We start from the raw sequence: 72,089 nt of genomic DNA, 5'->3' as shown, positions 1-72,089 counted from the left end.
CCTAAGCACAGAATTTATCTTGGTAACATAGTTTCACATGTGCCTTAACTCCTGGTGTCATGAAGAAAAAGAGCCAGAACATGGCTGGACCCACATGAATGTGTTTCCAGTGATCTGACCCAGTCATCAGAACCTCTAAATCCTAATTTTGAGGATCAGCAAATGAAAATAGAAAGGGAAGCTACATCAAGATTCCATCCTGACTTCCCTATGCAGATGATCTCACCAATGTGCCCTGGAACCTCACTTCTCCTGAGCCCTACCCTACTAGGGAAAGATAGAAACAGGCTGGGGTTATGGTTCAAACTGCCAACATTCATGTCCAACAGAAGCAGTTACCAAAACCAGATCTCCCACATTCTGCACCCCCAAAAAAGTTTTTGGTCTCCATACTCTCAGCTGGGGGGAAATGATAGGGGGAAGATGGCCAGATGGCTATAAACTCCAACTCCAACCTGGAGAACAAGAAAAAGGGAGGGACATTTGGAAGTAGTAATAAGTATAGGTGTGATTTTGAAAGGAAGAGAAGGCATGACATAGGGAAAAACGGTGCAAATATATACAAATATAGATAAATAGTTACAGAAATAATAGTCGGGAGTTGGGCGGTAGCTCAGCAGGTTAAGCACATGTGGTGCAAAGTGCAAAGACTGGTTAGGATCCCAGTTCAAGCCCCCGGCTCCCCACCTGCAGGGGAGTCACTTCACAGGCAGTGAAGCAGGTATGCAGGTGTCTTTGTCTCTCTTCCTCTCTATCTTCCTCTTCTCTCTCAATTTCTCTCTGTCTCTATCCAATAACAAATAATAAATAATTTTTAAAAAAGAAAAAAAGAAAAAGGACACTTAGATCCTTTTTTTAAAATTTTTTATTTAAGAAAGGATTAATGAACAAAAACATAAGGTAGGAGGGGTACAACTCCACACAATTCCCACCACCCAATCTCCATAACCCACCCCCTCCCATGATAGCTTTCCCATTCTCTAGTCCTCTGGGAGCATGGACCCAGGGTCGTTGAGGGTTGCAGAAGGTAGAAGGTCTGGCTTCTGTAATTGCTTCCCCGCTGAACATGGGCGTTGACTGGTCGGTCCATACTCCCAGTCTGCCTCTCTCTTTCCCTAGTGAGGTGTGTCTCTGGGGAAGCTGAGCTCCAGGACACATTGGTGGGGTCTTCAATCCAGGGAAGCCTGGCCAGCATCCTGGTGTCATCTGGAACCTGGTGATTGAAAAGAGAGTTAACATACAAAGCCAAACAATTTGTTGAGCAATCATGGATCCTAAGCTTGGAATAGTGGAGAGGAAGTGTTAGGGAGGTACTCACTGCAAACTCTAGTGTACTACTGCTTTCAGGTATATATTTTGCAGTAGTTTATGGATATGTGTGCACATAAGCTCTCTCTCACAGAAACTGGTGTATATCTAGGTTATGGGACTTTGTTAGAAAGTGAACTACCTGAGATGAAATTAGAGTGTACTATAAAAGGAAAGGTCTCACCCGAGTAATGAAGCTGAAGGGTTGTCATTCCACACGTGAAGTCTCTGGACACAGTCTGAAGTGAAGCATGTTGAAGTGGCAATCGTTGCATTGGTTAGGTTGTGATTGGCGGATGCAATATTATTTGGTTTGGATTGGGAGATGCATACGGGAAAGTGGGCCCTATCCAAGGGTTCCAGGACTGGGGGAAGTAGGGGCTCTATAGTGGAGATGTGAGGTTCCTGCTGTCTTAGGGTTCAAAAAGACAATCAATAGTTAATGTTATCATCACATTATTTGTTAATTGGGTTAACTTTGAAAAGTCCTTTTGTTAGGGTTTGCTGTACAGTATCCAGTATCTTGTAGATAGCTGTGCTATTGGATGCTTCTAATCTACTTGGTCTAGGCTTTTGAGAGAGTCCGCATATCAAATACACAGCCTATATATTAAAAGGATTCAGTTTGTGTTTAGAGAAACTTTGAGACATACAATTGATTTTCCCCCTCTCATATTAATTAACTACTGATTTATATGTCTACATTTTGCTAGGAGTGTACATAAACACCATTCCCACCACCAAAGGACTGTGACCCATCCCTCCCGCCCACTCCCACCCCCCACTGGCCCAGGAAGCTACATGTCTACCCCTCACCACTGGGTTTTTACTTTGGTGCCCTACTTCACTTAGATCCTTTTTTTAAAAAAAGAAATAATAGTCAACCCATATATGCAACCTTGGGAGAACTACTGTAGCTTCCAGTGGAGAGAAGCACAACTGTATTCAGTGGGGATACAGAACTCTGGTAGTAGGAATGGTGTAGAATTATTCCCCTGTTATCTTATAATTTTGTAAATCAAAATTAAGTCACTAATAAATTTTAAAATTGAAAGAAAAAGGAGGTACTGCCCACTGGGCATGCACATTGTTTTATTCTTGCTGTGGACTTGACATTGTATTTAAACTAAATTATCTTTGTGGGACTTATTTTGCTCATCTAGCTTGAACAAACAGATAGCTGGATCAATTCCTGGGAAACACACTCACATAACTTAATTATGTATACTCTGCATGCTTTCACAATGCTTTCTGCTCTAGATTTGGGAACCGTGTCTAAACAACAGGCAAAAGCTATTGGGGTAGCCAAGCTCTCTTGATTTTTCAGATATGTATGCAGTTGTGTCCTACATGCTTGTTCTCATATGTTTAGTTGTTTGCTTTTATAGTATGACTGGTTCTTAGTAGAAAAAGAAGTCTTGGGAGTCGGGCTGTAGCGCAGCGGGTTAAGCGCAGGTGGCGCAAAGCACAAGGACCGGCATAAGGATCCCAGTTCGAACCCCGGCTCCCCACCTGCAGGGAAGTCGCTTCACAGGCGGTGAAGCAGGTCTGCAGGTGTCTATCTTTCTCTCCTCCTCTCTTCATTTCTTCCCCTCCTCTCTCCATTTCTCTCTGTCCTATCCAACAATGACAACAACAATAATAACTACTACAATAAAACAACAAGGGCAACAAAAGGGAATAAATAAATAAAATAAATATTTAAAAAAAAAAAAGAAAAGAAAAAGAAGTCTTGGAGAAAACTCTAGAATATCAAACCTTAGTTCTTGTCAGTACCACAGAACCAACATAAACTCTCACTACCCTATACCTTGATTGGGTGATCACCCATGATGGCCACCCCACTACCCTTCTGCACATGTTGACTGCCCAGAATACCTTCTTTTATGCTCCTGCTCACACAATAAAAATATTCTCAATTATATCTGACCCCAGTAGAGTGCAGACTTTACTATGCATGAGGACCCAGATTTAAGCCCCAGTTACAGATGGGAGAAGTTCAATCCCCTGCACCACCATAAGCCATAGCACTGGTTCTGGTAAAAAAAAAAAAAAAAAAAAAAGAAGGAGAAGGAGAATTAGGAGAAGAAGAAGAGTTCACCAAGAGTGGTAGAATCCTTCAAGTATGGAGCCCAAGAGATAGTTGATTGGAAAAAACAAAAGACTATTATGAGTTCAATTTTATTCCCCAAAGATATGCTGAAGTTCTTACCTTTGTTACCTGGGAATGTTGACCTTATTTGGAAAGAGTTGTAGATGTAATCACATTAAGATGAGTCCATGCTTGATTAAGGTGGGCTTGAATCCACAGAGACTCAGAGACACAAGGGCCATGTGAGGACAGAGACTGAAATGACAAAGCTCCAAGTCAAAAAGTCCAAACCATCAGAAGTTAGAAGAGATGAGGAGTGGTTCTTCCCTGGAGGCTTAAAAGAGTATTTTTGGACCTGCTGTCACCTGGATTTCAGACTCCTGGCCTATGGAACTCTGAGGGCATGCATTTCTATTATTTTAGTTACTGGGTTTGTGGTACTTTATCATGGCAGTCCTAACAAACCAAGACAATGACACTGTAGCACAATGGGACATTAGACTAATCGTTTATTTATTTGCTCATTCAATAGATAATTGCTGGGAGTCGGGCAGTAGTGCAGTGGGTTAAGCACACGTGGCACAAAGCGCAAGGACCAGCTAAGGATCCTGGTTCAAGCCCCCAGCTCCCCACCTACACGGGCATCACTTCACAGGTGGTGAAGCAGGTCTGCAGGTGTCTATCTTTCTCTCCCCATGTCTGTCTTCCCCTCCTCTCTCCATTTCTCTCTGTCCTATCCAACAACGATGACAACAATAATAACTACAACAATAAAACAAGTAGGGCTACATGGAAAACCTAAAGAATCCAGCAAGAAGCTTTTGGAAATCATCCGGCAATACAGTAAAGTGTCAGGCTACAAAATTAACATTCAAAAGTCAGTGGCATTCTTCTATGCAAACACTAAGTTAGAAGATATTGAAATCCAGAAATCAATTCCTTTTACTATAGCAACAAAAACAATAATATATCTAGGAGTAAATCTAACCAAAGAAGTGAAAGACTTGTATACTGAAAATTATGAGTCACTACTCAAAGAAATTGAAAAAGACACAAAGAAGTGGAAAGATATTTCATGTTCATGGGTTAGAAGAATTAACATCATCAAAATGAATATATTACCCAGAGCCATCTGCAAATTTAATGCTATACCCATCACGAATCCAAGCACATTTTTTAGGAGAATAGAAAAAATGCTACAAATATTTATCTGGAACCAGAAAAGACCTAGAATTGCCAAAACAATCTTGAGAAAAAAGAACAGAACTGGAGGCATCACACTCCCAGATTTCAAACTGTATTATAGGGCCATTGTCATCAAAACTGCTTGGTACTGGAACATGAATAGATACACTGACCAGTGGAATAGAATTGAGAGCCCAGAAATAAGGCCCCACACCTATGGACATCTAATCTTTGACAAAGGGGCCCAGACTATTCAATGGGGAAAGCAGAGTCTCTTCAACAAATGGTGTTGGAAACAATGGGTTGAAACATACAGAAGAATGAAACTGAATCACTGTATTTCACCAAATACAAAAGTAAATTCCAAGTGGATCAAGGACTTGGATGTTAGACCACAAACTATTAGATACTTAGAGAAAAATATTGGCAGAACTCTTTTCTGCATAAATTTTAAAGTCATTTTCAATGAAACGAATCCAATTACAAAGAAGACTAAGGCAAGTATAAACCTATGGGACTACATCAAATTAAAAAGCTTCTTCACAGCAAAAAATACCACTACCCAAACCAAGAGACCCCTCACAGAATGGGAGAAGATCTTTACATGCCATACATCAGACAAGAGTTTAATAACCAACATATATAAAGAGCTTTCCAGACTCAACAACAAGACAACAAATAACCCCATCCAAAAATGGGGGGGGGGACATGGACAGAATATTCACCACAGACGAGATCAAAAAGGCTGAGAAACACATGAAAAAATGCTCCAAGTCTCTGATTGTCAGAGAAATGCAAATCAAGACAACGAGATACCACTTCACTCCTGTGAGAATGTCATACATCAGAAAAGGTAACAGCAGCAAATGCTGGAGAGGGTGTGGGGTCAAAGGAACCCTCCTACACTTCTGGTGGGAATGTCATTTGGTCCAGCCTCTGTGGAAAACAGTCTGGAGAACTCTCTGAAGGCTAGAAATGGACCTACCCTATGACCCTGCAATTCCTCTCCTGGGGATATATCCTAAGGAACCCAACACACCCATCCCAAAAGATCTGTGTACACATATGTTCTTGGCAGCACAATTTGTAATAGCCAAAACCTGGAAGCAACCCAGGTGTCCAATAACAGATGAGTGGCTGAGCAAGTTGTGGTATATATACACAATGGAATACTACTCAGCTGTAAAAAAATGGTGACTTCACCGTTTTCAGCCGATCTTGGATGGACCTTGAAAAGATCATGTTAAGTGAAATAAGTCAGAAACAGAAGGATGACTATGGAATGATCTCACTCTCAGGCAGAAGTTGAAAAACAAGATCAGAAACGAAAACACAAGTAGAACCTGAAATGTAATTGGCATATCTCACCAAAGTAAAAGACTCTGGGGTGGGTGGGTGGGGAGAATACAGGTCCATGAAGGATGATAAATGACATAGTGGGGGTTGTATTGTTATATGGGAAACTGGGGAATGTTATGCATGTACAAACTATTGTATTTACTGTTTAATGTAAAACATTAATTCCCCAATAAAGAAATAAATTTTTAAAAAAGAGTAGGGCAACAAAAGGGAATAAATAAATAAATATTTTTTTAAAAATGGCTATTTGCTGGGTACCTACTAGCTGCCAGATAGTGTGTTAAACTCTGGATCTTCAATAGGAGAGTGACATAATCAGGTTAGAGTGTTACTCAGGTCTTCCTGGGGCAGCAGGGAAGATGGATTGGGGTTGGAGACTGGAAGCTGGGAGACTCAGGAAGAAGTTTCTACCAAGATGTCAAAAATAGGGTAGGACTAGAGAGCTGGAGGAGAGAAAGACAATCAGAAAGATAATTTAGGGGGTGAAACAAGAATTCTAACTATAACTTAGTTGTCACTTCAAAATTGAATTTCTGTTAAGTCTCACTGGGCCCTGAGATCAATGGCAAGAAATTAAAGTGTTCCAGCTCTGGCATCAGAAGACACTTTCTTCAACCAGTAATGGCTCTTGTACTCAGCCTTGATGAGTGTCCCTCCTAGTTTGGCATGTTATTGTTATAATGGCTATTCATATTCCTTCTTCCTTTTTTGGATTCTGCATTCATTGAAGCCAAAACCTATGTGTTTCCATCTTTATATCTCTAGTACACAAAGTGACTCAAGTTTCTACTGCCCAGTAGGACTTTGTGGAATTTATGAACCCTCTTAAATGTTAGTGATGTAATTTGTAGTTCTTCAGTGATGAGGCTTTCACTCCAGGAGTCTTAGAGCAACTCATCTCACCCACCATCACAACCACTTGGAAACTATTGCCAATGTTTCTTTTTTGACAAGGTGGTTTCCATCTTTGCTGGGACTTTGCCTGTCACTTTGAACCCTGCTATTCTAGACTGTCTTGTTATCTGCTCAGCATATCACCCTGACTAATTAGAAGCACCATTTAGAAGTTAACTTAATTGGATGATTGCAAAAGTAATTTAGATATGATAACATTATCTCAAAAGGTAAATATTAACTCATGTTAGGCAGCAACTTTTGTAATAGGAGATACAGAACTGCATAATAAGGATGTTGCTTTTTATAACACAAATGCTTTTCTTCTTTTTTTTTTTTCCTCCAGTGTTATCACTGGGCTCTATGAACCCAGCACTATGAATCCACTGCTTCTGGCAGCCATTTTCCCCATTTTATTTAGGACAGAGAGAAATTGAGAGGGAAACGGAGATAGAAAGGGAGAGAAAAATGCAAATAAAAACAACAATGAGATACCACTTCATTCCTGTGAGAATATCATACATCAGAAAAGGTAACAGCAGCAAATGCTGGAGAGGGTGTGGGGTCAAAGGAACTCTCCTACACTGCTGGTGGGAATGTCAATTGGTCCAACCTCTGTGGAGAACAGTCTGGAGAACTCTCAGAAGGCTAGAAATGGACCTACCCTATGATCCTGCAAAGCCTCTCCTGGGGATATATCCTAAGGAACCCAACACACCCATCCAAAAAGATCTGTGTACACATATGTTCTTAGCAGCATAATTTGTAATAGCTAAAACCTGAAAGCAACGCAGGTGTCCAACAACAGATGAGTGGCTGAGCAAGTTGTGGTATATATACACAATGGAATACTACTCAGCTATTAAAAATGGTGACTTCACCATTTTCAGCCGATCTTGAATGGAGCTTGAACAAATCATGTTAAGTGATATAAGTCAGAAACAGAAGGATGAATATGGGATGATCTCACTCTCAGGCAGAAGTTGAAAAACAAGATCAGAAAGGAAAACACAGGTAGAACCTGAACTGGACTTGGCGTATTGCACCAAAGTAAAAGACTCTGGGGTGGGTGGGGGGTGGGGAGAATACAGGTCCAAAAAGGATGATAAAGGACGTAGTGGGGGTTGTATTGTTATATGGAAAACTGGGAAAAGTTATGCATATAGAAACTATTGTATTTACTGTCGAATGTAAAGCATTAATTCCCCAATAAAGAAATAAAAAAAAGAAATGAAAGAAAGGAAGAAAGAGACACCTGCAGATCTGCCTCACTGCTTGAGAAGCTTGCCTGCTACAGGTAGGGAGCCAGTGACTTGAACCTGGATCCTTGCTCCAGGTCCTTATGCTTAGTACTATGTGCACTTAACCAGGTATGTCACCACTCAGGCCCCTAACACAAATGCTTTACTTTTTGAATCTAGCTGTTACCTCTTTAGCCAATGGCATGTTTTATGAATGCGTCACATCTGTTGGGAGAGTCGCCTCCTCACCAAGGTTAAGGAACCATATTCAGATCTGCCAGCCCTGCCACATGGCCTGTGATCTCTGGCCCATGGCACAACCTTATTAAGCCTCAATGATAAAGAGAAGATAATAATAGTGCCTGCCAGTTGTGTGCGAGGGTTAGGAGATATGCTATGTACAAGATACAGAGCAGGGAGCACAGCATCTGTGAGCTCCCTGCCTTCTTTTCCCAGTGGAAGGAGGTAAAGCCCTCCTGACTGTGAGATACTCAGCCTTCCAAAGAGCAATCTGTGAGTCTATGTTAAGCAACTCACCCTCTGGAAGCAAATCTTCTTGAATGGATTTTAGACTATTGTTGGAGGCAACATGAGCCATAGTTGCAAGCCTAGGTGCCTTGGGAAAAAGTTCCAGGAGACACCTAACTCAAGTCAGGAAAGGGTACGTTCCGTGAAACTCCAAATTACCTCTGTCTCCACCATCTCTGTAACAGAGCCTTCAATCTCCTGAATCTGTGACTAATTTGCTTCTTCCCTCCTCCCTCTTCTGCACATCTACCCCACCATTAATCCACATGTGTTTACTATCCTGGGTTTGCTTCTGTGTCTTTGTACAACATGTTCCCTTTGGGGACCACTCATTATAGTTCTCTACTTGGTCAATTCCCTCTGTGGCTTGGCATTGTTCCTTTCAGGAGCTCCCTTGTCCTCACCATGCCTCCCAGTCCTAGAAGATTCACACTGTCCTCCTCTCTCTCACCACAGCAAGCTGTGTTACTTCTGACATGGATTAACTGCCACTGGACAGTGAGAAATGAATGAATAGGGGCAAGGAAATAGCTTACCCAGTAGAACACACACTTAAAAAAATTTGTTTATAAAACAAAGTATGGGAGTATGGATTGAACTGTCAACACCATGTTCGGTAGGGAAGCAATTACAGAAGCCAGAGCTTCCACCTTCTGCATCCCACAATGACCTTGGGTCCATACTCCCAGAGGGTTAAAGAATAAGAAAGCTATCAAGGAAGGGGATGGGGTACGGAGTTCTGGTGTTGGGAATTGTGTGGAGTTGTACCCTTCTTACTTGTGGTTTTGAAAGTATTTCCTTTTTATAAATAAAAAATAAAACAAACAAAAAATTTAATAACTGACAAAAAAAAAAAAAGCTTCTGCACAGCAAAAGAAACCACTATCCAAACCAAGAGACACCTCACAGAATCTTTGCATGCCATACATCAGACAAGAGTTTAATAACCAAAATATATAAAGAGCTTGCCAAACTCAACCACAAGAAAACAAATGACCATATCCAAAAATGGGGAGAGGTTACGGACAGAATATTCACCACAGAAGAGATCCCAAATGCCAAAAAACACATGAAAAAATGTTCCAAGTCTTTGATTGTCAGAGAAAAGGTACCAGCAATAAATGGTTGAGAGGTTGTGGGGTCAAAGGAACTCTCCTGCACTGCTGGTGGGAATGTCAATTGGTCCAACCTCTGTGGAGAAAAGTCTGGAGAACTCTCAGAAGGCTAGAAATGGACCTACCTATGATCCTGCAAAGCCTCTCCTGGGGATATATCCTAAGGAACCCAACACACCCATCCAAAAAGATCTGTGTATACATATGTTCTTAGCAGCATAATTTGTAATAGCTAAAACCTGAAAGCAACGCAGGTGTCCAACAACAGATGAGTGGTTGAGCAAGTTGTGGTATATATACACAGTGGAATACTATTCAGCTATTAAAAATAGTGACTTCACCGTTTTCAGCCAATCTTGGATGGAGCTTGAACAAATCATGTTAAGTGAAATAAGTCAGAAACAGAAGTATCAATATGGCAGAAGTTGAAAAACTCACTCTCAGGCAGAAGTTGAAAAACAAGATCAGAAGAGAAAACACAAGTAGAACCTGAACTGGAATTGGTGCATTGCACCAGAGTAAAAGACTCTGGGGTAGGTGGGAGGTGGAGAGAATACAGGTCCAAAAAGGATGACAGAGGACCTAGTGGGGGTTGTATTGTTATATGGAAAACTGGGAAAAGTTATGCATATAGAAACTATTGTATTTACTGTCGAATGTAAAGCATTAATTCCCCAATAAATAAAATTAAAAAAAAAAGATTCACTTAACTGAACAAAGGAAAGCGATGTGTTTCCCCATATATATATATCTACTTTGCAAAAAGAATACTTAATGTCGGGAGTTGGACGGTAGCGCAGCGGGTTAAGCACAGGTGACACAAAGCGCTAGGACCAGTGTAAGGATCCCGGTTCGAGCCCCCAGTTCCCCACCTGCAGGGGAGTCACTTCACAGGCGGTAAAGCAGGTCTGCAGGTGTCTATCTTTCTCTCCCCCTCTCTGTCTTCCCCTCCTCTCTCCATTTCTCTCTGTCTTATCCAACAATAATGACAACAACAGTAACTACAACAAAACAACAAGGGCAATAAAAGGGAATAAATAAATATTTTTTAAAAAGAATAAGAACTTGGTCACTGCCAAAGGTAGTACCAAGGCCCTGTGACCTGGGGATTAGTACAGAAGCAGAGGTATTGGCATGTTGCACCAAAGTAAAAGACTCTGGGGTGTCAGGCATTAAGCCAGCCCCTCCTGCTCCATTACTGATACTATGCCATCCTCTATTCTTGACTATAGATGGTTATTTTGACTCACTTCAATGAATAAAACATTTGCAGATGTACATAGTATCACTTGCACAATTCAGTTATAAAAATTATAAAAATTTATTGTTGTAGTAATTATTGTTGTTGTTATTGATGTTGTTGTTGTTGGATAGGACAGAGAGAAATGGAGAGAGGAGGGGAAGATAGAGAGGGAGAGAGAAAGATAGACACCTGCAGATCTGCTTCATCTCCTGTGAAACGACTCCCCTGCAGGTGGGGAGCCGGGGTCTTGAACCAGGATCCTTATGCCGGTCCTTGTGCTTTGTGCCATGTGCACTTAACCCGCTGCACTATTGCCTGATCCTCAGTCCTTTGCTGTTGTTGTTGTTGGTTTTATCTTTGAATAAAATAGAAGCATTTTGGGGCCAGGTGGTGGCACACCTGGTTAAGCACCCTCAAGGTAGTGCTCAAGGACCGAGGTTCAACCCCCCCCCCCTTGTCTTCTAAATCCTTTTAGTTTTCCTACATTTATGAGATAAAAGCCAGGATAAGGACCTCACAAGAGGTTCCAAGAATTAAACCTAGGATCTCACACATGCTCTCTTGCTGAACTGCATCCTTGACCTCTAAGGCGGGATGCGGAGGAGAAAGAATCCAAGCACAGAGGTAACACAAGTCTTTATTTGCAACTCAGGCATCTAAGTTCGACATCCTCGAGGAAACACTCCTGAAAGACTTGTCTCTGATATCTGATTACTGTAAAAAATGGCAACTAATCCCTAGCACTGCAAAAACGGTATCATCTGTTTTCCATCTACACCATGCCTCGGCCTCGCGTGAGCTTAATGTGCAGCTTGGCAATATGAGAATCCGGCATGAAGCCCAGCCAGTCTATCTTGGCGTTACTCTCGATCGCACTCTGTCATTTCACGAACATCTCATAAAAACTGCAGCAAAGGTGGGCGGAGGAATAACATCATTGCAAGACTGGCCAGCTCCTCATGGGGCGCGAGCGCTTCCACACTACGATCATCATCTCTGGCATTATGCTATTCCACTGCAGAATACTGTGCCCCAGTATGGTTCTGTAGCCCCCATGTCCACTTGGTTGATTCCAAATTATATTCCTCCATGAGGATAATTTCTGGAACCATCCATTCCACCCCGGTTCCATGGCTACCAGTTCTTAGCAACATCGCCCCACCAGATATTCGTTGGGATGCGGCATCATCTAAGTTCATTTCCCACGTCTACGCTCGACCGGACCTGCCAATATACGTGGATATCTTCGCCCACCCTGTCCAATGCTTGACGTCTCGTCACCCAATCATCCCCTACGCCTACACTGAACTTCTCTGTTCCAGACTCTTGGAAACAGAGTTGGCAGTCAGCTGAGGTAAAGAACAAACACCTCATTACAGACCCCTGCAAGCGTCAACCCGGCTTTGACCTAGCACGTTATGATTAGGCCCTCCTCAATCGCTATCGAACAGGCCATGGCCGGTGCGCCGCTATGTTCCATCGCTGGGGAGCCAGAGACGACCCGAACTGCCCCTGCGGCTACAGACAGACTATGACCCACATAGTCAACGACTGCTACCTCTCCAGATTCAAAGGAGGTCTCGAAACTTTACATCAGGCTCAACCTAACACTGTTAACTGGCTACAGAAGAAGGGCAAATGCTAGAAGAAGAAGATTTGCATGGACACCTCAGAGCGCAGTGGTTCGGCCCCATGGAGCTAGCCAAAAATGGCCATCCCCGCTACATGCACCACCCTTCCGTCCCCCAGGTGAAAAACCAGGAGAGAGGGGGAGCAGAAGTAGGAAGGCTTTTCATAGGGCAACAGCCAGGAGTGATGTGTCGGGACAGGATTGGTTGGGAGAGGCACTTGAGAATATCACGGGAAGTGGCAAAGCCTGAGGGCAAAGACTGCATCTGCATAATTCCACAGCATAGTTTCTCTTAACAAATAATGAAGATAATACTTTGAGCTTGTTGAGCGATTCATGGTGACATTTTATTAAGACTCTACTTTTATTTTTATGCATTCCTTTATTTATTTTTGCCTCCAGAGTAATTGCCGGGGCTCAGTGCCTGCACTTCTTCTAGCATTTGCCCTTCTTCCATAGCCAGTCAACAGCGTCAGGTTGAGCCTGATGTAAAGTTTCGAGACCTCCTTTGAATGAGGTGGCAGTCATTGACTATGTGGGTCATAGTCTGTCTGTAGCCGCAGGGGCAGTTCAGGTCGTCTCTGGCTCCCCAGCGGTGGAACATAGCGGCGCACTGGCCATGGCCTGTTCGATAGCGATTGAGGAGGGCCCAGTCATAGCGTGCTAGGTCAAAGCCGGGTTGACGCTTGCAGGGGTCTGTGATGAGGTGTTTGTTCTTTACCTCAGCTGAATCCACTGCTCCTGGAGGCTGTTTTTTCCCTTTCATTGCTCATCGTTGTTGTTATTGATGTCATTGTTGGATAGGACAGAAAGAAATGGAGAGAGGAGGGGAAGACAGAGAGGGGGAGAGAAAGACAGACACCTGCAGACCTGCTTCACCACCTGTGAAGTGACTTCTGCAGGTGAGGAGCCAGGGCTCAAACCGGGATCTTACACTGGTCCTTATGCTTTGCACCATGTGCACTTAACCCTCTGCGCTACCACCCGACCCCCAAGTCTCTACTTTTAAAGGAGCATAACTGTCTGGCTCTTCTATTGCCTCCTCTAAGAACAGTCCAGCTTCATTTCCTATCTACAGACACACCTCTTTCCAAGACTCTACCAACTTGTCTTTGAGATAGCATTCAGCCTTTGATTTCACAAAACCAAACCTAGTAGATGCTAACAAAGATGCCCCCCTCAATCTTCCTCCCTCCCTTCTTTCCTTTCTTTCTTCCTTCCTTCCTTCCTCTGTCCCTCCCTTCCTTCCTTCGTTCCAGCATTCCATAAATACATACAAAGAAATATAGCTACCCATACATACTTAGAGCTCCCTATGAAACCAAACCAGATTTATGAGTGAAATATAAAGAAACCTAGACACTGCCAGGGGTGTGTGTGTGTGTGTGTGTGTGTGTGTTTTACTAGCAGGTTGCAAACTGGAGAGGTTGCCCCAAGTCCTTGGGGCTTGGTGCTTCAATGTTGATGATCCCACAGCTCCTGGTGGCTTTTTCTTTTTTCTTTTCTTTTTTTATAGCAACAGAGAGAAATAAGGAGGGAGAGAGCTAGAGAGGAAGAGAGAGACCTGCAGCACTGCTTCACTACTTGTGAAGTTTCACTCCTGAGGACAAGAGGACCAGGGATTTGAACCCAGGCCTTTATGCATGGTAATGTGTGCAGTCTGGGGCGTGCCACCAGCTGGCTGTGGAATTTCCAGTCTTGGAGAAACAGTACTCTGAGCCTGGTTCTTCTGATATGATCATGCTCAGTTCATGCTAAGCAGTTTGCTGTGATTACATTTTTCTCTCCTGGGTCTCTCCATTTGAAAAAAATAATAAAAGCTTGTGTTCTGAAAACACATGTTAGCATCATCTTATTGTCTTCATGGCAAAAATGAGTCTCTCAAGTTTGGAACCTTTTTCTGGGTAGTTTTCTCTTATTAACCCCCATGAACTAATGCAGGGCAAGAATAGATTCCATTTCAAGAGCACAACTAAACACAGGCATTCATATTCTGTGGAGGCACCTGATTTTTCATTAATTTTATTATGATTATTTATTTGAGACAGCCAGAAATTGAGAGGAAGGGGGAGGTAGAGACAGAGAGACACCTGTAGTTCTGCTTCACCACTCACAAAGCTTTTTCCCTACATATAGGGACCAGGAGGAGCTTGAACCTGGGTCCTTGCAAGCTCAACCAAGTACACCACCACCTGGCCCCTGGGACCTACTTTTTAAGTGATTAAGGATATGTTTTACATTGTGATTATTACTATTAGTTAACTGATAACTCCAGAGCCCCAACACTGAATCCTTAGAAACTCTTCCTTGGATAAGCTATTTGTTTCTGCAAGTTGCATTTCAAAGTTCAGGTAAAGAATTGGGGGGGGGGGTTGGGGAGAAATGATGATGATGAGATTTAGAAATTTATCATTTTGTGATTTTTATAAATGAATTAAAAACAGTGTTTACTACTACTGCTGCTGCTGCTGCTGCTACTAGGGTTTCACTTCAGTAAGGGCTGGGTTTTTCAGATAGACAGAAAGTGAGAGAATAGTGTCAAATCTTCCATTAGTGTTCTAGTGGAGTGGGTACCACATAGTACTCACAGCAAAGCAGGCCCTCTATCCAGATGAGCTATTATGGCAAACCATTCAATATTTTTGAAACTCTGCCTTGAGTAGTAGATAAAATACTTCCAGCTCAGGCCTGTGTTCTACTCTGCCAAGTGCACAACAGAGAGGCTACCACTCCCACTAAGGCTCACACAACTATTCCCCAAGGGCCACTAAGTCAACCTTAAGTCCTCCTGCATTTTCCTTGTTTGGCAATTATAATAGAGGCTGCCATAGGGACAATAGCTGTCTTTTAGTTGAAATCTCTCTCTCTCTCTCTCTCCATATATATATTGTCAGGGTTCCTCGGGGGGAATGAGCCAGCCCGGCTCCCACTTCTATGTCTGGCCTATTGGCCACCAGGAGACAGACAGATAGTGGGGAACCTAGGGCTATCAGAGGCAGGGGCAAGCTCGCTACAGGGGCCTTCTAGCGCACCGTGGTGGTGGACGATACACAAACCTCTTTAGGGTATCATTACAGGGAACAGAACATCTTTATTGACGCAGTTACAAGTTTATAAAGGGGTGGCTGTGCAGGGGAAGTAGCCAGCTGGTCAGTGAGGTCAATATTTCCTTATAAGGGAAAAGAGAGGAAGGCAATGAGAAGGTATGGATGGTGATGCAGGAATGGGGAAATAGAAATATAAGGAAGGTGAAGCCCACCAGAGGGAGGATGGATGGGGTGATGGGGCAAGGCTGATAGGAAGGTTGGAATTCACCCGCATACTCTGGCCATATCTCGCTCGACCACAGGCTGGCATGACAAGGGGAGTCTTATAGATGAGCTTCCGGTGGGGTCAACCATTCATGCTCAAACACACATCAGACCCATGCTTCTGCCAGTATCATCTGGCCATTTATATGGAGTATTTCTTCTTAAGATTATGAAGGGGGTGCCATTAATGTGGTTGGTGTCAGAAGAGACTAGGGTTCTGTCTTCCTTTCTTCTGTTTAGTTGATTGAGATGTGTGTATGTGATGCCTGTGTGGAGTTGATAGGAGAGAGGAAAAGTAGAAGGGGAATTGCTGCGTTATGTCCTTCATGGTAGAAAGGGATGTTGAGGATTGGTGTTGGAAGAAGACTGTGGAGTTAGTTTGGTGTCAAGTTGTGGAGTGTGTACATCTGGAGATGCAGGGAGAGCATAGGGAAAATTTAGGGGCTTTGTAGGTGAAGGGGATGGGGGATTTCTACCTGTCTTGTTCTATCCTGTGGGCACACAGGTCAAGTGAAAGTGGGGTATGTAGATATGGTTTGGTCCTTGTGGAGATAAGTCATAGAAAGGTAGGAAAGAGGGCAAGAGTGAGATGGCTAAGTGCAAACACATGAAAGGTGTTATGGGAGCCAGGAAGTGGGTGGTTACAGGTTTTCTTTATTATCAATAGGAGCTAAGGTTACTAGGAACCATTCCCTGGCACGGCTGAAAGCCTGGGTGAGTGGTTGAGTCACTGGATATAAAGCCAGAGGTCTGTGTTCCAATCCCATAAGTGGGGTGCCATTATGTTCCAGTACCTGAACACTCCAACTCGAGAGTCTTTCACTTTGGTGCAATACACCAAACCCGGTCCAAGTTTTGCCTTGTGTTTTCTTATTTTCCAATATTTCTCTTTCTGACATCTACATATGAAGAAGTTGGTGTGAAGTGATGAAATAAGGCCCTGATAATGCCAAAAATAAATGTTTTATAAAACATTCCATTTTGTTTTAAGCACCAATATTTGGCACCCACCATCAGGGATTCCTTAATTGTTGACTTGACCAAGGCAATCTAAATAAAAAAAAAAAAAACCTCTTGCCTATATAAATAATGCAAATCTCATATAACAAATCACCAAAGACTTCTTCCAGTTAACTTTGAAATTCTTGTGTTGGGTACATAGTCTCTATTTTTTAGGTGTGACTGGTGGATTTATAGAAGTATTTCAGTAAACCAAGAGAATGAGGATAAATATGTCCCAATACTACCCAATTCTTCCAACTCCCTACCAGTCCCCTCCTTTGTTCTTGAAGTCTCTGATCCTTGTCACTTCTCAGTAGCAGTCTGCATATATAAAATCAGTAGAATCCCTATTGAATTCCCAATGACATAATTCGAGGAAATTGAACAGCTTATTCAAGAATTTATGTGGAACTTTAAAAAAGCAAAAATAGCAAAAGCATTACTAAGGAAAAAGAGGAAAAATTATGGGGTACGTAGGGATGGTTTGAATAAGTGGGGCACATAGGGATGGTGTGCTCTTTGTTGAGATATGGCTTTGAAAGGAAAAAAAGAGGGCAAGAGTGAGATGGAGAAAGGAAAACATCCGAAAGGTGTGACTGGAAGCAGGAAGTGGGTCCTTGCAGGTTTTCATGGTTATGGATAGAAGCTAAGATTACTAGAAACCTTCCACCGGCACGGCAGACGGCTGTGGTTGAGTGGTTAAATCTCTGGATGTGAAGTTGGAGACCCGTGATCAAATCCCTTGAGTTGGATGTCTCTACTCTCAGGTTAGTAGGGGGAAGGGGGGGGGAGAATCAGGAATTAGACGTAATTAGCTGCCCTATGGGAGATTCATGAAAGGTATAAGGAAACCAGGATCTGCTCCACTCTTACTAGAGATTCACCTAAATGATTATGTGACACAGATCAGTCAATGAGACAGAGGAAAATCTGCCCAGGGGAGTCTGGAAAAGAGTTGCCCCCAAACATAAAGGAGAGAGTTGTAAACAGGATACCTTCTTTGCTCCCCCATTATCTCTCTGTGTTTCCATTTTATTATCAAGGACATGACTCCTAAGGTTATTATTAAGGACATGACTCCTAAGTTGATATTGATCATTCATAACCAAAGTTGAACAAGCCCAAGAATGAAAAGCTGGTCCTCTGGGTACCTTGGTGACCCAGATGAGCTTCTACCCTAGGACACACCCTGGCCTCCACTATTTGACTTCCACTACTTGACAAATGAGACGAAAGCCACATCTTTGAGATTTCAGTGGGTATTCTGTTATATATATATATATATATATATATATATATATATATATATATATATATAATTTTACTAACTTTATTTATTTATTGGCTAGAGATGACTAGAAATATATATATATATATATACATATATATATATATATATATATATAGAGAGAGAGAGAGAGAGAGAGAGAGAGGGAGAGTCAGGTGGTAGCGCAGTGGGTTAAGCGTATGTGGCGCAAAGCGCAAGGACTGGCCTGCAGATCCCAGTTCGAGCCCCTGGCTCCCCACCTGCAGGAGAGTCACTTCATAGGCGGGCGGTGAAGCAGGTCTGCAGGTGTCTATCTGTCTCTTCCTGTCTCTGTCTTCCCCACCTCTCTCCATTTCTCTCTGTCCTATCCAACAACGACGACATCAATAACAACAACAATAAAACAAGGGCAACAAAAAGGAACTGTGAGAAAACTAATTTCTGTTGTTTAAGCCCCCTACCCTATCTGTGGTACTTTGTTATGGCAGCCCTTGAAAACAGATATAGATATCTATTGTTAGCATCAATTTATTATCACCATTATTCAGAAAATTCAATAAAAATCTAGTAAGTATCTGCTATACCTTCAGAATTGTACGGAAATGTCACTGAGGATTGGGGAGACAGCATAATTGTTATGCAAGAAGACTTTCAAGCCTAAGGCTCCAACATCTAAGGTACCACCATAAACCAGAACTGGGCAGTGTTCTGGTAAAAAAAAAAAAAAAAACAAAGAAAGGAAGAAAGAAAAGAAAAAGAAAAAAAGTTGGTTACTGAGTGTGTCCTTTCAAGTCAAGTTGCCTGAATTTATGTCCTAATTTGACCTCTTGGTAGCTACATGACCTAAGGGAAACTGTTGCTTTTTCTCAAGTTTTCTTATCTCTAAAGCTAAGAACACCCATGTAGTGAGACTATATAAGGCCAGAGCAAGCATGTGCATTGTTTTGCAAAGCATTTGACTCAGACAGTACTCAATGGCAGGAGGCCCTTGTGCGCTTGAATATTCAAAACAGACAAGAAGAACTTGGTTATGTCTTCACTTACATAATGTCAATATAGTCCTCCCACCCCATTCTGAGGCATAAGTATCACCATCCTATTTTGGGGATACAATGAGTTTCAGAGGGAATAATGTGACAACAATCAAAGAGATCTCAATCCAGGTCTTGGATCTCTAAGTCCTGAGCTCTTTTCTGTGCCAATACTGTTGTTCTGATGGTGTTATTTATCCCAGAGACCTTAGTGTGTACCAGGCATTATCATAACGGTCACAAGGACACCACCTTCCCAAGAAGGAATAAATAACCCTGATGTCAATATACACACGTTTAGATAAGACAACAGAATAAACTGCCAAGTTATTATGGAACTTAAGGGAAAATGTGAGTAAAAGTAAATGGCCAGGGAGTCGGGTGGTAGTGCAGCGGATTAAGCACATGTGGCGCAAAGTGCAAGGATCCCAGTTTGAGCCCCCAGTTCCCCACCTGCAGGGGAGTTGCTTCACAGGCGGTGAAGCAGGTCTGCAGGTGTCTTTCTCTCCCTTCTCTCTCCATTTTTCATTTTTTTTGTACTATCCAAAAACGATGACATTAATAACAACAACAATAATAAGTACAACAACAATAAAAAACAACAAAGGCAACAAAAGGGAAAATAGATAAATATAATTTTTTTAAGTAAATGGCCTAGGACAGAGTGGAGAAGAAAGGATCATAACCTTATTTGATAACTGCTGGGAGCCAGATAATTTTGCTAGATCCTTGATCCCAGTTGTCTTGAGATTTTGATACTTTGGACCAGCAAGAGATCTGGGAGGGCACCTGCTTTTAATTAAATTAAATTATTTATTTAAGAGAGAGAGGAAGAGAGACATACAGAGAAAGAGAGACAGAGACCCCAAGAGACTGAGACCAGAGCACTGCTCAGCTCTGGCTTATAGTGGTGCTAGGGACAGAACAGAGGTGGAAACTGGAACCTCTGTTCTGACCCTGAGCAACCCCCCAACTCTTATATATGATATAAGGAAGGAAGCTCAACAAACTTTATTGAAACAAAACATTTCTCCCATCTCTGTAGAAGAAATTCCCAGGATATAAACAGGAATCCACATGACTACTATACTTGTACCCTCCCCCCCCCCCAATTTCAGATGTATTTGATGATACCAAGAGCCTCTCTTCTTATTCTAATCCTATGTCACCAGCATCTCCTGGAATGGATTATTTCATCAATACACCTATACAGAATGCACCAATAAGAGATCTCTCGCAGCAAGAAATCAGCTTCATTTATTTATTTACCTATTTATGTATGTATTTTCCACACTTAAGCCAAAAGTGAAACTGGAATGGGAGAGCTGGAGCCACAATAAAAGGATTAAAGATTGACTTGGACATAGGACCAGGGAGCTGGCCTTTGATCAACTATAAATAACACCAGAGCAGCGTCCTCTGTGCATGACAAGACACTAGGTCCTCAGAGAGGGAGGAATCTGAGCCAGCCAAGAGGAGTAAACCCTCAGGAAGAAGGAACAGAGTCAGGAAGAAAGAACATCTAAAAGAAGGTAGTTGTACGAAAGCAGGAAAGAAAGGAGCTGTGTCTTTGAACCTAGAAGAGCTCTATTCACTGTTAATATCACTGGCAAGTGGCATCCCAGTGATGGATGTGATCTTTGGCAGAAACAAGAAAGAACAGTTGGAACCTGTGAGGGCAAAAGTGACAGGTAAGTATTTGACTTTTCTGCATTTAGTTGTACACCTTTTTGTTTTCCACTTATGAAAGCACTGTGGTAAGTTATTTTTTGAAAATCGGGGAAACATATTTTGGAGGGAGGGGTGGGCAAACCACAAGCTAGGCACGTTTTCTAGGAAATCTAGCTGTGTTTTTATTTTTATTTATTTATTTATTTATTCCCTTTTTTTTTGCCCTTGTAGTTATTATTGTTGTTGTTATTGATGTTGTCGTTGTTGGATAGGACAGAGAGACATGGAGAGAGGAGGGGAAGACAGAGGGGGAGAGAAAGACAGACACCTGCAGACCTGCTTCACCACCTGTGAAGCGACTCCCCTGCAGGTGGGGAGCCGGAGGCTTGAACCGGGATCCTTATGCTGGTCCTTGCGCTTTGCGCCACGTGTGCTTAACCTGCTGTGCTACTGCCCGACTCCCACTAGCTGTGTTTTTAATGCATTATGACTCTGCTTCTAAGGAGAAAGTCTTTCTCATGATTTTCAAGAGAATAAGTTCTGGTAATGGGGCAATGTGGCTACTCGGCAATTTGCTTATTCCAAATGTGTGGTGAACTTATATGCAAATATCTGTTTCCTAAATTAACACAAAATGGTACAGGAAGTATGGATGAGTCTCTCTCCTGCACATGGCCAGCATGATGTAACCTCTCAGGTCCACAGGTGTGATTTCCACAGATGAGTGCCTGCAGCACCCACAAAAGAGATAAGGCTGTGGGGAACTGCCCATAGGAACATCCTTTCATGGGACTATGGCTCTCATTTTCTTCATCTGTTATACCTCTGCCTCTCTTCTTCCTTCCTGTCTTGTTACATTCTTGGTGCCAACCTGTATGTACTTTAAAGAACAAGGGACTGGTTCTGGCACTGAGAGGTTGCCAGAGTGGTTCTGATTCAGTGTTCTGAGAACAAGTGGGTCAGTTCAGAACCTGGGTTCTTTCATCTTCACAGAGATGTACTGGAGGTTTTTCACAGGCAGAGATTAACAGTGTGAGAGAACCCTTGAGGAGGAAAGTTTGATTGGAGCTTTTCAAGCAAAGGGTTGCCTTGGCAGGCTTCTGAAAGAAAAAAAAAAAGCTTTCATGTATATCCTTCCTATTTACAAAGGTAATTATGTATAGTCTATACCTATATATGTATATGCACACACCATACACATATCTAACACATACACCGTATATAACTTTGAGCCCCTGGCTCCCCACCTGCAGAGGAGTCACTTCACAAGCGATGAAGCAGGTCTGCAGGTGTCTATCTTTCTCTCCCTCTCTCTGTCTTCCCCTCCTCTCTCCATTTCTCTCTGTCTTATACAATGATGACATCAACAGCAACAACAATAATAACTACAACAATAAAACAACAAGGGCAACAAAAGGGAATAAATAAATAAAATATTTTTAAGTGCAAATGAGACATAGAGGGAAATAAAATCTACTGTTTTAATGAGGTGCCAGAACCTCTTGAAGGCACAATATTATTGCTTCTAGGACAGCTTTTTCATTCCATTTATTTCAGATAGAGATGGAAAGAGGAGATGCGGGAAGAATAAATATTACATCAATGCTCCACAAATGGAGATGCCCTTAAATCAAAACTAGACATTTTCTCTTTTTTGATGAACCAGGAATGTTGATAAAGTTCTCTTTATCAACATAATTCCTTGATCAAACAATGGAACAGATTTTATGAAAAATGGGCTGCTCTATTTGTTTAAGAACTTCCTTCTCCTACTCCTCCCACCCCTAAACTCAGCTCCTCCATACAGTCCACACCACAGTCAGATACAACTGTTGAAATCCCAGACAGGAGCATATTCTTGCCTGGGATCAGCCCCAGCAGGTTATTATAGTATCCTGAAAGATGAGGGGCGTCAATGAGAATAAGACGAGAGACACGTCAACTGCTTCAGGAGCAGGAGAGAGACATCTCTGCCATGCTCAGGCAGAACTTTATTTTATAGTCTCATGAGGCTTAGATCATTAAAACAAAAATCACCAAGGTATAGATTACTAAAACAAAAATTACCAAGTATGAACAGCACAGGTAGGGAGCAGCCCCTGCTTTGTGGAACATTCACATTCCAGGGGCACTTTTCTCCCTAGAGATCACATCACAGTTTCTATGTCTTTTGTTATTCCTGTTTCTGTGTGCTAGGCAGATGTCCTATTGATTAAGATTAATATTCTACCTGTATGTTTATGCTATCCTTTTGTCCCTATGCATCAGAAGGCATGGTTCATAGAAAGTTCAAGCTTGTTATGCTTCTAAGGGCTTTAAACAAATAGAGCAGCCCATTTTTCATAAAATCTGTTCCATTGTTTGATCAAGGAATTTTGTTTTGTCCCTTACTGAGAAGGCACCAAGGTGGTGCTGACCTGCCAGCCTCTCCATAAAGTTAAGATCTCTAATTGGAATCCATCTTCTGTGTATGTTCACTATGTGATCTAGGTTCTCGTGCACTATTCCTGTATAAGGAAGTGGGAGCATAGTGGTGGATGGTAGATTAAAAGGCCCATTATATCTAGGCAGGTACCATAACTTTCCACTTATTAACTATACTATGTTAGGTGGCCCCTCCACTGTGGGAACCACCAATCTTTATATTTTAGGGGGGAATACTAAAGGAAGTGATATAGATAAAGGGAAAAACAGTTGGAAAAATTCTGCATTACTGATATTGCTTGTTCCATTATGATCAGTCTTACAGAATGCAGTGCAGATTTTGTCATTACTTTTGTTATTGTTCAGGCTCTGAGCCTGGCCATAGGTAAATATTATTAAGATCATACAGAGCTTAATTCCAAGCCCTATACATGGCAGAAGGCAAGATGGTTTCAGTTTGGCCTGGAGAATCCAGCTGTGCTAAACTTCCTGTGAAGCTGGTACTATGTCAAGCCTGCGCCAATACTCTATTGATAGGATATTCCAGAACAGGAAAATCCTTGGAGGCAGAAAGTAGATTAGTGGTTGCCAGGCACTGGAGATGGGTAATGTGGAGAGACTGCCAGTGGATTCAGGGCTTCATTTGGGGCACAACATGCATTTATTTCAAAATTTGTAGGAGAAAAAACAAAGGAAGAAAAGGTGGAACTTATTCATTTGACAGACACAGAGATGCAGGGAGTGGGGTGGGGAGAAATAGACCACAAAAGCACCAAAGGAAGCACCAAATGTGGTAGGGGCCAGGCTTAAGCCTAGGTCACACACAAGGCAAAGCAGCTCACTATCCAAGTGAGCTATTTCGCTTGTCTGAAATTAGGTTTTTTAAAAAATATTTGTTGCGGAGGGTAGATAGAGTAATGATTATGCAAAGAGGCTCTCTTGACTGAGGCTCCAAAGTCCCAGGTTCAATCCCCCAAACCACCATAAATAAGCCAGAGCTGAGCAGTGCTCTTGTTTAAAAATAAATAAGTAAAATTTATTTATTTATTTTCTACCTTTTTAATAGAGACAGGAATAAATTAAGAGGGAAAGGGAGATAGAGAAGGGGAGAAAATAAGAGACAAGCTGCAGTACTGGTTTACTGCTCAGCAAACTTCCTCCCTGCAGGTGGGGGACTGAGGGCTTGAACATAGATCCTTGCACAAGTTAAAGTGTGCATTCTACTGCATGTGCTGAAATTAATGATATATTTATTTATTTTCCCTTTTGTTGCCCTTGTTTTTTTATTGTTGTAGCTATTGCTGTTGTTATTGATGTTGTCATTGTTGGATAGGACAGAGAGAAATGGAGAGAGGACGGGAAGACAGAGGGGGAGAGAAAGATAGACACCTGCAGACTTGCTTCACTTCTTGTGAAGCAACTCCCCTGCAGGTGGGGAGCCGGGGGCTCAAACTGGGATCCTTATGCTGGTCCTTGCACTTGGCACCACGTGTGATTACCTGCTGTGCTACCGCCCAACTCCCTGAAATTAATTTTTAATACTGTACTCAACACAATGACCAAGACTATTATCACTTCAACATGTAATTGATGTTTTTTAAACAGCTAGTTTAAAAAATGTTTTATATGCTAAGTCAGCCATGTGTCTAGTGCATAATCACCACTAGAGGGTGGGTAGTGGCTGCTATATTGGGACGGCATGGTTCCATTATGTTCTTTTTTTTGCCTCCAGGGTTATTGCTGGGACTTGGTGCCTGCACCACAAATCCACTGCTCCTGGAGGCTATTTTTCCCATTTTGTTGCCATTGTTGTTGTGCTTGTTATAGTTGTTACTGTTGCCATAGCTGTTGTAGGATAGGACAGAGAGAAATGGAGAGAGGAGGGGAAGACACAGAGGAGGAAAGACAGACACCTGCAGACCTGCTGCACCGCTTGCGAAGCGACCTCCTGCAGGTGGGGAGCCGGGGACTCGAACCCCGACCCCTGCGCTCTGCGCCATGTGTGCTTAACCTGCTGCGCTACCGCGGGACTCCATATGTCCTTTTCTTAATGCCTTTGTGAAGCAACTCTCCCTCAAGACTTAGCAGCCGCCTCCTCCAGGACCCTACTGTCCTTTTCCTACCACAGGGGAAGTTCTGTACCAACTGAGTCTGTCAGTTGTCTTCACTGTGATATGTCTTGAGTGTTTCTGCTCCCAGTGGACAGTTAGTATCTTGTGGACAGGGACAGTGTCTATTCATCTTGGTGTTCTCAGTGCTAGTACACTAATGCCAAATGTATTATGAAATTTCCAGAAACAACTATTAAGTAAATGAATGGATGCCTGAAAGGTATTGGACTATGTGACCTCAGTTTCTTCTACAGACATTTCCTCTAGCTTTTGATTTGGACATGGTAACTGAAAGTAAATGTTTTCTCTTACCAGGCAGGATTCCACCATGGTTTCAGGGAACTTTGCTTCGCAATGGACCTGGGATGCACACAGTGGGTGAGGCTAGCTACAACCACTGGTTTGATGGCCTGGCCCTGCTCCACAGCTTCACGATTAAAGATGGTGAGAGTTCTGAGTTTGTGGCTTCAAGCAATACACATCTATTATCTTATAGCTTTGGAAGTCAGAAGTGTAAAATGGGTTTCACTGGGCTAAAATTAAGGTGTGGACATGTTACCATGCTCAAGTTCCCATTCTCCACCTGCAGGGGGAATGCTTCACAAGAGATGAAGCAGGTCTTCAGGTTCTTTTTCTCTCCCTCCCCTCTCAATTTCTCTCTATCTCATGGTTAACCCTGGTGGGGGGAAAAAAATGGAGGTGTTGATAGGAGTGCATATTCCTTCTGGAAACGCTAGGGGGAGAAGCTCACCTCCTTGCCATTTCTGGCTTCTAGAGACCATCTTTACTCTCTTGACTTTTTCCATTATCTCCCTCCTCTTTATCTCTTCCCTTTCTTCCACATCTCTTTCACTTATCATTTTCTTTTGAGACTTTCTCCTCCTCTTCCTCTCCTGATTTCTTTCTCATTCCTCCTCTTCTTCCATCTTCACATCTCTAACTCTTGCCTCCTGTTTATAAATATCCTTGTGATGACAGTGAGCCACCTACATAATCCAGGATCAACCTCCCTTCTCAAAATCCTTCATTTAATCACACTTGTAAAATATTTTGGGGGTGAGTGGGGGCTGGCTGGTGGTGTGCTTGGCCATGTGCAGGGACTCAGGTTCTAGCCTCTGCTTCCCACCTGCGCGCGCGCGCTGGGGAGGGGGGGGTGCTTCATGAGTATTGAAGCAAGTCTGCAGGTATCTTTCTTCCTTTCTAGTTCCTCCTCCCCTTTCAATTCCTCTCTGTCTTATCAAATAAAAATAGAAAGAAAGAAAGAAAAAAAAAAAGGAAAAATGGCTGCCAGGAGCAGTGGGTTCATAGTGTAGGCACTCAGTTGCAGCAGTAACCATGATAGCAATTTAAAATTTTAAATCATTTTTATATTTTTATTAATCATTTAATAATGGTTTACAAGATTATAAGATTACAGGGGTATAGTTTCATACCACATCTATGTGATAACCCTCACCCCAGTAACAACTACAGTCTTAGACATAGTTTTATCTCCTTTTTTATTTTATTAGTGGTTTAATATTGATTTACAAAGTTATAAGATAATAGGGGTACAATTCCACACTGTTTCCACCACCAGTGTTCTGTATTCCCTCCATTGTGAGTTACAGAAGTTCTTCTAAGGTTGTAGATATAGGTTAACTATTATTTCTACATCTATTTGTCTATATTTTTATAATCTGTTCATTTTCCCCCTATGGTCCCATCTTCTCTTCCTTTCCACATTTTTTTGTCCTTTACCTTTTCTTCCCCTTAAGATAATATATTCATAGGTTACAGGGATTAGTACTTGATCATCTTGGGGAACTATTACTCAGTCCACAATGAGCACAAGTAAAGGTAGCTAAGGTTCTTTTTCACACTATGTGTACTTTTTTTTTTTTTGCCTCCAGTGTTATCACTGGGGCTCAGTGCCTACACAATGAATTCACTCCTCCTGGAGGCCAGTTTTTCCCATTTTTGTTGCCCTTGTTGTTGTTATCATTATTGCTGTTTTTGTTGTTGTATAGGACAGAAAGAAATTGAGAGAGGAGGGGAAGACAGAGAGGGAGAGAGAAAGATAAACACCTGTAGACCTGACTTACCACTTATGAAATGACCCCTCCATAAGTGGGGAGCTGGGATCCTTATGCAGGTCCTTGTGCTTAGTGCCATGTTTGCTGAACCTGCTGTGCTACCGCCTGGCTCCTGGTTCTTTTTCAAAGAATACAACATATAGAGTCAGAATTTTCAATAAGGTGACTGAGATTATATAGGAGATTATTTGCTTTGGTGTCAGACATACCAACTTAAACTAGAAAGAACATTGAACTAAACACACACACACACACACACACACACACACACACACACACACACACACACACACAGTTTTTGTTCACCAGTCCAGTCATGGGAACATCATGTTCCTCAAGCACAAGTTTAGTAACCATCCCAGAGTAGAGGTTGAAGTGGTCGACTACAGGACAGAAAGTAGAAGTGCCACAAACCGGTGAGACTTTCTGGCTCAGGTGATTTACTTAAGAGGTAGATTTTAAATTAATACATAGTCTCTCTCACTCTTTTTTCTCTTCTTTCTTTTATTTGATAGAGACAGAGAGAAATTGAAAGGAGAGGGGAAGATAAAGAGACCATTACTTAGACCATTGCTTCACCACTAGTGAAGTTTCCCTCCTGCAAGTTTGAACTGCAGGTTTCAAACTAGGGGTTTGAACTCAGGTCCTTGCACTCGGATGTGCAATGTGTGCATTCCACTACCCAGTACCATATTGTAAACTCTTGTTGACCATTGAGCTGGTATATATATCACAACAGCAGAAGTGAGTTCTCAAAAAGATCTAGGATAGTCAACAGACGTTTTAGCTTGCTCAAAGATACACAAGTAAGCAAATCTGTGTCCAAAAGATTCACCTTGATGGCATTCTTTTTTATTTAAAAATATCTATTTTGGGGGCTGGGCGGTAGCACACCAGGTTAAGCACACATAGTGCGAAGCGTAGGGACCCGCGCAAGGATCCTAGTTCAAGCCACTGCAACAGGGTCACTTCACAACCGGTGAAGCAGGTCTGCAGGTGTCTGTCTTTCTCTCCCTCTCTCTGTCTTCCCCTCCTCTCTCAAGTTCTCTCTGTCCTATCCAACAACAACAATGGAAAAATAATGGCCACCATGAACAATGGATTCATAGTGCAGGCACCAAGACCCAGCAATAAACCTGGAGGCAAAAAATAATTATATATATTCCATATAAGGTAGAGTTTCATGAGAGAGAAAGACAGAGAATCAGGAAAAAGAGAAATCAAAGTATACTTGGTAAATACATTGCCAGATAAGCCCTCCATTCTACCACTAAGGCATCTCCCCATCTGAGACTTTTTCCTTAAATCCTGTGTTCCAGCCTGGGAAAACTATGATAACTTCCCCCTCATCAGCCTCTATTTTCTCATTAATAAAGAAGCTTGGCCATCCTCCTGAGGAGTTGTTGATAATTAGAAATACTATTTGTTTACAAAGGGCCTAGTACCTGGAAGATGCTCACTGAATTAAAAACCACCATCATCATCATAATTACTGGATTTTAATTCCATATAATGTAGATACTTAGATAGACAGTCATATATTAACTTGATATCATAAGTTTTGGGAAAGTGTAACTTTAATTGAAACAATGTTTACTGTTAGCAGATCCTTAAAAAAAAAAAAAACATAGTCATTTCATTTAACTTGACTGCCGGGATAGCCTGAGGGTGCTTCTTCCCGAGCTAACTAACTTCGCAGGAGATACACTCTGGAACTCTCGGAGCCGGAAAGCAATTTCCAAGTGTCTTTAATCAGAAGAGCAGCTGTTTTTATACTCTCCAAGTAGGGTGGAAACAGGATGTGACATAGAGAGGGTGGAGCGAAAAGTGACTGGTGGAAGATAAGGGTGTGACAAGGAGAGGGGGTGGAGCAGGTGAGAATTCTACCACTGAACCACCAATGCCCTGGAGGGAAGGTGGTGCTTTATGTACATGTAAAAGTGATTTATGTAAATAGATCGCAGCTTTGAATGGGATCAAATTAATCTCATACAGACATACTGGTGTTTAAGCCAGGGGGAGCTGGCATACTATCCAACACTTGACCAGGATTTTTTCATCAATATAATGAAAAAAAAAAAGATATTGAGGGAGTCAGGTGGTAGCGCAGCAGGTTAAGCACAGGTGGCACAAAGCTCAAGAACCATGGATCATGTTTCGAGCCCCTAGCTTCCCACCTTCAGGGGAGTCGCTTCACAAGTGGTGAAGCAGGTCTGCATGTGTTTATCTTTCTCTCCCCCTCTCTGTCTTCCCCTCCTCTCTCCATTTCTCTCTGTTCTATTCAACAACAACATCATCAACAACAACAACAATAACTACAACAATAAAAAAAACAAGGGCAACAAAAGGGAATAAATAAATAACTTAAAAAAAAAAGACATTGAGCAAAGTGACATTATTTGAGGACTTTCTATAAGTAGATGATAGTCTCAAGAATATCTCCCATTCCCTCAAACTAGCAAACTGGATCCAGTTCTAGAAGATCCTTGGCAGGACCACATATGTTTACTGGTATCTTTTTAGAGAGAATCTGACTAATTGGGCTCTTCTTTGAGCAGGGTGGTGGGAGTGCACAGTGGTTCCTACTTTAATCTCAACCTCAAAATTGAGTGTCAGCCTTGAGTAATTCCAGAGACATGTTTTCCTGTGGCCCCCAAAAGGGCCTTATGTTCTGGAATAGGTTGTTTATAGAAAATGGGCTGCTGGGAAGTGGGTCTGAAGGATTATGGCTACCCAGACCTTTTGTACTTCGTTTGCAAGGAATTTTAAACTCCAGAATGTTGTTTAAATATTGTTTTACTGGGAGTTGGGCGGTTGCACAGTGGGTTAAACACAAGTGGCACAAAGTGCAAGGACCAGTGTAAGGATCCCGGTTCAAGCCCCTGCCTCCCCACCTGCAGAGGAGTCACTTCACAAGCGGAGAAGCAGGTCTGCAGGTGTCTATCTTTCTCTCCCCCTCTCTGTCTTCCCCTCCTCTCTCCATTTCTCTCTGTCCTACCTAGCAACAATGATAATAATAACTATAACAATAAACCAACAAGGACAACAAAAGGGAATAAATAAATAAATATTAAAAAAATAAATTAAATATTTAAAAATATATATTGTTTTACTTTGCTATTAATCAGCAAATGATATTGTGTTTATTTATTCTTAGAACACATTTCTAGTTGGAGCATTCTGTATACTTCCAGTGCTTTGGAGATTATGTCAGATAAAACACTCAGGTCTTAGCATACATGTACTCAGTAGGTGTTAAAAAAACATTTTTTGGCAAAGCACGCTAGTCTTTTTTAAAAAGGTTTTTTGTTTGTTTATTATCTTTGTTTATTTGATAGAGACAGCCAGAAATTGAGAGGGAAGGGGGTTATAGGGAAGGAGAGAGACAGACACCTGGAGCACTGCCTCACCACTTGCATGCAAAGCTTTCCCAATACAGGTGGGAACTGGGGCTCGAACCTGGGTCCTTGTGCATTGTAACATGTGTGCTCAACCAGCCTACATGCTAGTCTTTAACTTGATCACTGTGACTGAGTATACTAGGCATTCTTTGATCAATTTTTCTTTTACTGCAATAAAGTATTAGTATGGGTCAGAGAAGGGGGGGGGTAGCGTAATGGTTATGCAAAGAGATTATCATGCCTGAGGCTCCAAAATCCCAGGCTCAATCTCCTGCACCACCATAAACCAGAGCTGAGCCGTGCCATGGTAAAAAAAAAAAAAAAAAAAGTATGGTAAGTCTGTGGTTCCCAGTTTGATTCCCAGACTGATACTCTGGCTTCTCTGTCATATGTCACTCTATCTCACACACACATGAGTTAATATTGAAAAATTATTTTTTTAAAAAAAGAAGGAAATTTCCGTTATCCCTGGGCTCTACATTTTTGCAAACTAGAATTATATCAATAGAGACTATGAACTAACTCACCAGATAGTGCCAACTTTACTGTGTGTGAAGACTTGGGCTCATTTCCTAGATGCCACCAGTCTCTCCTCTCTTTTTGTCTATGGTATATATTCAGTCAGCCAGGAGCAGTGGAATCACACATGAATGAGGACCAACACTAAAAATAATAATTGTATAAACATTGGAGGCATATCTTATACTAAATAAAGAATGTGATCTCTGGAGCAAGGGAGAATCAATATAATGCCATCTGTTAATTAACAGCAAAAACATAACAACCAACAACTTGAGCTTCTAGAGAGAACTAAGTAGCCCTCCCAAAACTTCAGTTTTAACCCTGTAAGACACATTTCCAACTGTGTCTTCTTTCTTTTTAGAATTTATTTATTTTCACTTTTGTTGCCCTTGTTTTTTATCGTTGTTGTAGTTATAATTATTGTTATTAATGTCGTGTTGTTAGATAGGACAGAGAGAAATGGAGAGAGGAGGGGAAGACAGAGAGGGGGAGAGAAAGACAGACACCTGCAGACCAGCTTCACTACCTGTGAAGTGACATCCCTGCAGGTGGGGAGCCCGGGATCCGTACTCTGGTCCTAGCGCTTCACACCACGTGCGCTTAACCCACTGCGTTACCGCCCGACTCCCATTTTCTTTCTTTTTTTAATGTGACACACCAGGAAATGAACTGGAGGTTTTTTCTTATGTAATACCACTGATGGAGCTCCCTGGTCCAATGTGTTAATTCTTTATTAGTTGGGGCAGTATGAGAGGGTGGGGAGAGAGAGAAAGAGGAGAGACACCACAAATGTGCTCCACCATCCTTGGAGCTCTCTTTGTGGCATCCATGGCACTCCTGTGAAGTTCTGGGACTTGAGCCAAGGGCCTCATGCACAGCAGAGCCTGTACTCTACCTAATGAGACATATTCTGCCCACTCATGTCCCACACACTATATTTTGTAAAATAGTAAGATAACAAATTTGTGTTATATAAAGTTACAAAGTTTTTGGTCATTTGTTACAGCAGCAAAAATTAACAATCTGGTTAATTTTCAGGTTGGTCAAAATATGTCTTGAGTCCCTGCTTCTGTGTAGTCAGATTCTCTGTAGCATTCAGATGCGTTAGATATCAACAAATGCATTCTGTAAGCAGAATGGGGCATTTGGTTACACTCTGACTGCAGTAGATATTCAATCTTTCCCCAAGATCTGAAATTGTTAATTATAGGGCTAACAAAACTGACCAGGGTTCTGGGAAAATCCAGTCCAAATTTGAAACATTCTGAATCTGTCCTTCCAACCCAGACAAATACCAACATGGCAACATAGGTGGTCAGTGGTCTGCACCTATACCTCTGGGCTAGGTGAGGCTGGACAAGGCCACTGGATACTTCTGACCTTCAATGCTCTCATCTAGAAAATGAAGCGAATAGGAATACTGGCCCTCCCTTATTGTTATGAGTCTCAAATGAGAAATAGCTATACCAATAACTGTTGTATCATGCACACCTGGTAAAGGAGATTGTCCCAGGGAACTCGCCTCACTTTATCTCCAGTAAAAGCATTATAGTAACTGACATCAAATTTAAAGTTCTGAAAATGTGTCAATCTGCTAGTCTTCTGTTTCTTCTCTTCTAGGTGAAGTCTATTACAGGAGCAAATACCTGAGAAGTGATACCTACAACTCAAATATTGAGGCAAACAGGATTGTGGTGTCAGAGTTTGGAACAATGGCATATCCAGACCCCTGCAAAAACATATTTTCCAAGTAAATGTCCATTTTTAAAAAGATTTTATTTATTAATGTGTAAGATAGGAGGAGAGAGAGAGAAAGAGCCAGACATCACTCTAGTGCATGTGCCACCATGGATTGAACTCAGGACCTTATGCTTGAGAGTCTAGTGTCTTAGCCACTATGCCAGCTCCCAGACCACGCAATTGTTCATTTTAAAAAAATATTTTATGTATTAATTTAAAAAATATTTATTCTCTTTTGTTGCCCTTATTGTTTTATTGTTGTAGTTATTGTTGTCGTCGTCATCATTGGATAGGAGAGAGAAGTGGAGAGAGGAGGGGAAGACAGAGAGGGGGAGAGAAAGATAGACACATGCAGACCTGCTTCTCCGCTTGTGAAAATGACTCTCCTGCAGGTGGGGAGCCAGGAGCTTGAACCAGGATCCTTATGCTGGTCCTTGTGCTTTGCACTTATTAATTTTTTAATGACAAAAAGTGTGGTACTGGGGATTAAACCTTGAACCTAAGGCATGAAAATCTTTTACATAACCATTGTGCTGTCTCCCCAGCCCATAATTATTCATTTTTAATCCAACTCTGCTTTTTGATATTCTTTGATGATCAAGACACTCAGCACTGATTCCCATGATAATTTTCTTTAGAATGGATGACAAGTTCATGTGATTAACTTTTGATCAAGTGCACTATGCAGTTGTGATCATTGAAGGCGTCTAAAACATTGTTGGCTGTTCTCCCACATGGCTGTAGGAAGGGTAGTGTGGAGTTATCTACCAAAATAACAAATGCAGCTTCCTTTAATCTGCAGATAGACTTGCTTGCATCTGAAATGGCAAATGTACAAGGTTATTCATGGCTGCATCATTTGTTATAATGAGAAACTGACAATAACTCAAATACTCATAATCAGAGGAGTAGTTATGAAAACAACAGTAAAACTACACAAGAAAATACCAGACAATCCTGGGTCCATGCTTCCAAAAGGGTAAAGAATAGGAAAGCTTCCAATGGAGGGGATGAGATACAGAACTCTGGTGGTGGAAATTGTGTGGAATTGTACCCTTCTTATCTTACAATCTTGCTGATCATTCTTAAATCAATAAAAAGAAAGATACTAGACAGAAGTGAAAAGGATGCTCTCTGAATACTTGATGGAAAGATTTCCAAGAATTACTGTTAAATGTAAAGGGAAAAAAATAAGTGTAGAATTTAACATATAATATGCAGTGTATTTTTAAAAAGAAGAAAAAGACAAAGCAGGAGGAAATCTGTTTATTTTTGCTTGTATATTTGCATAAAGAAACTGGGAAGGGGGCAGAAGTGGATAGCATAATGGTTTTGCAAGGAGACTCTTGTGCTTGATTCCAGAGTCCCAGGTTCAGTCCCATGCTCCACTATAAGCCAGAGCTTAAAGAAAGAAAGAAAGAAAGAGAGTAATAGATAGACAGATAGATAGATAGATAGATAGATAGATAGATAGATAGATAGAGAACTGGAAGTATGCCTAAAGGAGGTGGGAAACTGCAAATGGAAAAAACAGAGGGAGAGATTTTCAGTTGTAGACACTTAACATCTTCTAGGTTGTGTTTCATATGAATGCATTACAAATACAACAATTAAATTAAATTGCTGAGCAGGGGATCAGGCATGCCATCAGTATCTCCTTCTGGTACTCTTTAGATATAGAAGATTTATGTGATGTGTTCGAGGGAGACTGGTCCAGGGAGGGAAGGCTGTTTCTGCATTTCTGGAATTGACATTACCTCTCTAGTGCCAGTATCCAGTGCCAGGGCTGGCATACAACAGGCATTACACTCACATTTGCAGATGGGGAGTCAGTAGGAATGGGGAAGGGGGAGAGGATGAATTGAAAACCACCATGGGGCATCCTTGCTGTTAAATTGTTTACCAGTAGGGGGAGCACTAACCAATACATGGATCTAGGACTTCCTGCTTTGAGTTTGCCTTCTAATCAAATTAATTATGCGTACTTATCTCACAATTAGTTTGTTTCCTTTTTTGAAAAACTAATTTCCTGGACAAATCTGAGGTGAACAGTGTGGAATTATATGCTTCTCGGATATGTGGAATTAGCTGTTTTGCTAATCTCTGGGAGTTGTTATGGACAGGTGTATGATTTCTGCATATTTTTTTTAAATTTTTTATTTAAGAAAGGATTAGTGAACAAAACCATAAGGTAGGAGGGGTACAACTCCACACAATTCCCACCACCCAATCTCCATAACCCACCCCCTCCCATGATAGCTTTCCCATTCTTTAGCCCTCTGGGAGCATGGACCCAGGGTCATTGAGGGTTGCAGAAGGTAGAAGGTCTGGCTTCTGTAATTGCTTCCCCGCTGAACATGGGCGTTGACTGGTCGGTCCATACTCCCAGTCTGCCTCTCTCTTTCCCTAGTAGGGTGTGTCTCTGGGGAAGCTGAGCTCCAGGACACATTGGTGGGGTCTTCAATCCAAGGAAGCCTGAAGCCTTCCTGGTGGCATCTGGAACCTGGTGATTGAAAAGAGAGTTAACATACGAAGCCAAACAAATTGTTGAGCAATCATGGATCCCAAGCTTGGAATAGTGGAGAGGAAGTGTTAGGGATGTACTCACTGCAAACTCTAGTGTACTTCTGCTTTCAGGTATATATTTTGCAGTAGTTTATGGATACGTGTGAACATAAGCTCTCTCTCACAGAAACTGGTGTATATCTAGGTTATGGGACTTTGTTAGAAAGTGAACCACCTGCTCTCCTCTCCCGGATCAACTAGGAATACCAAAGGAGACCACCCGGACCGAAACAAGACAGGACTAGAATGACCACAGAAACCCAGTAAATCACCCGTGAGTACAAACACGCGTGGCTGGTGACAGAGAGGAGAGAGGGGCCTAAGGAGAGATTAAGTGACTGCTAACAGTTCGACAGTTTGTCAGTGGAGACACCACCTCCAGTCTGCTCCACCAACAAGGGGACAGCTGAAGGGAGGAAAGGACTCCCCAGAGACTCAACAAGTACAACTCTGAGTCTCCATTGCTACTACCCTCAGAATCTGGAGCAGCAACAGGGAGGGACACCAGGGGACAGAGATCTAACCGGGAAACTCAGGAGAAGACCTATACCTCGGTGGCATAGCTGAAGGGCTGTGAAAGTCTCTTTGCATAACCACTGGATTATCTCTGCCACACCCTGCTTTATCTCTTGGTCAGGAGTCATTGATTAAGCCAAGAAGCCTATTGATAGTTTAAAAGCCCTCAGGCTACCATAGCCTACAGGGGAAAAAAAAAAGGCTTTTACACCACTGAACTCCAACTCAGGGATTGAAAAACCTCTTAACTTATATAAAATGGTTAAAACAACAAGAAAAAATAATGGAGACTCGAACCAGGACAAGAGTCCAGCTAAAAGTCCTCCAGAGGGCAAAGCACAAAACAACGAGTTCAACATCCAAACATTAGCTAAGGAAATAATAACAGGAGTGAGTAAAGAATTTGAAAAAATTGTAATCAGAACTGCAGGAACAACAAATGAGAATATGGAAGAAAATTCTAATTATCTCATGGTTATTAGAGAGCTGAAAGCTGAAATTGCTGAGCTAAGAAGGCAACTAGCTGAACAAGCTAAAACAGTATCAGAGCAGGGCAACAAAATAGATGAACTCCAGAAAGCAGTAGAGGGCAGAGAGAATAGAATCAATGAGGCTGAAGACAGAATTAGCAAGATTGAGGATGAATTAGAGACAACTAAAGAAGAAGTAAGAGATCTCAAAAAGAGATTAAGAGATGCTGAAAACAACAACAGAGTCCTATGGGATGACTTCAAAAGAAACAATATACGCATTATTGGCTTACCAGAGGAAGAAAGAGAAGGGGAGGAAGAAAGCGTTCTACAGGCCATAATAGCTGAAAATTTCTCTAGTCTAGACAACACCAAAGACATAAAGATTCAAGAAGCCCAGAGGGTCCCAAACAGAATTAACCCAGACCTAAAGACACCAAGACATGTCATACTTAGATTGGAAAGGAATAAGGATAAAGAAAGGATCCTCAAGGCTGCAAGAGAAAAACAAAGAGTCACCTACAAAGGAAAACCCATAAGATTAGCAGCAGACTTCTCCATACAAACACTACAGGCCAGAAGAGAATGGCAAGATATCTATCGAGTGCTCAATGAGAAAGGCTTTCAGCCAAGAATACTATATCCTGCTAGACTGTCATTCAGACTAGATGGAAGCATCAAAACCTTCTCAGACAAGCAACAGCTGAAGGAAGCAACCATCACCAAGCCTGCCTTGAAAGAAGTTCTGAAAGGTTTCCTATAAACAACCAGACCACCACAAATAGAACATATATCAAAACACTCTAAAACTCTACAAGAATGGCGTTAAAATATCTTCAATCTTTGATATCAATAAATGTGAATGGCCTGAATTCACCTATTAAAAGACACAGAGTAGGAAGATGGATCAGAAAACACAACCCAACAATATGTTGTCTACAGGAAACTCACCTAACGCAACAAGACAAACACAGACTTAAAGTGAAAGGATGGAAAACTATCATTCAAGCCAATGGCCCACAAAAAAGGGCAGGAACAGCTATTCTCATATCTGACATGATAGACTTTAAAATACATAAGATTAAAAAAGATAGGAATGGACACTACTTAATGCTCAGAGGATCAGTCAATCAAGAGGACTTAACAATTATTAATATCTATGCACCCAATGAGAAGCCATCTAAATACATCAAACTTCTACTGAAAGAGCTACAGCAATATATTAACAGTAACACAATCATAGTAGGGGACTTCAACACCCCACTATCTCAACTTGACAGATCATCCAGGAAGAAAATCAGTAAAGACATAAGGGAGCTAAATGAAGAGATAGATAACCTAGAACTATTGGACATTTTCAGAGTCATTCAGAGCAAGTTGTGGTATATATACACAATGGAATACTACTCAGCTGTAAAAAATGGTGACTTCACTGTTTTCAGCCCATCTTGGATGGACCTTGAAAAAATCATGTTGAGTGAAATAAGTCAGAAACAGAAGGATGAATATGGGATGATCTCACTCTCAGGCCGAAGTTGAAAAACAAGATTAGAAAAGAAAACACAAGTCGAACCTGAAATGGAATTGGAGTATTACACCAAAGTAAAAGACTCTGGGGTGGGTGGGTGGGTGGGGAGAATACAGGTCCATGAAAAATGATGAATGAAATAGTGGGGGTTTTATTGCTAAATGGGAATCTGGGGAATGTTATGCATGTAAAAAAAAAAGAAGTAGAAACGCAAAGCAGAAATTGACTGAGTTTGGAGTATGGCACCAAAGTAAGAAAGCAGAAGTATACTAGAGTTTGCAGTGAGTACCTCCCTAATACTTCCTCTCCACTTTTCCAAGCTTTGGGTCCATGATTGCTCAACAATTTGTTTGGCTTTGTATGTTAACTCTCTTTTCAGTCACCAGGTTCCAGGTATCATCAGGATGCCGGCCAGACTTCCCTGGATTGAAGACACCACCAATGTGTCCTGGAGCTCAGCTTCCCCAGAGACCCATCTTACTAGGGAAAGAGAGAGGCAGACTGGGAGTATGGACCGACCAGTCAACGCCCATGTTCAGCGAGGAAGCAATTACAGAAGCCAGACCTTCTACCTTCTGCAACCCTCAATGACACTGGGTCCATGCTCCCAGAGGGATAGAGAATGGGAAAGCTATTGGGGGAGGGGGTGGGATATGGAGATTGGGTGGTGGGAATTGTGTGGAGTTGTACCCCTCCTACCCTATGGTTTTGTTAATTAATCCTTTCTTAAATAAAAAAAAAAAAAAAAAAAAAGAAAGTGAACCACCTGAGATGAAATTAGAGTGTACTATAAAAGGAAAGGTCTCACCCGAGTAATGAAGCTGAAGGGTTGTCATTCCACTCGTGAAGTCTCTGGACACAGTCTGAGGTGAAGCATGTTGAGGTGGCAATCGTTGCGTTGGTTAGGTTGTGATCAGCGGATGCAATATTATTTGGTATGGATTGGGAGACGCATATGGGAAAGTGGGCCCTATCCAAGGGTTCCAGGACTGGGAGAAGTAGGGGCTCTATAGTGGAGATGTGAGGTTCCTGCTGTCTTAGGATTCAAAAAGACAATCGATAGTTAATGTTATCATCACATTATTTGGTAATTGGGTTAACTTTGAAAAGTCCTTTTGTTAGGGTTTGCTGTACAGTATCCAGTATCTTGTATATAGCTGTGCTATTGGATGCTGATTTCTGCATATTTTATCTATTATTTTTACCAGATTACTGCTCAGCTCTTGCTTATTGGTTATGAGGAGAGATTGAACCTGGGACCTCAGAGCCTCAGGCATGAGAGGTTTTTTTTTCATAATCATTATGCAACTTCCCCCCACTCCTTAAAATACTTTGAAATAAATCCAAAAATTCTTGTTGGCTCTGCTGCATGAGCCCTTTGAATTTCGGGAAGCCCAGGAGGGCTTGGCTGATGACCATGTTGTCTCAGTTAACTCACTTCTTACCTAATTCAACTTGGTAGTATCTTTGGGCAACTTTATACCTGAGTCCTCAGAATTCTTCTGATATATTGAAACCCAGTGCCTGTGTTTAAAGTTGTAGAAAAACTGAAGTCCTCAAGAGCATAACTTTCCAAGGGGGTGGTCACTGACCTTGTTGATTTGCTTTATTCCCCAGAGCTTTCACCTACTTGTCCTACATTATCCCTGATTTCACAGACAACTGCCTGATTAATATCATGAAGTGTGGTGAAGACTTCTATGCCACCACCGAGACCAATTACATCAGGAAAATCAATCCATACACTCTGGAGACCCTGGAGAAGGTACCAGTAAATCTACAAGTTATGTCGTTTTCTGACTCAAGAAAGAGACCCCCCCCCCTGGGTAAAGCCATGTAGCCTTCAAGAATTCACAAGAGCCCCCTGCACTAATGCCATTAGAGGTTGGGGTTCCCTCAGGATAGCACTTAGCATGAGTTTCTAGACTCCTAGACTCCCTTAAGGCAGGGACTGTGTCTTTCATCTTTGTATCTGTTTCATTTGTTCCTAGGGTTACCATAACAAACTACCACAAGCTAGGTGACTAAAAACAACAGTACTTTATTCTCTCACAGTTCTGGAATCTGAAGTCAATTTGTGGGCAAGGTTATACTTTCTTTCAAGGCTCTAAAAGGGCAGCCTCCTTCGCCTCTTCCAGCTTCTGTGAGCAATTCTTGATGTTCCTTTACTTGTTCCCACCACAATATCTTTTTAAGATACAAAGCATTCAGTTAAGGCTCACCTGTATCCAGTATGATTTTGTTTTAACTTGAATACATCCACAAAACCCAGGAGTTAGGGCTTCATATTTATTTGGAGAATAAAATTCATCCCATAACAGTGTCCAGAGTCTTGGCACTGAGTGGGAGCTCAGTGGGAATCTGAATGACTGTTACTGGAACTCACAGGATTTTTCAGAAGCCCTACCATGTATTGACCTGAAGAGGGAGGCATTAGGCAGAGAGTAAGGATACAAAAATAAATGCCAAAGCAAATAATTTTTCTGGGCAGAATCAAATCAACATTTTTGTGAAAATCAGTAGACCTGCTTATCATTTTCTCCAGCTAGCTATTTAAAGAAAGTAGGCCTTCATGATGTTTTAATGACATGTTAAGGGATGTGTTTTTTTTTTTAACTATGAGATTATAGTTTTTTAAAAAACTATAATTTTTAAAAAAACTATAAACTGGTTTTTTAAAGCTAGACAAGATATGTTTATCTGTTAGGGTAGAGGTAGATAGCTTAATGGTTATGCAAAGAGACTATTATGCCTGAGGCTCCAAAGTCCAGTGTTCAAGTCCCTGCATCATCATAAGCCAGAGCTAAGCAGTGTTCTCATAGAGACAGAAAGAGAAAGAGAAGGGGGGGGGAAGTGAATTTTTAAGGGTGAGGGGTAGATAGCATAATGGTTATGCAAAGAGTCTCTCATGCCTGAGGCTCTAAAGTCCCAGGTTCAGTCCTCTGCACTACCATAAACTAGAGCTGAGCAGTGCTCTGGTAAAGCAGTGTTCTGGAAGAGAATGGATCATTGCTTGCCTTTGGGCTAGAGGTCGTGATATTCTAGGAGAAGAGCATGCAGCTTGTTCCCCTGCTACCTCATCATAGTACAATTGTGACCTGTTTGAAGCAGGACATTATGGAGCTTTTCAGTAGAGTTGCTCTTTGACCAAATGTTTTTGTGACCTCTCCAGTCCCAGAATAATCTAAGAGGGGTCTGAGGTTTATGACTGTGTAAGTGTAAAGGAGAATTTAAATGACTTATGCAAAATGACAGAGAGCAGTGACCAAAATTAGCTCTAAGGCTGCCTTTCTGCCCAGGTAACTGCTCAGAGCTCTCTACAGTGAGGTGTTCTGTCTTTGTGTTGAGAATACTTGGCAGATCCAGGCAGCAAAATCAGAACAACTGCCACAAGGACCTGAAACCAAACTGCTGTAGGAGGCCTCCATGAAGTTCTCTCAAGTTACGGGAGTAAACATGCCCTCTAAAAGTGATGACCCCTTATTTCAGTTCAGGAGATGTGCAAAAATGACCATCATATCTCTGAAAATAGAATCTAGTTAGCTTCTCACACAATTTCAAGTTTTCCTCATGTTAAAGTTAGCTGGCTATTTTATTTTCGCAGGTCGATTATCGTAAGTATGTAGCTATAAACATGGCTACAGCTCATCCTCATTATGACAAAGCTGGAAATATTCTTAACATGGGCACATCTATTGTGGAAAAGGGGAAGACAAAATACGTGATATTTAAGATTCCTGCTTCTGTGCCAGGTAGGTGTTCTGAGGGATGTAATAAAGCATAAGACACTAAGGTAAGTACCTTTTGAAGAGTTCTGAATTTTGTTCATAATACAAATCTCAGTCAGACACTTCCCCCTATAGATGATTCAGATGACCCTGAGCTTTGCTCCTTTATGAGAAATACAAGTTACTGGACTTCTGTTTAAAACTGAATCTCTTTACTATTTTTTTTTTTTTTTTTTTTTTTGCCTCCAGGTCATTGCTGGGGCTTGGTGCTGGCACTGTGAATCCACTGCTCCTGGCAGCCATTTTTTCCATTTTATTGGATGGGACAGAGAGAAACTGAAAGGGGAGGAGAGATAGAAAGGGAGAGAAAAAGATAGACACCAACCACAGACCTGTGTTACTACTTATAGAGCACCTTGCAGGTGGGGAGCCAGGGACTGAAATCTGCATCCTAGCATGGGTCTTTTTGCTTCATACTATGTGTATTTAACTGGGTGCGCCACTGCCCAGTCCCCATCTCTTTACTATTCTAACATATTTTTTTCAAAAGTTTCCATTTATCAATTTATTGACATATCTATCAATCATCCAATTATACATATCCAGTCACTCATTTGTCCTATTTTATTCTTTCTTTGTTTCCTTTCTCTTCTTTTCTTTCCTATCCTTTTCTTTTCTGTTCTGTTCTTTCCTTTTCTCTTCTCCTCCTTCCCTTTCCCTTTCCCCTTCCCCTCCTCCTCCTTCCCCTCCTCATTCTCCTTCTCCTCCTTCTTCTTCAACCAGAGCACTTCTCTGGTTGAACCTTCACTCTGCACTCTGGCTTATGTTGGTGAAGGTAATTGAACCTGGAACTTTGATGCCTCAGGCATAAGAGTCTGTTTGCACAATAATTATGCTATCTCCTCTGCCCTCCTAGTCATTTCTTTAGGAATAAGTTTATTAATTTGTCCACCTATCCATTCATTCACTCATCCATTCATCCACTAGTCCATTCATTCATCTAGCCATTCAATCCATCTGTACATTCAACCATCCATTCATAAGCCTATCTTGTTAGTCTTCTAACAAATCTTTGTATGGCAGGGTTGTGCCACCCATTTTCATCCTAGGCCCATAAACCAGGCTGTTAGAGTTGTTTAGGGAGTTCATCCCTGCTGAGATCCACTCCAGATCTCCACCCTGTTATCTGGGCCTTCTTCATTCAGGACCAGGATCCTTGAGGGAAGCCCAGGCTGATTATAATTACATGTTGCTGAGGAAAAAAAGAGGGAGGCTCCTATCCCTTATTTTCTAGGACCCTCTAGAAACCACACCCAGAAGACAGGGTCTCCAAGAGCGGCTAAAGAACATGTAGAATTCTGAAGGTGTTTGGCCTGACCTCTTAGCTTAGGAAAATGGGTCACCATCTATTAGCTTTGCTGATACCCCTTCCCTTACAGATGTGTATAATCTTCTGAATAAAATACCAGTCTCTGGTATTTTCCAGGTCCTGGAAAAGGATGACAGAGGACCTAGTATTGTTATGTGGAAAACTGAGAAATGTTATGCATGTACAAACTATTGTATTTACTGTTGACTGTAAAATATTAATCCCCCAATAAAGAAATAAAAAAATACTAGTCTCTGTTGGCAGATGTGAGTCCCCAAAGCCAGAAGACAGTGATTGTTCTTATTAAATGGAATGTCTACTAATTAAACCAATAAAGGGATTCTTGGCCTAGCTTATAATCCAAAAGCATCAGACTGGCGTGGTTTAGGACTTTGAGTTTCCCACTGCGTATTTCAGAAGAAGACTGTGAGACCTGGGGGATCATGTGACATGCCTATGGTCCTACAGCTGACACACACCACTAGAATTATGCAAGCAGCTTCCTTTTGAGCACCTGTTCCAGGCTAGTGGCTTCCCTGGGATTCACATCAGTCACCTAAATCCTAGGCCAGGATATTTTTCATTTTAGTTTGCTTTGTGCCCCATTTGCCATGTGAAGGAAAGAACTATCATACAACCCCCACAGTATACCTCCCACCAGCCAGCTGTTTACAACATGCACAGGTGGCCACTAAAAAGGTGGGGACGCTTACAGATAACTCATTATAAACCAGCCCCAGGTCTGGGTGGGGAGGCCTTTTGGGCAGTGAGGGTGACTCATATTTACAGAGGAATAAGGAAGCCCAACAAGTGCTGTACACCTTCAGTATATGAGCCCTGGGTGACATGCTTAGATGACTCCATTATTTTGTTTTATTCTCTACTTCCATTCAGTGAGTTCAAATTCTGAGTAGCCAAGCTAAGGGTCAATGCCTTCTTGGATTAACCCCTTGACTTGGACCATAATGATAGACTATCCCAACCCTTAGTTGAGAATCATACAACTGACTTTGATTGTCACAATGTTTGTAAAAATTCTTCATCAACTTAGTGTCCATTTTCAGGTGTTTTAGCATGGACAATGAAAGGAGACACTCAAAGAAGTCCTATGAAATGAATGCCAAGTAATGATTCTCAGCAAAACATGAGAGTTATGTCAGGAAAGTCGCCCCATCTCCCGAGATCCTGATGAAGATGTAGAACCTCAGATCCCAATCCTACATACTTCGTCTAATTCCACATTTTATCTTGCTCCTCCTCCTCCCCACCCATGACCTGTTTTCACATTATAGTTTGAGAAGCATTGCTCCAGAGCAGGGGTTGACAAACTTTTTCTATAAAAGACCCAAGAATAAATAGTGGAGATTTTGGAGCCCTATAGCCTTTGTCACCACTATTCAGCAGTACTGTTGGAGGTCAAAAGCACAAGTATCTATGGACTGTGCTTGGAGGAGGGAGTGTGGCTGTTTGGAGACTGGAAAAGTTTGAGGCTGAAAAGTTTGCTGACTGAGTTTGCTCTTGGTTGAAGAGACCTGTTCCTAGTTCCTGGTTTTCAGATTACAGGATAAATTTCATAGGGGCAAGAGTGGGGAGTAAAAGAAGTGTCCCAAAATGGAAAGGAGCCAGATGCTGGGTAGTGACACTGTCACCTGGGTGACTAGTTCATTTGTCTTCTCTTATTCAAGGTTCTTTTTAGCTACTGAGGGATTGAGAGATTGAGTGGTGGGGGAAGGACAGGTTGCTAGAGCCTGTGTTCATCCTGAGCCTTGTTTTTCTCTAGAGGACAAGAAGGAGAAGAGCTCCTGGAAGCACACAGAGGTGCTATGCTCCATCACTTCCCGCTCCCTCCTCTCCCCAAGCTATTACCACAGCTTTGGACTCACAGAAAACTACATCGTTTTTCTTGAGCAGCCATTCAAGTTGGATATTCTCAAGTTGGCCACAGCATACATGCGAGGAGTGAGCTGGGCTTCCTGCCTGACCTTCCACAAGGAAGATAAGGTAAGACAAGGCTGAGACCATCCCCTGCTGGCCCAGCATAAGATGGCCAGGGTCATGTATGTGTTCCCAGAGGCAAACTCTTAGACAGAAGTCAACATAAAGGAAGCTTCTTAAGGAGGAAGGAAGTGAGCTACCCTGCAGTATCTGAAGAGGCTTCATCAAACATTCCAGAAAGCTGGGATGGTCATCCTAGTGGTTCCAAGTGAAGGCCAAGGCACCAGTCTGGAAACCCCAAAATCAGTTAGTCAATAGAACAAACTGTCTCTAGAAAGGATTGTGACCTTGGACAAAATGAATCTCATAAGCCAAGGGAGTCATCATCTACTTATTTATGGTTACAAATAGGCTATTCCATGGTTCTGACCAATACCTGGGGTCCTCATACCATTCAATGTCATTGAAGACCCTTTTGGCATCACTACTGCCACTGTGTAAATATATGGGGATATGGAGAGGGAGATGCCCTAGACTGTTTAGACATCACAATAATAGTGAGTTCCACAAGATAGTACAACAAAAACATCTTCAGTACAAATATGCCTGAGTGCTCAAAGGATATGTGTATGTGTGTACCCATGTATGTATATATGCCTGTATTTATGTGTATATATGTGCATGAATATATGCATGAGTGTACATGTGTGTGTTTACTTAGTTATTTCCTGTTGTTACTTGATGTGTGAAGACCAATTCTCAATGTCATCTATAGGAATAATATGCGAGGATTAAAAACAATGTTTCACAGCCCCTCCTCATTTCCCCCTCCAAAATCCCTCCCCTTTCCAGAGGGAGCCATCACTATTCACTTAACACCTCCTCCCCATCCTCTTTCTGTGTGTTACATACAGCTTTATGTCCTCTTGTGGCTAGAGACCTCATTGAGTCCTCTCTTCTTGGGAGGAGAATGGGGTGTTTGAAAGTACAAAGGGATTAACTGAGGTCCCTCCCCTACTTAGAACCTGCTAGAGATTTCCATCTTCCTCAGAATACAACCCAAAGGCATCACTCACCAGCCTGTAAAAGCCTTACCACCTGCACCCTGCTCACCTCACCTGTATCTGCCGTATCTCGAACCAGTTAAACATGTTCCTGCCTTTGCATTTTCTGTCCCCTCCACCTGGGACATTCCTCCTGAGATGGCTTATTCCCTCAGTGAGTCTAGGTCCAATCCCAAGATCCCTGAGGCCTTCCTTGAGGAACCTGTAATAGATCTTTTCCACCCCCACAGTGCTTCATTTTCCTCAGTTAAACTCATTTCCATGATACGTTTTAGACTTGATCATTGACTCTCAGTCTCATTTCCTCTGAAATATAAGCTCTGTGACAGCAGGGGTTTGGCTTTATTTTGTCTGTCTAGTTCCTGGAAAGTGTCTGTGTGTCACAAACCCTCTATAGTGCAAGAATGGGGCTATTCAACAACTGGGCACTAGTGGTTAGCAAACAGTGAGGAAGCCTTGCCATGGACAGGCAGACAAAGATTTAAAATGATATACAAGAATGTGGAAGTCAGGGAGAGGTGTTTAGGTATAAAAATGAATTTTAAAATACCTGTGGAAGACAAGACTATTGGAGCAAGAGGTCCAGCAGGAAAGCCAGATGAATTTGGGTTTGTTCTATCACCATTTCTCAAACAGCTTCAGGGCCCTCAGGGTCTCTGATGGGGTGAGGGTCCTTATCCCTTAGAGAGCCCTACTATGAGTAGACAATCTCCCCAAAGGGAAGAGAGCCTAGGAGAACTTAATAAAAAAAATTCTGTGGTTGAAACAGGGATTGTGGTCACGAGGAAGAAAGAATCTAAAATAATCAACCCTATTTTCATTTCCTATAGTGGGTCCCACCCTCCCCACAACAGATTATCAAAGACTTCTTCTTGATTCTGGGAAAGGAGAGAAAGAAGCAAATAAACCCAACCCAAGAGAAGTGGTGAAAAAACAGACTGGAAAGTCCCTTCATTCCTTACAGAAGGAGAGTGGTTAGACCAGAGTTACCAAAAGAAAGAACACAGGGAGAAAGAGGGGGAAGTCTTTGAATTAGACAACTGAGGCTGCAGATATTGCTAATTACTACCCTCAATGATACTGCCTCATGTGACACCCAGAGGTGTGTGCAGAATGCTGATACCCACATGGGCTCCTTAACTAGAACCGGTCATTCTGCACTGCAGCCCTGTAGGGCAGGGTGGAGGTGGAGACTGTGACAACCACATCTTGACAAAACCCAAAAAGGGTTAGAAAAAATGAAAGCAGACCCAGAAGGGTAGGTATAACTTTAGGTTCTTAGGGGCCCCAGCAATGGATGGAACCCAGACACCCAGATGGAGCTGACATTTGGCAGGTTCTCCCCAGCTGGCCATTGCCAGGGAGCTGTTCCCCAGTAGATTCACAACCTAGTGAAGGAAGGGGACATAGTATACCTACAGGGACTTCCCCCAATTCCTGTCCTAGTATGCGGAGACCCTGCAGCAAGGCTTTCTTCCTCTCCATCAGAATTGGACACTTGTGCCACAACCCTTTTCCCTGGGTGCTTCTGCATGGCTGTTCCTCTCCAGGTGGAACACAGAGGCTATGTATGGCTGAGGTAGAGACCCTCCAGGGCTTCAAACTGGTGTGTGTCCTAAGTCTAATCACTGCACACTGCCACAGTGCTGGGTCATCAGAGAGAGAAAGAGAGCTAAGATCCAGTTGTGCACCTTCTTCCAGACTTATATTCATATTGTTGACCGGAGGACTGGAAAGTCCTTGCCGACCAAGTTTTACACAGACCCCATGGTGGTCTTTCATCACGTCAATGCCTATGAGGAGAGTGGCTGCATCCTGTTCGATGTCATTGCCTATGAAGACAACAACCTCTACCAGCTCTTCTACTTGGCCAACCTGAACAAGGAGTTTGAAGAGAATGCCAAACTCACCACAATCCCTACTTTCAAGAGGTTTGCTGTGCCCCTACACCTTGACAAGGTAAGGGCTTAAAAGGTGGCCTACTATATTACTCAGGAAGCTTGAGCCTTTGAAGAATAATATTTTAACCGTGTGTGTGTGTGTGTGTGTGTGTGTGTATGGTGTTAAAATCCAAATGAGATGATTCAAAATGAAATCCAAAATAAACTGTTCTCAAAGAGAGGCAGAAAATATTTTCAGGGGCCAGGTGGTGGTGCACCTGGTTGAGCACATATGTTACAATGAGCAAGTATCCCATTGCCCTTCTGCAATGGGAAAGCTTTGTAAGTGGTAAAGCAATGTTGTAGGTATCTTTATGTCTCTTTCCCTCTCTACAACTCTTACCTCTCAATTTCTGGCTGTCTTTAAACAATAAATAAATAAAGATTAAAATTTTTAAGGGGGGCTGGGTGGTAGCACACCCAGTTAATCACACAAGGATCCAGATTCAAGCCGCTCCCCACCTGCAGGGGGGTCCATTTCATGAGTGGTGAAGCAGGTCGGTAGGTGTCTAGCATTCTCTCCCTCTCTGTCTCCCCTCCCTTCTCAATTTCTCTCTGTCCTATCCAATAAAATGTGAAAAATGACTGCCAGAAGCAGTGGATTTGTAGTGCTGGCACTGAGCCCATTGATAATCCTGGAGGCACACACACAAAAAAAGATATATTTAAAAAATATTTTTTCATGGGCCAGGTGGTAGCTCACCTGGTTAAGTACATGTGTTACAGTACACAGGGACCCAGGTTCAAGCCCCTGGTCCCCACCTGCAGGGGGAAAGCTTCACAAGTGGTGAAGCAAGACTACAGGTGTCTCTCTGTCTCCTTCCCTCTTACTCCCCTCCCCTCTCAATTTCTCTCTCTCTCTATCCAGTAATAAATAAATAAATAAAAATATTTAAAAATATATTTTCATTGTTTTTCCAGATATTCATTGAAATGTTAGATAATATATGTGTATGTATACATATAGATAGATATAGATTGAGTAAAAAGGAAAAAAATCCCCATAAACCCACACATCTACACATATGTATGTAAATATGCACATATTATACATGTGAAGCTGTTAAAATAATGTACAGCATGATTTCCTTTTCTAAAGTTAAGAAATGTATATACAGACATATATGCATGCACTTACATAGGCTTAACTATATACATATGCAACGCACATACGTTTATTTTATAGAAGAAAATCACACTCCACTTTAACAGATTAAAAAATAATTCACATAGCAAACAGTTTACCCACTTTCATTCCATTTAATAACCATTATTTGCAGGCTGTTAGAGTTGTACAATAATCACCACAGCCAATTCTAAAGCAATTTATTAGCCCCCCAAAAAAGAAACTTTGTACCTTTTAGCCATCACCCCACAATGTGCTCATCTCCCTGACCCTAAAATAATCTATTTTCTTTCTCTGAAGATTTGCCTCTTCTGAAGGTGTATATACATGGAATCATTCATACATGTTTTTTGTGACTGACTTCTTTCACTTACACAGTGTTTCCAAGGTTCATCCATACTGTAGTATGTATCTACTATAGTATGTATCTTTATTTCTTTTTTATGGGTGAATATGGATGTAGTAATTTTGTATAATTTTTGGCCCGTTTGTATATCTAAACATCTCTCCCTGACTTCCCATATTTTTCTATGTCATAAAAAATTTTTGCCTGCCTGTCCATGGCAAGACGTTATCACTGTTTTCCAATCACCAGTACCTTGTTGTTGAATAGTTCCATTCTTGCATTAAAAAGTACCACTATGCCAGATGTTATCCTCAATTAGTGTGATGTTGCCAAGACCTTAGGCTTGGCTTTGGAGGCTACAGAGACTTCTGGCTCCAGAGCTTACTGACTTCATGCCTTAATTAATTTAAATGAAATCAAATTCACTTCAATTATATTCTTATGGCTCATATTTACAAATACACTCTATGTTCCAGGTACTTTGCTAAGCATTTTATTTTCCTTACCTCACTTTATGACTACAGCAGTCTATGGGAGAGGTCCTCATATTTAGTTTCATTTTATAGATGCAAATGAAAAGACCTTTACCAAAAAAAGAAACCGAGGTTCCGAGAGCTTAAGGTATGTGCCCCAGGTCACATAACTCAGAGTAGCAAAGCTAAGACTAGTGACTTCACCAATGTTTCTCTAAACCCATACATGTTGCTGGCAAGGTGTATAAGTCTGTTTTTTCTTCTTGGCAAATCCTCAATCCTTGAGTGGGTCATACTGAGGGAAGGGGAACAGAGGAGGCTACAGAAGGCCTAGGGAGCCTTCTCCATCATGACTACTGGGCTCCTCAGTGCAGAGGTTCAACATTTCTCCCAACTAGTTAGTGGGGTAGCATTTGTACCCAGAGCTGTTTGAATCTAAACTTGAGGTGCTCTTTTTCCCTGTCCCAAATTCTCCACCCTCTCTAATCAACAGTTATTTGTGTATCCCTATCATGACTTCTACAACATTCCCTAGGCCTCTATTTAACATTTATAATTTATGAATTCATGTTGTTAAGTTTAAAAAAAAATTTTTTTTGCCACTTAGGGCCTAACTGACAGTACATAATCTGACAGTACATAATGCTGTCAGATTCCCAGAGATCTCTGTTCTAGATTTATTTTTCCAGATAGAGGGTAAGAGACAGGAAGAGGTGGAGAGAGAAGTAAGACACCACAGCACTGCCTTACTGTTTATGAAAATTCCTCTTTGTATGATGCTCCCATCTGGTAGCCTGGGACTTCAGCCTGGGTCCTCATGAATGGTAAAGTTTTTGTTCTACTGGATGAACTACGGCCATCCCTCAGCTCAGTTTTTTTCCCCTTTCAGATAATTTTATTGAGAAGTAGTGGTTTACAGGACATTTGCTGACACTTGGGTACAGTTTTTATCTCCCAGTTATAGAGGTCTGCACACCACTCCAATCATGAACTTATTCTTCCTTCACCATCATGCACTGCATCTACAGTACCCTCTCTCCTCCCTCTAGCCCCTACTCCTTGTCCTTTGCTTTGCTGCAACACATCAGCTCACTCTTTACATGATTCTTTTGAAGGGAAGTCTGGGAGATGGAAAGCTAGCATTGCTGGCCTCACATAGAGTGCAGCATGAGCATAAAACAACAGAAATCAAGTAGAGTCTTCAGCTCTAAGCACTAGACACTGTCGCTGGCAGAGATTTAAGCCCTGTTATTAAATGAACAAAGTAAAGTATTAGATGTGGGACCAGGATATAACTCACCTAGTAGAGTGTGAACCACACCATCAGAAAAGCTCTAGGTTTAAGATCTGGCATCATAAGGCAACACTGTCAATAGTGGGGTTTCAAGGGCTGGGGGCGGGGGTAGGTAATTCTATGAATGGTAGAGTGGTACTGTGGTGTTGTTCCCTTTCTCTGTCTCCTCTTCTCTTATCCATCCCTCTGTCTCTTTTTCCCTTTTCAAATAAAGAGTGAGAATATTTAACCTGGGAAAACAGCTCAGCAGTGATAGTACACAGCTAAGAAGCGCTGAGTTTAATCCCAGGAATCAACACCCCTCAAAATAATATTAGGTATAGGGTCCTATTAGAGAACTTGAAAGAAAAGAAGACATTAACTTTTTCCCTGTGTAATTTGCTGCTATTGAATGAAGGAATGAATCCCACAGAAATTATCACATGGACCTCTGCATCCCTCGCTAAGGAAAGCCCCACCAGGCAGTGTTTGGACAAGGTCTGGTTCCAGGAAGCAGTGGGGACATCACAAAACACCCAGGTGGCAGATCACAAGGTTGGCCCCACCTCATATCGACCTCATCCCCAGATGATACACAGAGAAGAAAGACTCCCTCCCACTGCCCACACATCATGGGGCCTTTATAACCTTTTATCTTGCTCAAGAAGGGATTTGCTTCCTTGGAGTCAAGCTAAGGAGTCTAGCATGTATGTTTTAAAAAGCTGCCCTGTGAGCCATCTGCTGCTTTGAAACTAGCAAAGAAGAGAGCCCTGGAAAGGAGAGCTCTGACCACGCTTTCTAATTGCTATTTATTGTCCCTTAAAAACATCTTCTTGCTTCACTTTCAAGTCACCCCACCTATATATTGAAATAGGAAAGACAAGCAAGTAGACATACTTACATATTCAGACTTAGTGCCTCCAATTCCATCCTGGCCTAAAGCTTATTAAGGGAGTGAACTAGGAGGAAGTTCTGCCCATGTTCAAAACCCCTTCTGTTTGGGGCCTTCACATGTGATTCTCTGCCTGCACCACTGTCCTTTTCCCATCAGACCTCCCACACCTGACCCACCACCACCACCATCACCACCCATCACCACCATCACCACCACCAGGTTACTATTCTCCCAGGCCTCTGAGGCCACACCCATGTGGCTCTCACCCAGCTGGATGCAGACAGAAGCTCCAGAAGTAGGACCAAGCCGGGTGTGGTCTGAGCCCCCTGGGGATTCTAAGGCCAGTCAAAGAGGAGCCTCTCATTCCAGGATATCCCTGCTGAGGCTTCAGGCCTCTGTGTATTTACTCTCCTCAAATGCACTTTTTTTTATTGGTTTTTTTTTTAATTTTATTTATTTATTCCCTTTTGTTGCCCTTGTTGTTTTATTGTTGTAGTTATTATTGTTGTTGTTGTTGTTGGATAGGACAGAGAGAAATGGAGAGAGGAGGGGAAGACAGAGAGGAGGAGAGAAAGATAGACACCTGCAGACCTGCTTCACCGCCTGTGAAGCGACTCCCCTGCAGGTGGGAAGCCAGGGTTCAAACGGGGATCCTTATGCCGGTCCTTGTGCTTTGCGCCACCTGCGCTTAGCCCGCTGCACTACAGCCCGACTCCCCAAATGGCACTTTAACGGCACCTGTAACTCTTTATTTCTCATTATGTTAGGCCTAATGATGGCACTCAGTCCCCTCTTCCTGTTAAAGCCCTGAGAAGTCAGCAGTCTGTCTTGTCAGTTTATCCCCTGTGCTTGAAATCACAAGGTCCAGTTCTCATAAACTGCTTGAGATTTTTTAACAAGTGAATGAATGAAAATATGAAGCAGGGGGGGAAAAAAACACTAAGTCCTCCTTTAGCATTTAGAACATTTCCTGAGTAGAAAGTTCTTTTGGGGGTGTCGGGCAGTGATGCACTGGATTAAGTGCACATAGTGTGAAGTGCAACGACCTGCACAAGGATCCTGGTTTGAGCCCCCAGCTCCCCACCTGCAGGGGGGTTGCATTACAAGTGGTGAAGCAGGTCTGCAGGTGTCTATCTTTCTCTCTCCCTCTCTGTCTTCCTCTCCTCTCTCAATTTCTCTCTCCTATCCAAAAAAAATGGAGGAAAAAATGGCCATAGGAGTAGTGGATTCACAGTGCAGGCACCGAGCCCCAGCGATAACCCTGGAGGCAAATGTATATATATCTTCCCATGTAGAATAGGCAATAGGGAAATTTATTTTCACTGAAACCTGCCAGTGTCCTAGATTCTTTTGTATTAGGGCAGGCTGGGGTCAAAGGAAGGTAGGGCCTCTTGGCATCCTTGCCTGTTTATAGAGGGTAGCACAGAGATTGCCTGAGGGAGGACTTTCTGGGGAGGGAGTACAGGGAGTAAGGGTCTTGGGTATACAGACAGCTCCATGTTGCCCTGTGTTAGTCCTGCCTTCAGGTGCCTTTGTAAGCCCTTACTTTCTGCCTGATAGTTGTCAGAGCATAAAGAATCATCCCAAGAGGAAACACCTAAGTCTGAGATGGAGTGACTTCAACTCCCTGCTTAGGAAACTTGGTTTATGTTTTGTCTGCAAATACAAACTTATAGACCCAAGAATATGAAAAGCTACTGTTTATGGAGTACTCACTATGACAGGCTCTATGATATGTACCTTTTCTCCTATTCAGCCCCCAGCCAGTGGACTCCTGATACTGGCCTTGGCAATGTGAAGAGACCTGATCCTGTCTTTCTCCAGCAGTATCCCTGCTCCACAGACTGAGAAGTTCATAAGCCAAAAGAACATGCCCAGCTAGAGTAGCACATTTCCTGCCTCCATCATGAAATTGGGATCCATAAAGTCCCTGTTCACATGGCTTGAAGCCTGCTTTCAGGACCTCCTAAGTGCAGGTTTTGACAATGATTGGCATGCTTTCTTCAAATATATAAAGTTTCCAGGGTCAACTGTTGACTTGCTGGTGCTGGCTGTGGTCTATATACAGTGGGAAGCATGGAGGGGAGAATAAGGACGAGAGGCCCGCAGTCTTCTGCCACTCTTTTTCAGCTCAGAACACCAGAGAATTAAACCTGGAACTTTGGAACCTCAGGCATGAAAATATTTTGCATAACTGTTAAACTATCTTCCTCACCCTAATTTTACTTCATATTACTTTAACATTAAATTGTCACATATAAGGACTAGGATATAACTCAGCCAGGTAGTGCATAAAACTCAGGGTTCAATCTGCAGCATGATGTGGGAGCATTCCATAGCTGGTTGAGTGGTACACCTCCCTGTTTCTCTGCCTGTCCTTCCATATTTTTTGTCTCTCTGTCTAAGAATATAGAATTTGGGCTACCAGGCAGTGGGGGCTTCTGGACAGTGGTGCACCTGGTTGAGTGCACACATTACCACTCGCAAGGACCCAGGTTCAATTCCTAGATCCCCACTTTGCAGGGGGAGGCGTCACAAATGGTGAAGCAGTGCTGCAGGGGTCTCCCCCTCTCTATCTTCCTTTACCTCTCAATTGCTCTCTGTCTTATCAAATTAAAATAATAAATAAATTTAAAAGACTTAGAAAAGGTATAGAATTTTAAGAAAATGGGTCAAGAAGGACATGGTATCACACATGCTCAAGGTCCTCAGTCATTCCTGGATGCTATGTTAAAGAATAATAGTTCAACAAGGGCAACAAATGGGAATAAATAAATAAAATAAAATATTTTAAAAAAAAAGAATAATAGTAGTGAGATGAAATAGTCACATAGGATGGGAGAGGTAGCATAATGGTTATGCAAAAGGCTTTCATACCTGAGGCTCTATAGTCCCAGGTTCAACCCCTCATACTCTTATAAACCTGAGCTATGCAGTCCTCTGGGGGTGGAAAAAAGTCACTTAGTGGTGACTACCTAGTGGTTTCCATGTCAAGTAGTACAGTTCTACAACATTAAAAAGCTCTATAAATCAAAAGAGAACAATTTTTTAAGTCACAGGGGTGGTGGATTTCCACTCTTGTCCAGGAAGCTGAAAATTTTAGGAATTGTTAAATGTTTCACAATCTTCTTACTGAATATGTGCAACACTTCTTTGGCTGATTTATTGTTCTCTTCACTCTAGAAAGTAAATTACCTTTCCCTCCTCTCATCATTTCTCTCTGTCCTATCCAACAACAATAGCATCAACAACAACAACAGTAATAATAACCACCATAACAATAAAACAACAAGGGCAACAAAAGGGAAAAAAGTAGCCTCCAGGAGCAATTGCAGAAGGTGGGGTTTGAGTTGCAATTGCATTTGATGTGTATGTATGTCTGGCCCCAAGTTACAATGTGTCTGACCTTGGATGAAGCACTTTCATAATGATGATTTAATTTAATCCTGACCATAGTCCTCAGACACAGGTCGAAGCAACCTTTCTTATGCACACCACCTATCTAAAGGTCACAAATCACTCATTTATTTAACAAACAAGGAAGCAGACATGCTCTGGATGGTCCAGGCTCCCTGATTAAATTCATCTATAGCTTCAGAGTCAGATTTTATCCCTGGCAGCTACCTAGCTTCAAAAATCATGTTAAGGATGATTACTGAGATGTTTTTCTTCTCATGGGAGTTCCCTCAAACTTAGGGATTTCAAGGCAAGCCTGCAGGATTTTACAAATTCTGGCTAGAAAGCAATTTCTTCCCAAAGCTGAGCATGTTGACTGCCAAAAGCAGCCGAGTCATGTTCATTACTGCTGTGTGTGGAAAAATTCAGAGTATAGCCTTCAACCAGTCTGACCAGTTTCAGGCTGATGTTATAAAATGCCTCTGCAGCTCTACTCCCTGAGAATCAAGCCCAGGACATGCACAAGAGTGCCACGTGCCAGCAAGGCACAAACCTGGGCCTCCCACCAATTTGCAGTACAGGAAGGTACAACCATTCAGACTTCTGTTTACCAGATGCCTCGGACCTACCAGGCTCTGGGTGACTTTTTCTTGCACTTCAGCTCATATATATATATATATTTTTTTTCCTTTTCATTTTATTGGGACTGAGGGTTAATGGTTTACAGTACAGTTGGTGATACATAGGCACAATCTCCCCATGATAAGTGTCTACAAAACATTCTCACCCCCAACTTAGGTCCTTTTCTGCCATTGTGCACCAGGACCCTGAAGTCCTGTCCCCACAAACCCTCCCCCACTCTATCCCCTCCCTAGCCCACTCATCCCCAGAGGCCTTTGCTTTGATGCAATACACTAAAACCAGTCCAATTTTTATTCTGTGTTTTCCCTTTCTATCCTTGTTTCTTAAGTTCTTCCCATGAGTGAAATCATCCAGTATTCATCCCTCTCTTTTTGGCTTATCTCATGTAACATGATTCCTTCAGGTTCTATCCTAGCTACTAGGGTTATTGCTGGGCCTTGGTGCCCGCACAACAAATCCACTGTTCCTGGTGACCATTTTTTCCTTTTATTTAAAAAGTTTCTTTTATTTTATAGGACAGAGAAAAAATTGAGAGGGACAGGGAGGTAGAAAGAAAGAGACACTTGGGGGGCCTGGCCGTAGCTCAGTGGGTTAAGCGCACGTGGTGCGAAGCACATGGACTGGCTTAAGGATCCTGGTTCAAGGCCCTGCTCCCCACTTGCAGGGGCGGGGTTGCTTCATGGGCGGTGAAGCAGGTCTGCAGGTATCTGTCTCTCTCCCTGTCTCTGTCTTCCCCCCTCTCCATTTCTTTCTGTCCTATCCAACAACAACATCAAATCAATAACAACAATAATAATAACCACATCAATGATAAAACAACAAGGGCAACAAAAGGGAAAAAAATAGACTCCAGGAGCAGTGGATTCATAGTGCAGCCACTGAGTGATAACCCTGGAAGCAAATCAGTGATAACCCTGGAAGCAAAAAAAAAAAAATATATATATATATATATATATATATATATATATATATATAAAAGAGACACTTGCTGCATTGCCTCATCACTCATGAAGCATTCCCCCTGCAGGTAGGGCCAGGGGCTTGAACCTACATCTTTGTACATGGTAATGTGTGTACTCTACAGGGTATGCCATCACCCAGCCCCCTCATCTAATTTTACAAACACCCTGTAAATCACATGTTTTGCCCCTTGACAACAGAAGGAAAAGCTTATTAAATGATGCATTTTTTCATTTATTCAATAATACTTCCCGAGGACTGACTATGTACTATGCACAGAACAAAATGCTTATCATCACAGGGAAGACAAGTGTAAAAAAAAAAAAAAAGATAGTTCCATGAAATATTAAATTACAGGTTGGAACAAGTGCCTTAGAGTCACTGTAAACTGAATTATTAGGGGGGAGAAATATGTTAAGAGTCCAGAAGTGCAGGATTAGACAGGATCACTTCAGGACCTTTGCATCTGCCTTATCCTCTGCCTGCAGTGGTCTTGCTTCTGATTAGGGGAATCACAAAGTCATGGTCTGGTCCCAGGTTCTCTTCTCTTTGGGTGATCTTGAACATGCCACTCTCTTCTCTGGGCTTTAGTTTCCTCTTCTGTAATTTGAGGAACTGAACTACACCAATCTCAAAGGGTCCTTGCAGTTTAACCACTATGATATAGTAAGCCCCCCCACCCCTTCTTAGCGAAAAAACCCCCCAAAAACCTGTTACTATCATTCGGATAGCTTTGTTTCCATTATTAAAGTAGAAATGTAGAGAAAAATTAAATGAGAAGTCAATCCAAACAATAAATCTCCCTCATAAACTCATTGTAGTCTTGCTCTTCACATTATTCAGTATTTAACCTGAACTCTACCTCAGGAGTACTGACAATAACATGACAATAAAACAGCAACATACTGAAAAATATTAAATAATAGTACAGCAGCAGCCAATATTTATATAGCACCTACTGTTAACCAGGCTCTCTTGTGAATCATAGGTGTGGAATTTTAAGTTAAATATGACATTAACTATGAGAGATGTGTGTGTTATCTTTATGGTACACATTCTATACCTCATTATACAGAGGAGGAAACTGAACTACAATGATGCTAAGTACTTTGTTTAAAGTCCCTCAGCTGGTAAATACGAGAAATGACGAGTAGTAGATGCTCAAATAAACATTTGATCAATTATGTTTATTCCTTCTCTGTGTTGCAATGTGGACACTAAGGTACTGCACAGAGTAAAGGCTGATTGTAGCTAAAAACTGATGAATTTTTTTCTTAGATACTTTTTTCCAAGTAATAGTGATTGTATGTTTCTTTTCTTTTTAGTAGTGGTAGATTTTCACAGATAGACATAGAAAAAGAAATTAAAAGTCCACATAATCACACCACCTGCCACATTGTTAGTATTTGGTGTACTTCTCCCAGATTCTTTTTTATGTAAATTTTAACATGGTGTTGCTCAGACAGCATATGCAATTTGCTCTGCTGCTTTCTGCACTTGCGTTCTGTAACGAACATTTCCCATGTTATTATGAACTCATTATAAACATCTTTGTAATGACAGATGAAGCCTTTTTACAGGTGAATCATCCAGCATTTAAAAAGTGAGAACATTTTCTTCTAAGTACATGTATTTCCCCTGTGAGGGATAAGGCAGCTCAGAACAAAAGTAACAAGAACTTGGGCCCAGTGATGCCCAGTTATGATCTCTTGGGAGTCACCTTTAATTACTGAACTTCCCTTTTAACTGAGAATAAGAATACCAGTACTAGAATAGTTGTTTCTTATACTTAATGTGAGCTCAGAGCAAGATGATGTTAAAGCAGTTTTAAAATATAAAGCACAATTTTTAAATGTAAAGCAAAGGTTAACACATTATCATTTGGTAACACATTATCATTTCCTTTGAAAAACTGATTCTTTCAGAATGCAGAAATGGGCTCGAATTTAGTCACACTGGCATCTACAACAGCAAAAGCACTGAAGGGAAAAGATGACCATGTCTACTGCCATCCAGAATTGTTTGATGAAGGTAAAATGGATCTTCTTGCCCTGTTTGGGGAAGGGAAAAATAAAGACTCCTGAGGTCTCTTTACATAATATCTCAACCCCATACAGAGGAAAGCTCTAGTGATGCCCCAAAGGACAGCAGTTGGGGATAGTTGTCTTTTGGGTCTTCACACATCTCCTAGATAGGCCCTGGGATGGATACTGGACATTTCTCTAAAAATTCTGTTATTTGTGAGTTAGCAACAGCTCTTCAAATGTCTATCTCTGTTTCTTCATAGTACCCTAAAAAAAAAAAAAAAGAAGGATTATTGGTCCCATTTTTTAAAAAATTTCTTTATTGGGGAATTAATGTTTTACATTCAACAGTAAATGCAATAGTTTGTACATGCATAACATTCCCCAGTTTCCCATATAATAATACAACCCCCACTAGGTCCTCTGTCATCCTTCTTTGACCTGTATTCTCCCCACCCACCCACCCCCACAGTCTTTTACTTTGGTGAGATATGCCAATTCCATTTCAGGTTCTATTTGTGTTTTCTTTTCTAATTTTGTTTTTTCAGCTTCTGCCTGAGAGTGAGATCATCCCATATTCATACTTCTGTTTCTGACTTATTTCACTTAACATGAATTTTTCAAGGTCCATCCAAGATTGGCTGAAAACGGTGAAGTCACCATTTTTTACAGCTGAGTAGTATTCCATTGTGTATATATATACCACAACTTGCTCAGCCACTCATCTGTTATTGGACACCTGGGTTGCTTCCAGGTTTTGGCTATTACAAATTGTTCTGCTAAGAACATATGTGTACACAGATCTTTTTGGATGGATATGTTGGGTTCCTTAGGATATATCCCCAGGAGAGGAATTGCAGGATCATAGGGTAGGTCCATTTTTAGCCTTCTGAGAGTTCTCTAGACTGTTCTCCACAGAGGTTGGACCAATTGACATTCCTACCAGCAGTGTAGGAGGGTTCCTTTGACCCCACACCCTCTCCAGCATTTGCTGCTGTTACCTTTTCTGATGTATGATATTCTCACAGGAGTGAAGTGGTATCTCATTGTTGTCTTTATTTGCATTTCTCTGACAACCAGAGACTTGGAGCATTTTTTCATGTGTTTCTCAGCCTTTTGGATCTCGTCTGTGGTGAATATTCTGTCCATGTCCTCCCCCCATTTTTGGATGGGGTTATTTGTTGTCTTGTTGAGTTTGGCAAGCTCTTTATATATGTTGGTTATTAAACTCTTGTCTGATGTATGGCATGTAAAGATCTCCCATTCTGTGAGGTGTCTCTTGGTTTGGGTAGTGGTTTCTTTGCTGTGAAGAAGCTTTTTAATTTGATGTAGTCCCATAGGTTTATACTTGCCTTAATCTTCTTTGTAATTGGATTCATTTCATTGAAGATGTCTTTAAAATGTATGCAGAAAAGAGTTCTGCCAATATTTTTCTCTAAGTATCTGATAGTTTGTGGTCTAACATCCAAGTCCTTGATCCACTTGGAATTTACTTTTGTATTTGGTGAAATACAGTGGTTCAGTTTCATTCTTCTGCATGTTTCAACCCATTGTTTCCAACACCATTTGTTGAAGAGACTCTGCTTTCCTCATTTAATAGTCTGGGTCCCTTTGTCAAAGATTAGATGTCCATAGGTGTGGGGGCTTACTTCTGGGCTCTCAGTTCTATTCCACTGGTCAGTGTGTCTATTTATGTTCCAATACCAAGCAGTTTTGATGACAATGGCCCTATAATACAGTTTGAGATCTGGGAGTGTGATGCCTCTGGTCTGTTCTTTTTTCTCAAGATTGTTTTGGCAACTCTAGGTCTTTTCTGGTTCCAGACAAACATTTGTAGCATTTGTTCTATTCTCCTAAAAAATGTGCTTAGGATCTTGATGGGGATAGCATTAAATTTGTATATGGCTCTAGGTAGTATATTCATTTTGATGATCCATTTTTCTTTTTCAGAGAAAACTATGCTATTGAAAGGTTGAATTAGCCACAGAATGTAAACCTCTGGAACAGAAGCCATGCTTACTAGAACCAGTTTTCCCCTCCTGGTCTCTATTGAGATTTGGGGCTTTGTCATTTGGGATGGGGTAGGGGGCTTGAGGGGGCATGACTGCATCCCTAGCCTCAGTCCACTAGATGCCAGTAGTACCCCCACTATGAAATGGAACCACCAAAAATGTGCCCAGTGTCCCATCAGGACAACACCCTGATTAAAAATCCTTGCCCTAACATGTAAGTCTGGGGTGGAGACTTTGCTCAGTGTATTAACAGCACATGACAAAAGTCTGGCTTAGAGGAATTCGTGCTCCACCTTTACATACGGAAAGAAGAGCTTGTCCATGGACACTGGGCTCCAGAGTGGCAGGACATAGTCTGAAGTGAGAGTCTCACTCCCCTCTTCAGCTGTCCCATACTGGGTTCAGGCAATTGGAAGAGCACACAGGGATGGGCACTTTCTGAGTGTATATACATGAATTTACTTACCAAGAACCACTTCTCTAAGTGATGCCCTGTGGATAAGTGCTGTGCAGGACTCTGGCCTCTTCAGTCTTCAGAAGCAATCTTGGTCCTAGTTTTTAAGGCATCAGCTTCCATGGTCACATACCTGTCACACTCCATGGGCAGATAAAGGCTAAAAAGCAGGGTCTTAGTGTTTCAGAGAAGAGAATTTTGGTTTATTGTCTCAATCTTAGGCAATATTGAAGCCATGACAATAGAGAAATTCCTCATTCCCCCTTCTTTTGGAGCTACCCATTCAGGATAATGTGAAGTGCTAGCACTCTGTCAGGTCCTCTCCTTGGGGCTTCTCAGCCACCTTCTCCTTTCATCCTGATGGTCTCACCTGTTATGTTTAACATTAGGTGAGTTCATACATATAAGAGCCTTGGATTAAGATCTGGCCTTTTATGAGAGTTCAGTAAGAGGTAGCTAATAGTAAAATCACTCTGGAGCAGGTGTTTGCATTCACTGTTCTTATTGTAGAGTTCAAAGCTGTGAATAGTTTAACTTGCCTGAAGAGAGGCAGCATGACAAGGGTCTGAACTCAGATTCTCTAACTTAAAAAAAAAAACCTTAACTACTGCATTTATACTTTTATGAAATGCATGCTGTAAATATTGAAAACATTCTGAAATGACCTCTTTCACTTAATAACTGTAGTCTTAGTATACTTTTTCCCACATCCTAAAGATTCTTTAGGAGCATGATCTTAGTAACTATGCAGAATTAACAAAAATGAGTCATACTGTACTTTACCAATTGCCTATAATCTGCCATTTACAGTGTGGGGGGAGAGGGTTAAGGGGTTCTGTACCTGGCTTAAAGAATCCAAAGCATCTTGGGAAGTCTCAAGTCTACTCAACTATGGGCATCCCCCTGCCCCATTTAAGTCCATGAGTGGTCTCTTCTCAGGTTCACCTTGTGCTGCCTCTTGGAAGCTTTCTGATTATTAATCATGAGTGGGAGTGGACTTTCTCTTACCATCTCAATAGTGCATTTCTCTTCATTCCACATGAACCTGACCATCATCTATATCTTCAAACCCTCTCTAGGAGGCCTTTATGCAACAAGTGTTTCTCTCTTTGCTTCTTTTTTACTTGCACATTTTATTTTTACCAGCAGTTGGTTCCAACTACCTGGAATGTTTCAGAAGAGGGGAACTATTATTTTGTTCTCAGACATGGGAATTTAATTTTATGTAAAAATATAAATATGCATGCATTTACAAAGGCAAATTTTGTAAAGGCAAATTTTCTAATTTTATTAGAAAAGAATCTGATATAGTGATGTATTTACATAATGGGATCTAAAATGTCTACTTAAAGATTAACTCTAAGGAAGTTAGTACTGAAGCAATGTTTCTAAATCTTTCCTATTCATTTATAACATTGTAACATAGCACAGGTAATTCTGCAATTAGTCCTTTAACCTTATAATATAGTTACCGTCTCTGTTACTAAAAGTTTGGAAATACATTTTACATGATTTTATATGAATACACCAGATTTCTGTAACTATTTCCCATTGACACTCCTTTCCATGGATTCAGGGGTTTCTTTTTACACATCCCACCCCTCCCCCTCCCCTCCCCACGTATATGCATACTGAAGTACTTTTTTAAAAAATTTATTCCCTTTTGTTGCCCTTGTTGCTTTATCGTTGTAATAATTATTGTTGTCTGTCTTCATTGTTGGATAGGACAGAGAGAAATGGAGAGAGGAGGGGAAGACAGGGGGAGAGAAAGACAGACACCTGCAGACCTGCTTCACCGCCTGTGAGGGGACTCCCCTGCAGGTGGGGAGCCAGGGGCTTGAACCGGGATCCTTACGCCGGTCCTTACGCTTTGCACCACATGCGCTTAAGCCACTGCGCCACCGCCTGACCCCCTTTAAGATAGACACCTGCAGACCTGCTTCACCGCCTGTGAAGTGACTTCCCTGCAGGTGGGGAGCCGGGGGCTCGAACCGGGATTCTTTTTTTTTTTTTTTGTCATGCCTCATCTTGCAGAGGTACTTTTTTATTTCTTTATTGGGGGGTTAATGTTTTACTATTGACAGTAAATAAAAATAGTTTGTACATACATAATATTTCTCAGTTTTCCACATAACATTACAACCCCCACTAGGTCCTCTGTCATCCTTTTCCAGGACCTGTATTCTCCCCCCCCCACTCACCCCAGAGCCTTTTACTTTGGTGCAATACACCACCTCCAGATTCTACTTGTGTTTTCAACAGAGAGATTTTTAATGGATAAGTATATAATTTTCATTGTTTTCTTCCATTAAATTTTAACCAAACATAGCATGCTTGAACAATCTAAAATTAAACTAAACAAAAAAGTTCTAGCAAATATTATTAGCTAGGCATGTATTAAATTTTTTTTTTTAATTTAAATTTTTAATTTAAGAAAGGATTAGTGAACAAAAGCATAAGGTAGGAGGGGTACAACTCCACACAATTCCCACCACCCAATCCCCATAACCCACCCTCTCCCATGATAGCCTTCCCATTCTCTAGCCCTCTGGGAGCATGGACCCAGGGTCGTTGAGGGTTGCAGAAGGTAGAGGGTCTGGCTTCTGTAATTGCTTCCCCGCTGAACATGGGCGTTGACTGGTCGGTCCATACTCCCAGTCTGCCTCTCTCTTTCCCTAGTAAGGTGTGTCTCTGGGGAAGCTGAGCTCCAGGACACATTGGTGGGGTCTTCAATCCAGGGAAGCCTAGCCAGCATCCTGGTGGCATCTGGAACCTGGTGATTGAAAAGAGAGTTAACATACAAAGCCAAACAATTTGTTGAGCAAACATGGATCCCAAGATTGGAATAGTGGAGAGGAAGTGTTGGGGAGGTACTCACTGCAAACTCCAGTGTAATCCTGCTTTCAGGTATATATTCTGCAGTAGTTTATGGACACGTGTGCGCATACGCTCTCTCTCACAGAAACTGGTGTACGTCTAGGCTATGGGACTTTGTTAGAAAGTGAACCACCCGAGATGAAATTAGAGTGTACTATAAAAGGAAAGGTCTCACCCGAGCAATGAAGCTGAAGGGTTGTCATTCCACACGTGAAGTCTCTGGATACACTCTGAGGTGAAGCATGTTGAGATGGCAATCGTTGCTTTGGTTAGGTTGTGATCGGCGGATGCAATATTATTTGGTATGGATTGGGAGAAGCATACGGGAAAGTGAGCCCTATCCATGGGTGCCAGGACTGGGGGAAGTAGGGGCTCTATAGTGAGGATGTGAGGTTCCTGCTGTCTTAGGGTTCAAAAAGACAATCAATAGTTAATATTATCATCACATTATTTGTTAATTGGGTTAACTTTGAAAAGTCCCTTTGTTATGGTTTGCTGTACAGTACCCAGTAACTTGTACATAGCTGTGCTATTGGAAGCCTCCAATCTACTTGGTCTAGGCTTTTGAGAGAGTCCGCATATCAAATACGTAGCCTATCTATTAAAAAGATTCAGTTTGTCTCCTGAGAACCTTTGAGACATACAATTGATTTCCCCCTCTCATATTAATTAACTACTGATTTATATGTCTACATTTTGCTAGGAGTGTACATAAACACCATTCCCATCACCAAAGGACCGTGACCCATCCCTCCCGCCCATTCCCACCCCCCACTGGCCCAGAAAGCTACATGTCTACCCCTCACCACTGGGTTTTTTCTTTGGTGCCCTACTTACAATTTGATCAGGTCCTGCTTTTAGTTTCCCTTTCAGATCTTCTAAGTCAGCTTCTGTTGATGAGTGGGATCATCCCATACTCATCTTTAACTTTCTGACTCAGTTCACTTAACATAATTCCTTCTAGCTCTGTCCAAGATGGGTCAGAGAAGGTGGGTTCATTGTTCTTGATAGCTGCATAGTATTCCATTGTGTATATATACCACAGCTTTCTCAGCCATTCATCTGTTGTTGGGCACCTGGGTTGCTTCCAGGTTTTAGCTATTATGAATTGTGCTGCTATGAACATAGGAGTACACACCTCTTTTTGGTTGGGTGTTATGGAGTCCTTGGGGTATAACCCCAGGAGAGGAATTATTGGGTCATATGGAAGGTCCATGTCTAGCCTTCTGAGGGTTTTCCAGACTGCTCTCCACAGAGGCTGTACCAATTTACATTCCCACCAGCAATGTAAAAGGGTTCCTCTGTCCCCACATCCTCTCCAGCATTTGTTGCTGCTGTCCTTTTTGATGTATGCCATTCTTACAGGAGTGAGGTGGTATCTTAGTGTTGTCTTAATTTGCATTTCTCTGACAATCAGTGACCTAGAGCAGTTTTTCATATGTTTGTTAGCCTTTTGGATCTCCTCTGTGGTGAGTGTTTTGTTCATTTCCTCTGCCCATTTTTGGATGGGGTCATTTGCTTTTTTGCGGCTAAGTTTGCTGAGCTCTTTATATATTTTGGTGATTAGTTTCTTGTCTGATGTCTGGCATGTGAAGATCTTCTCCCATTCTGTGAGGGGTCTCTCTGTTTGTTTAATTGTTTCTTTGGATGTGCAGAAGCTTTTCAATTTGATGTAGTCCCATTGGTTTGTTTCTACTTTGGTCTTCCTTGCAATTGGGTTTGATTCATCAAAGATATCCTTGAGGTGTAGATGGGAAAGTGTTTTACCAATGTTTTCCTCTAAATATTTGATTGTTTCTGGTCTGACATCTAGGTCTTTGATCCATTTGGAGTTGATTTTTGTTTCTGGTGAGATAAAGTGGTTCAATTTCATTCTTCTGCATGTTTCAACCCAGTTTTCCCAGCACCATTTATTGAAGAGAGCCTCCTTCTTCCATTTAATCCTTTGGGCCCCCTTATCAAAGATTAGATGCCCATAGGTGTTGGGATTTACTTCTGGGCTTTCAATTCTGTTCCACTGGTCTGTGTGCCTATTTTTGTTCCAGTACCATGCTGTTTTGATGATGATGGCTTTATAATATAGTTTAAGGTCTGGGAGTGTGATGCCTCCATTTCTGTTTCTTTTCCTCAAGATGGTTTTGGCAATTCTAGGTGTTTTCAGGTTCCAGATAAATGATTGTAGTGTTTGTTCTATTCTCTTAAAGAAGCTTGGTGGAACTTTGATGGGTATTGCATTAAATTTGTATATGGCTCTGGGGAGAATGTTCATTTTGATGATATTTATTCTTCCAATCCATGAGCATGGGATATCTTTCCATTTCTTGGTATCAGTTTCTATCTCCTTGAGTAACGACTCATAGTTTTCAGCATACAAGTCTTTCACTTCTTTGGTCAACTTTATTCCTAGGTATTTGATTGATTTTGCTGAAACAGTGAATGGGAGTGATTTCTGGATGTCTTCTTCTTCAGATTTAGTGTTTGCATAAAGAAATGCCACTGATTTTTGTACATTGATTTTGTAGCCTGATACCTTGCTATATTGCCTAACAACTTCCAGTAATTTTCTACTGGATTCTTTAGGTCTTTCTATGTATACTATCATATCATCTGCAAATAGTGAGAGCTTGACTTCTTCCCTTCCAATCTGTATCCCTTTGATTTCTTTCTCTTGCCTGATTGCTATGGCAAGAACTTCCAATACTATGTTGAAGAGTAACGGTGACAGTGGGCAGCCCTGTCTAGTCCCTGATCTGAGGGGGAATGCTTTCAGCTTCTGTCCATTGAGTATGATGTTGGCTGTAGGTTTGCTATATATAGACTCCACTATCTTGAGGAATTTCCCATCTATTCCCATTTTTTGTAGAGTTTTGAGCATGAATGGGTGTTGGATTTTGTCAAAGGCTTTCTCTGCATCTATTGAGATAATCATGTGGTTTTTGGCTTTGCTTTTATTGATGTGATGAATGACATTGATTGATTTACGGATGTTGAACCAGCCTTGCATTTCGAACCGGGATTCTTATGCCGGTCCTTGTGCTTTACGCCACCTGCGCTTAACCCGCTGCGCTACAGCCTGACTCCACTGAAGTGCTTTTTAAGAGCTTTAAAAACTTGCAGTAGTCTCTGATTTTAATCATATACTTATCTTTGATTTCTATCTTGGGTAATTAAAGTTATTTATGAACATAAAAACCTGACTATCTTACCTTCCTCCCAAACTTTCTAATAGAGCTAGGGTAATTATTAGAGCCCTATGACCACCTTTGATCCAGTACAAGACTTAAATCAAATTCAGGGATCCTGGCCTGGGAATTGTTTTTTTTTGTTGTTTTTTTTCTTTGGTAGAAAGAATGCCCTATCTGGCATGGAAAGCAGATGTTCCCATGTCTCAGTGAAAGGGACTTCATCAGCTCTGTTATTCTCTCTAGGCTTAGAGTTGCCTCGGATCAATTATGAATACAATGGAAAGCATTACCGATATGTTTTTGCTATTGAAGTTCAGATGAGTCCCATCCCAAACAAGGTACTGATTCTTGTGGTTTTCCCTGCAACTGTCATAATTGAAAAGCTGAATTCTCAGATTCTCAGACTGAGTGACCTTGATCTGAGAAGGGAGATCAGGAGGGATGTCCTTTGGGGAGAAGGGGTAAGTCAGAGAATGAAGTAAATTTGAATCAAAGCTCATTTGATGCAATGCAGGACCATTCAGAAGAGTCCTCTTTAGTAGACTGAAGCTCAGGATAGAGGTCATGGTGAATTTTAACTTTCTGTTTCTCTATTTAATACCTCTTTACAAAGCATTAACAATTTGCTGCAGTGTGGGAGGCACTAAGGATAAAGAAGTAAATACACAGGGCAGGGGTAGATAACATAATGGTTATGCAATGAAACTCTCATGCTTGAGGCTCCAAAATCCCAGGTTCAATCCCCTGTACCACCATAAGCCAAAGCTGAGCAGTGCTCTGGTTAAAAAAAAAAAAAAAAGGACCAGGAGGTGGCACACCTGATTAAGTGCATATACTTACTACAGAGCAGAAGTACTAGGGTTCAAGCCCATGGTCCCACCTGCAGGGAGACAGCTGCATGAGTGATGAAACAGTGCTGCAGGTGTCTATCTCTCTCCCTTTCCTTCTACCCTCCTTTCTCAATTTCTCTCTGTCTCCATCCAATAATAAATAAATAAACAAATAAATAAATAAATAAATAAAGTGAATAGGAGGATCTCAACCCTTACCCTCAAGGAATTCACCCTTTCAGGTAGAGATGTAACCAAAAACACAGAGAATTTCTTTTGTGTGTAATTATTTATTTTTTATTTTTATTTATAAAGTAGAAATATTGATGAGACTATAGGATAAAAGGGGTACATTTCCACATAATGCCCACCCCCAGAGCTCCATATCTAATCCCCTCCCTTGTAACTATTTATTTTTAAGCATGTGAGATTCCACCACTTCTGGTATGACTTTTTCTTTTCATTTCACAGAGAGAGAAGCAGACAGAAAGGAAGAGACCCCTCTGCACTGTTCCACCATCCATGGAGCTTCCCCTAGTGCTGTGTTGCTCCCATGTGATTCTGGTCTTTATGCCTGATATGTCCCACACAGTAGGTGGGTGCTCTATTAAGTGAGCTGTCTCCTGGAAACTTATTTTGTTTTCAGAGTTACTAACTTGGACTGGGAAATAACTCAACCTGTTAGAGCACCAACTTGTATGCCTGAGGACCAAGAGGCTACAGGTTTAATTCCCAGCACCACTTTATACAAGACTGAGCAATGCTCTGGGCCTCTTTTACTCTCCTCCTCTCTCTCTCTCTCTCTCTCTCTCACAATAGGTAAATAAATAAATCCTTAATAACTAAAATTACTGTTTTGTTGAGTACTTTTTGTACCCCAGGGATGATACAAAGTACTGTACAGACGTATCTTTTCTCAATATCTTCATTTTACAGAATAAAATGTAAACTTAAAAAAAAAGTGCAAATAATGCAGGAATATACAATGCAGTAAAATTAAAGTCTCTCAGGAATCAGGCGGTAGCACAATGTAGCACAAAGCACAAGGACTGGCATAAGAATCCTGGTTGGAGCCCCTGGCTCCCCACCTGCAGGAGAGTTGCTTCACAGGCAGAGAAGCAGGTCTGCAGGTGTCTCTCTGTCTCTCTCCCCCTCTCTGTCTTCCCCTCCTCTCTCCGTTTCTCTCTGTCCTATCTAACAATGACGACCTCAATAACAACAACAATAACAACCACAACAATGAAAAACAACAAGGGCAGCAAAAGGGAAAATAAATAAATGAATATTTTAAAAAGCAGTTTATAAAAAAATTAGTCTCCCCACCACACACATACACACAAATTCCCTCTCTCTCTCTCTACATCACTTTTGATAAATCCTCTACCTTAAGCAGAACTGAAAGGGATTGAGGCTCAAGGAATTATACTTTTATTTTTTTCATGGGGCCTCTAAGTTGACTTTTTTCTTTTAGTTATAGAGAAGCAGAGACAAAGCAGCAGAGAGAAAGTAAAAGACAATCCACAACATTGACACTTCCTTGGCAATTGTACTTTTAAAACCAATGAAAGAATCATATTATACTTTAAATGTTTGTATTGGATATATTAATTTAACAAAAAAAATTGCAGCATGGGGCCAGGTGGTGGCACACCTGGTTGAGTGCACATTACAATGTGAAAGGACATAGGTTAGAGCCCCCTAGTCCCCACCTGTAGGGGGAAAGCTTTGAGAGTGGTGAAGCAGGGACGCAGGTGTCTGACTCTCTCCCTCTTTGTCTCCCCCATTCTCTCGATTTCTGGCTGTCTCTATCCAATAAATAAAGCTAATTAAAATTTTTAAAAGAAAATTGCAACATGGTGTTGAAATCCTGGTGTATTCGGGATTTTTCTTTTTTGAAGAATTTAGTTTGCAATTATCAAACAGTGGCAAGAGAACCTATGCTTAAAGGTAGAGACAAAAGCTAGCTACTCTGATTTCTGCTGTTAATCAACCAGAGGCAGATATCACTTGAAGTCTACATTTTGGAGGCTTATTTCCTTTTCTCTGAAGGGCCTTGATGTCGTCTGCTTCATAGGGAATAAGCACCCTCGGCAATAATTCATTAGTGTGTTCTTCTTTGGATGTACAGATACTAAAATATGACCTTCTCACAAAATCATCCTTGAACTGGAGGGAAGAGCACTGCTGGCCATCAGAACCTGTGTTTGTGCCCACTCCTGGTGCTAAGGAAGAGGATGACGGTAAGATTGGGAAGAACAGACGTCAATGGCTCTACTTGTGAGGACCTCTCAAACAGAGAATTTTTTTCTTATTTTTCAAATTTTTAAATATTATTATTAGTGATTTAATAATGACCGAAAATATTGTGGGATAAGAGGGGTACAATTCCATACAGTTACTACCACCAGAGTGTCATATCTCATCCCCTCCACTAGAAGGTTCCCTATTCCTTATCCCTCTGGGAATATGGACCAAAGATCTCCATGGGGTACAGAAGGTGGGAGGTCTGGCTTCTGTAATTGCTTCTTCACTGGATATGGGCATTGACAGGTCAATCCATACCCCCATCCTGTTTCTGTCTTTTCCTAGTGGGGTAGGGCTCTGGGGAAGTGGGGTTCTAGGACACATTAGTGAGGTCATCTGCTGAGGGAAGTCAAGTTGGCATCATGGTAGTATTTTTCAACTTCTGTCCATGAGTGAGATCATCCCATATTCATCCTTCTCTTTCTGACTTATCTCACTTAACATGATTCCTTCAAGCTCCACCTAAGATGAGGTAAAGAAAGTGAAATCACTATTTTTAATAACTGAGTAGTAATTCCATTGTGTATATATACCACAACTTTCTCAGCCACTCATCTGTTGTTAGACACCTGCATTGCTTCCAGGTTTCAGCTATTACAAATTGTGTTGCTATGAACACAAATTTTTTTGGATGGGTATATTTGATTCTTTAGGATATATGACCAGGAGAGGAACTGCAGGGTCATAGGGAAGGTACACTTCTAGCCTTCTGAGAATTCTCCAGACTGCTTTCCACAGGAGTTGGACCAATTTATATTCCTACCAGCAGCACAGGAGGGTTCCTTTGTGCGCACAGCCTCTCCAGCATTTGTTGCTACTACCTTTTCTCCCATCTGTTACTAACCAGGCCCGACCTAGCTTAGCTTCCAAGATCAGACAAGATTGTTGTTACCTTTTCTTATGTATGACATTCTCACGGGAGTGAAATGGTATCTCATTGTTGTCTTTATTTGCATTTCTTTAACAATCAATGACTTGAAGCATTTTTTTCATTAGTTTGTTGGTCTTTTGGATCTCTTCTTTGGTG

At 41.6% G+C, this 72,089-nt stretch overlaps 1 protein-coding gene across 1 annotated transcript; it reads left to right on the top strand.

The window, feature by feature from the left end:
• Positions 1-20,597: 20,597 nt before the first annotated feature.
• Positions 20,598-71,039, top strand: BCO1 (beta-carotene oxygenase 1). Its single transcript, XM_060171988.1, has 10 exons — positions 20,598-20,897; positions 25,728-25,856; positions 33,031-33,160; positions 39,847-39,994; positions 41,834-41,981; positions 45,107-45,327; positions 48,027-48,284; positions 59,302-59,407; positions 68,172-68,266; positions 70,887-71,039. The coding sequence occupies exons 1-10, from the start codon at positions 20,834-20,836 to the stop codon at positions 71,037-71,039; spliced, it is 1,452 nt and encodes a 483-aa protein (XP_060027971.1). The 5' UTR covers positions 20,598-20,833.
• Positions 71,040-72,089: the final 1,050 nt, after the last annotated feature.

Source organism: Erinaceus europaeus, chromosome 2 (genome assembly GCF_950295315.1).
Source record: "Erinaceus europaeus chromosome 2, mEriEur2.1, whole genome shotgun sequence".
NCBI lineage: Eukaryota > Metazoa > Chordata > Mammalia > Eulipotyphla > Erinaceidae > Erinaceus > Erinaceus europaeus.
This window is presented reverse-complemented; position numbering and strand designations above follow the sequence as displayed.

Excerpts from the sequence above, each read along its gene's own strand:
- BCO1 (XM_060171988.1), top strand. The coding sequence starts at position 20,834 with ATGGATGTGATCTTTGGCAGAAACAAGAAAGAACAGTTGGAACCTGTG. Across the intron at positions 41,982-45,106 it reads GATTCCTGCTTCTGTGCCAG|AGGACAAGAAGGAGAAGAGC; the intron begins GTAGGTGTTCTG and ends GTTTTTCTCTAG. Across the intron at positions 48,285-59,301 it reads TGCCCCTACACCTTGACAAG|AATGCAGAAATGGGCTCGAA; the intron begins GTAAGGGCTTAA and ends TGATTCTTTCAG.